At 36.6% G+C, this 72,089-nt stretch overlaps 4 protein-coding genes across 4 annotated transcripts; 2 read left to right on the plus strand and 2 right to left on the minus strand.

Annotated features, from left to right (window-relative positions):
- Positions 1-14,396: 14,396 nt before the first annotated feature.
- LOC108199266 (clathrin heavy chain 1) lies at positions 14,397-28,458 on the plus strand. Its single transcript, XM_064083034.1, has 30 exons — positions 14,397-14,616; positions 16,115-16,319; positions 16,592-16,680; positions 16,767-16,845; positions 16,959-17,086; positions 17,829-17,927; positions 18,034-18,142; positions 18,515-18,594; positions 18,667-18,894; positions 18,969-19,034; positions 19,794-19,910; positions 20,854-21,051; positions 21,180-21,296; positions 21,431-21,490; positions 21,746-21,832; positions 22,040-22,123; positions 22,208-22,342; positions 22,433-22,495; positions 22,572-22,676; positions 22,847-22,959; positions 23,087-23,339; positions 23,432-23,568; positions 23,799-24,077; positions 24,172-25,174; positions 25,615-26,100; positions 26,211-26,381; positions 26,471-26,656; positions 26,972-27,094; positions 27,572-27,682; positions 27,955-28,458. Exons 1-30 carry the CDS (start codon positions 14,572-14,574, stop codon positions 28,123-28,125), a joined length of 5,127 nt encoding a protein of 1,708 aa, XP_063939104.1. The 5' UTR covers positions 14,397-14,571; the 3' UTR covers positions 28,126-28,458.
- On the minus strand, positions 14,899-15,788 carry LOC135148313 (uncharacterized). The gene is made up of 3 exons (XM_064082955.1): positions 15,765-15,788; positions 15,377-15,560; positions 14,899-15,218 (listed from the first exon to the last, which is right to left on the minus strand). Exons 1-3 carry the CDS (start codon positions 15,786-15,788, stop codon positions 14,956-14,958), a joined length of 471 nt encoding a protein of 156 aa, XP_063939025.1. The 3' UTR covers positions 14,899-14,955.
- A 448-nt stretch (positions 28,459-28,906) lies between the features above and the next one.
- LOC108198812 (probable pectinesterase/pectinesterase inhibitor 25) lies at positions 28,907-33,318 on the minus strand. The gene is made up of 3 exons (XM_017366590.2): positions 32,587-33,318; positions 30,127-30,478; positions 28,907-29,769 (listed from the first exon to the last, which is right to left on the minus strand). The coding sequence occupies exons 1-3, from the start codon at positions 33,229-33,231 to the stop codon at positions 29,063-29,065; spliced, it is 1,704 nt and encodes a 567-aa protein (XP_017222079.1). The 5' UTR covers positions 33,232-33,318; the 3' UTR covers positions 28,907-29,062.
- Positions 33,319-57,912: 24,594 nt separating this feature from the next.
- Positions 57,913-58,524, plus strand: LOC135148433 (photosystem II protein D1-like). Its single transcript, XM_064083651.1, has one exon. It carries the CDS (start codon positions 57,913-57,915, stop codon positions 58,522-58,524), a length of 612 nt encoding a protein of 203 aa, XP_063939721.1.
- The last annotated feature ends 13,565 nt before the right edge of the window (positions 58,525-72,089 follow it).

The following is a 72,089-nucleotide window of genomic DNA, read 5'->3' on the forward strand; positions in this document are numbered from 1 at the left end:
TAGGGAATTTACCATGTATACTACTTTTCTGATCTTATTTACAAATATACTACTGTTACATATTTGATGATGTCACAGGTATCTAACTTGTTTAGTGTGCAGAAGCAAATATCAGAGTTTAGCTGGAAATCAGAGTTTAACGACTGACAGCTGGATCAGAGTTTAAGCGATGATCAGAGTTTGCAGGCGGCTGATTTTCAGGAGCATATCTGACTAAGTAAGGAAGATAAAGATCAAGAGAGATTGTGCAGATCAGGACAGCAGAAGGATAGCTACTGATTAGATTATTTTAGGAAGCAGATAATTATAAATCAATCAGTAGATATCATGTAACTGTGTATATAAACACAGCTTAGGGTTTACTCTAGATGAGTTATCAATTGAATATCATTCGTGTAACCTAGCAGCTCTTAGTGATAAGTTATAAATCACTAAGAGATTATTTGTAAGCTACTGTGATTTGTGAATAAGAGTTTAGTTGAATTATTCTCTTATACTGGTGTTTTGTTCTTGATTGTGTTCACTATATTATCTTATATAGTGAGTTTATTCGGCCTAACAAGTGGTATCAGAGCCAGCTCTGTTGATATACCTACAGTGAGATCTTAATCACACAATCATGTCTGAGAAATCACAAAACAGTAGATATGAGTCTCTTAGGGTTCCGGTCCTCAGGGCATCTGAATATTCTGTCTGGAAAGTAAGAATGATCATGTTTCTGGAATCTACAGATCCAGAATATCTGGATAGAATTTATGATGGTCCACACATGCCAACGAAGCTCTCTGTTGCAGTGGGAGATGAACCCCAGAAGATGATTCCTAAAGAGAAGAAGGACTATACTCCAGAGGACATCTCATCTATTAGTAAAGATGCAAAGGTGAAGCATCTGTTGCATAGTGCTCTGGACAATGCTATGTCCAATAGAGTAATTGGATGCAAAACTGCAAAGGAGATATGGGATGCTTTGGAAGTCAGATGTCAAGGAACCAAAGCCATTAAAAAGAACAGAAGGACCATACTTACTCAAGAGTATGAACACTTTGATTCAAAATCAGGTGAATCACTGACTGATCTTTATGATAGGTTTGTCAAGCTGCTGAATGACTTGTCTCTTGTGGACAAAGAATATGATTTGGAAGACTCAAATCTCAAATTTCTGCTTGCTCTTCCTGAAAAGTGGGATTTGAAAGTAACCACTATAAGAGACAATCATGATCTTGAAGAGATGTCTCTGGATGAAATCTTTGGAAGGTTGAAAACTCATGAACTTGAGATGGAGCAAAGGAGCAAACGACATGGTGGGAAACCCAAACCAGTTGCTCTAAAAGTTCAAGAAGATTCAACTGTGAAAAGCAAAGGAAAAGCTCTTGTCAAAAAGTCTGATACTGAGTCATCAAACTCTGATGTTGACTCAGACTCTGATATCACTTCAGACTCTGATGACAGTGATACTGAGATGATGCAGCTAGCAGCACTAATGGTAAAAAGCTTCAAGAAGATGGCTTACAAGAACTTCAACAAAGGGAAGAAGTTCTCAAGGAAAGACAGAAACTCTGATAAGAAGGTCTTCAAAAGAAATGAAGGCAAAGAAGAAAAATCTGGAAAATCTGATAAGTCTAAATACACCTGCTTCAATTGTGGAGAGAAAGGACATTTTGCAACTGAGTGCAAGAAAGCTAAGAAAGAAAAGGAACAGGCCTTTATCACAAAGAAGGGGAGTTGGGCAGACTCATCAGAATCAGAGGAAGAAGTCAACTATGCCTTGATGGCAAACATGGACAACAGCACTGAGACTGTTGAAACTAAGGTACCTCATTCCACTCTTGCTTTTGATACTGAGGATATAACTGAGTTAAGATTGTTTCTTAAAACTCTGCATGTTAGTTATAGAGATCAGACATTAGAAAATGACAGATTAAAATCTGAGATCTTGGATGTTAAGAAAAGGAATGATTATCTTGAAAAGGAACTAGTTCAGATGCTAGAAGTTCAGAAGGAAAGAGATGATTCTATCTTTGTTAAAAATGAACTCTTAAAGAAAAATGCTTCTCTTGAATCAGAACTTGCTAAGGAAAGAGAGATAATCAGAACTTGGACTAACTCAGGGAAGACTACTCAGAATATCTTAGAAAGTGGGAACTGGAAGAAAGGGTTAGGTTACTCTGATAAAAATGAAGCTGAGTCATATAAACAAGAAACCATTAAAATTGAAAAACCCAAAGTAGTTCCAGTAAGATTTGTTGCAGAATCTAAAACTGATACTCCTAAACAGGTTAATATTGGTTTAATGACTCAGAAACAGCTTAAGCATAAACTCAAGGAGGTTAAGAAAGAAAACAGGATTAAGGAACCTAGGAAAAATAGGAATGGAAAGGTTGGAATAAACAAAAGCAACAATTACATGCCTGTTCCAAATGCTCCTAGGAAAACTTGTCATAATTGTGGTAATCCTAATCATCTTGCTTCTTTTTGCAGGAAAAATAAGGACATAAATGCTATGTCTCCAAAATCAGAAGTTAAGACTAGGAATACTAGATTTAGACCAGAGAATCCTTGTTTTCATTGTGGTAGTTTATGGCATTCTATTTACACTTGTAAGGAATACCATAGTTTGTATTACAATTATTATGAATTAAAACCTTCTTTGAAGAAAAAGATTGATTCTCATAGTTCAGCATCTGTTAAAAAGTCTGTTAGCACAAACTCTGATATAAACTCTGATAAATCTTCCGCTGCTAGTGTTAACAAACTTAACAAGAACAAAGGATCCAAGCAAGTCTGGGTCCTTAAAACTAATCATTAGTTGTGTATGTGATTGCAGGGCAACAGGAAAAACATCCTAGTTCTGGACAGTGGATGCTCAGGACATATGACAGGAAATAAAGCCCTGCTATCAGACTTTGTGGAGAAGGCTGGCCCAAATGTTTCTTATGGAGATGGCAACATAGGGAAAACTTTGGGATATGGCAATATCAATCTTGGAAATGTCATCATTCAATCTGTAGCTCTGGTCTCAGGACTTAAGCACAATCTGCTGAGCATAAGTCAAATCTGTGACAGAGGATATCATGTCAATTTCTTGGAAGAACACTGTGAGATCATTAGTAAAAGAACTGGAAAAGTTGTTCTGAAAGGATACAGACATGGCAACATCTATGAAGCCAAGCTTTCCTTAAACTCTGAAAGCTCTGCAATCTGTCTACTTGGCAGAGCCAGTATTGAAGAAAGCTGGAACTGGCACAAGAAATTATCTCACCTGAACTTCAATAATATAAATGAGCTTGTGAAGAAAGATCTTGTGAAAGGACTTCCAAAATCAGTTTTTACTCCAGATGGACTCTGTGATTCCTGTCAGAAAGCAAAACAGAGGAAGTCTTCCTTCAAAAGTAAAACTGAGTCCTCAATTCATGAGCCATATCATCTGCTGCATGTTGATCTTTTTGGACCAGTAAATATAATGTCCATTGCAAAGAAGAGATATACTCTGGTCATTGTTGATGAATTTACCAGATATACATGGGTATATTTTCTTCACAGCAAGGATGAAACACCATCTTTATTGATTGAGCATGTCAGGCAGTTGAACAAAATCTCTAAAGATGCAGTAAAGATCATAAGAAGTGATAATGGCACTGAGTTCAAGAATTTTAAAATGGAGGAGTTCTGTAAAGCAAATGGCATTAAACAGGAATTTTCAGCACCTGGAACACCTCAACAAAATGGTGTTGTAGAAAGGAAGAACAGAACTCTAATTGAAGCTGCTAGAACCATGTTGGAGGAAGGAAAGTTACCAACCTACTTCTGGGCTGAAGCTGTGCAGTCTGCCTGTTTCACACAGAATGCAACTCTGATCAACAAACATGGGAAAACTCCATTTGAAATGGTTAAAGGCAGAAAACCAAATCTCAAATACTTCCATATTTTTGGATGTAAATGTTTTGTTCTGAAAAATCATCCTGAACAGCTAACCAAATTTGATTTAAAAGCTGATGAAGGAATTTTTGTTGGTTATCCTTTATCAACAAAAGCCTTCAGAGTTTACAATCTGAGAACAAGGGTAATCATGGAATCCATTCATGTATCCTTTGATGATAAGAAAATTACTGGAATGGAAGATTTTGAAGATCATGAGCAACTGAGATTTGAAGATGAAGATGCATTCTCTGATTCCATAAACTCTGACTCTGAGACAATATCAGAGCATGTCACTTCTAATCACCAACCTCAAGCACATGTTGAGGGGGAGCACTTTCAAAATGAAAATCTGAATGAAAATGTTGCAGACTCGGCAGAAAACACAAACTCTGATTCTGACTCCTCAAACTCTGATCACTCTGCATCAGAAAATCAGGAGAACACATCTTCAGGGGGAGCATCAGAATCTCAGAATGCTCATGGAGATAGCATGAATAATGGGGGAGAGGCATCAGAGAATCAAAATGATACTGGCATGGATCATGGGGGAGGATCTAGTTCCAGAAATCAACTGCCACATGAAAGAAAATGGACAAAGTCTCATACACCAGATCTGATTATTGGGGATCCAGATGCTGGAGTTCAAACCAGAACTGCAACAGCAAATGAGTGTTTATTTCATTCATTTTTATCTCAGACAGAACCAAAGAAAGTGGAAGAAGCCTTAAAGGATGCAGACTGGGTAACAGCAATGCAGGAGGAGTTAAATGAATTTGAGAGAAATAAAGTCTGGACACTTGTACCAAGACCAAAGAACAGGTCAATTGTTGGTACTAAGTGGGTTTTTAGGAACAAAACAGACAGTGATGGTATAATCACAAGAAATAAAGCCAGACTGGTAGCTAAGGGATATTCTCAACAAGAAGGAATTGACTATGATGAGACCTTTGCCCCAGTTGCCAGATTGGAAGCAATCAGAATTTTCTTGGCTTATGCAGCACATAAGAAATTCAAAGTCTTTCAGATGGATGTAAAGAGTGCTTTTCTCAATGGGGAGCTGGAGGAAGAAGTATATGTTGAACAACCTCCAGGGTTTGTGGACACAAAATTTCCAGATCATGTCTACAGATTGGATAAAGCACTGTATGGACTAAAGCAAGCACCAAGAGCATGGTATGAAACTCTGGCTCAATTTCTTTTGGACAGTGGTTTCAACAGAGGTACAATTGATAAAACTCTATTTTATCTCAACCATGGTAATGATCTGCTGTTAGTTCAAGTCTATGTAGATGATATTATTTTTGGGTCTACTAATCCTAAACTCTGTGAGAGATTCTCAAAGCTTATGCAGTCCAGATATCAGATGAGCATGATGGGAGAAATGAGCTACTTTTTGGGACTTCAAGTCAAACAGACTGATGAGGGTATTTTCATTAATCAGTCTAAATATACCAGGAACTTGCTAAAGAAATTTGGCATGCAGGATAGCTCAGCTGCCACTACTCCAATGGCAACTGCCACTAAGTTAGATAAAGATACTGGATCACCAGTAGAAATTACTAACTATAGAGGTATGATAGGCTCACTTCTATATCTGACTGCTAGTAGACCTGATATCATGTTTGCAACCTGTCTTTGTGCAAGATTTCAAGCAGATCCAAGAGAACCACACCTTGTAGCAGTCAAAAGGATTTTCAAATATCTCAAAGGAACAGTTGAGATGGGACTCTGGTATCCCAGAGAATCAGACTTTACACTGATTGGTTACTCTGATGCAGATTTTGCAGGATGCAAAATAGACAGAAAAAGTACAAGTGGGAGCTGTCAATTCCTAGGAGGAAGATTAGTTTCTTGGTTCAGTAAGAAACAAAAATCTATTTCCACATCCACTGCAGAAGCAGAGTATATTGCTGCAGGAAGCTGCTGTGCCCAGATTTTATGGATGAAGAATCAACTACTGGATTATGGGTTAACCAAAGTGCTATTGCTATGACAGGAAATCCAGTACAGCACTCCATGACCAAGCATATCAGCATAAGGTATCATTTTATCAGAGAACATGTGATGGAAGGAACAGTAGAGCTTCACTTTGTTCCAACAGATCAGCAGTTGGCAGATATCTTCACCAAACCTCTGGCTGAAGCAACATTTACAAGGCTTGTAAACGAATTAGGGATGATTTCTGGTCCTCTCTAAACTCTGATACATTGCATGATACTATATCTGTTAGTATTTGTTGTTATAAATCTGATCTACAACTGCATCTGTTATTCTCTGATCTAAACTCTGATGATTATACTCTGATTTGATAAACTCTGATATTTAAACTCTGACCCGACAAACTCTGATGACTTGAATTTTTCATGATGAAAGATACTCCTGTGAAGAATTGTTGCACTTAACTGAATTTAGTCATAAGCCTCTCTAAAGTCTGAAATTTGTGATATTACAGCTGTGGAAATCCCTAACACACAACACATGAGTTAATTTTGTTACTTAGACTGTCTTACTTCTTAGATATTAGATATGTACTCAGAAAAGAATCTGCTTTCCTCCTCTTATGAGCTAAGAGTTAATATATCTCAGTTATGGATCTTCAAGATATTTCTTCTCAGAAAAGAAAATCAAAAGAAAAGAAAAACAAAAAAAAAAAAAAAATTATCTCAGGTACTCCTTTGAGATCTTAGAAAATCTGTGAAAGGAAAGATCCAAGTGCACTGCTGGTATTAAGCAAATGCATCAAAAATTAAGTTAATTTTTGGGGACTTTTCACATTCTCTGATTACTGGAGAAATACTCTGAGCAAACAAAAGTCTGATAAAGGTTATGACTCACTTACCATGAGAAGTTCCCTTTCAAAAGACAAATGTTGTTCAAAAGAGAAGAAATGAAATACTCTGATCCATTTGTGAGAAACTCGGCTTATGAGATGATCAAAACATTTTCTTATCATCTGATTCTTTCTAATATTATTTAAGAAATTTGACAATCTCTGTGACATTAGAATATTCATGTTAACACACACCTCACTCCACTTCTGTGACTAACAATTTTCTCTTCTTCGAGTAATTTTTGACTAGAGTTCAATAAATATGTGCAAACTCTGAGGAGCAAGTGTCGTTTAGACCTTGAATATTTATCTCTCATCATTACAAGATTCTATGATCACTCTTTGATTTGTCATTTTATAAATCATTTATTTAAACTCTGGTCAATGGTCAGCCTCTGATCGAAGTCCGAGTTAAAATAAATATTTTGGTCAGATAATATTAGTTTTTATTATCAAACGGTAGAAAAACCATTTGAATTCCTGAGTGGAGAAAAACACGGTAATTATTTGTGTTTTATTGGTAAATGGTGCATAGTTGTTCAGATTCACACGCCACTCATTATTACCTCTCCACTACCATATTTTTTTACCGTTCAGAACTCGCCACGTGCCCCACTACAGCGTTTATATCTCACCCGCATGCGTACATACATATATATTCTCAGACATCGAGTATTTTCTTCTCACTTTACACGAAATCTCTCTCTCTCTCTCTGATAATATTTTCAAAATCTCTTGTGCGCATTTCATCAAACATCTCATCTACACTTCACAATTTTCTTGATTTTTTTCCAGAAATCATGTCGACAACTGCTTTCGAGTTCAATGGAGCAAAGTTCGTCACCAACAACTACTCAGCAATACTTGATAACGATGAAGCTCCCAAAGAGTTCCATCTTATTCAGGACTTCCTGGCTCACAGTGAGCTAATGTATGCTCTGACTCAGCCGGAGTCCATCTCTCCTTCTCAGGTTCTCACCTTCTGGAGGACAGCAAATTACGATGACGGAGGGGAAAAAGGTTCTCCATCTCTGACCTGCGATTATGAGGGTCAAGAGTATGTTGTTTCACCAGCAACTATCAGGAAGGCTCTTCATCTTCCTGAAGAGAAGAAGTTTGATTCCTCAGTCCCTACTCAAACTCTGAGGGACATGATGATCTTTCTTGGGTACACAGCAAGTACTGACAAGATGGGAGAACTTAAGCGACCACATCTCTGCAAGGAGTGGAGCTTCTTTTATGATTGCATCACCAGGGCTTTCGGCAACAAATGTAGCAACTTTGATGCCATCCCCATCTTCAGTCAACAGATTGGGTACTCTCTGATTCATAATCTCAAATTTGATATTGCTACATCTATCCTGAGATTCATTGGTGATAGGAGACAAGAGAATATGAATATAGTCTATTATGCTAGATTCTGTCAGCTTATATTCTCTTATTGTTTTCCTGATGTGCCCATTCCTGAAACTGGTAATGAATTACCCTTTAAGATCACCAAACGTGCTTTTACTGATCTTATTAAGAAGGATAGCAGGAAACCACATGTGCCTGTATTTGCCATTCCTGTGACTGTACAGGATAAATTAAGAATAGCTTTACCTGATAAGTATTCAGCTCTATTCTCTGATGAGCATATACCACAGCCTTTACCTTCTACTGTTGATCCAGAACCAGTCCCAACCTCTGGTCCTTCCCAAAAGGGGCCAGTTGTAAAATCTACTCACACACTACCCTCTGGTTCTTCACAACAAGGACCAGTTGAAAAATCTTCACCCAAGAGGATTCTCAGGTCCACTAAATCCCCAACCAAACCCTCCCCTCCTCCCAGAAAAAGAAGATTTCTCCAGAAAATATCAGACTCTGACTCTGATGAAGCACCTCCACCTCCTCCACCAGCAAAGAAGCAGAGAAAGAAAATCAAGCCAACCACAATCACTGATCTGACTGTTGAGAAACTTCAGTCAGAGAATCCAACACAGGCTTTGATTCCATTCTCTGACCAACCCTCTGGTGCAGAGCCTGTTATGATTGAACCTATCACTGCACTTCCACTTGACACTATGGCAGCTGACACTCAAATGTCAGAATCATTCTCTGAACACAATGATCAACCAACAATGACAATTGCAGCTGATACTTTTGTGTCAGAAATAGCTCCTGCTGTCCCCAATCAATCAGAAGATGCACAGATAGAGATGGTATTGCAAATGATTCAGGATTCTCTGCTTCAACCTGAAGTTATTGTTGCAGCTCCTGCTCAGGAGATTCATGAAGCTGCAAACTCTGATGCAGCTACTGAAGCTCTGGAATCTCATACTCTGAGCCTCTTTGCTGATGATATTGATGATGACGGTGCAACAGAAGTCACATCCACTTCCATCCAGACACCTGGTCTTCACCTTGCATTCTCTGAGCCAGTCAGAGACATTACAACTGAAAGGGCTGATTCTCCAATTAAAGTACTATCACCTGTCAGAGAATCTTCTCCTATCAGAGCTCCCACAGCTCCAAGCTCTCCGCTTCCATTTTCTGTACCTGGCAGAAGAAAAGTCTGCAATTTAACTTATTATCAAAGGATGTGCAGAGCTACACCTCCTTCTCTTGAGGACAGACTCACTTCCATTGAGGCCACTCAAATGTCTATGCAGCATACTCTGACTGATTTGAGCTCCTCTGTAGCTCAGCTGGTTCAAGCTCTTACCTCTGATAATGTCAAAAAGGGGGAGAAAGTGCTCAAAGACAAATGCAAAAATGACCAGTTATTAATAAACAAAAAATCAGATGATGATGATGAAGAGGAAAAGAAGGAAGCTGCTGCTAAGGAAGATGTAAATGAAGACAAATCCATTAAACAGTTGGTACAGATCAGGAGCAATAAGGATGCAAACTCTGAGAGACCCAGAGAATCAAAACAGAAGAACAAGTCTATGGAACTGACTGTTATGTCTCAAGTTCAGAGCATAAGTAAAGCAGTCAGAGATTCAGATGTCATATCCAAAGAAATAGCTCTTGTAAATTCTGAGGTTGAAAAACAGAAAGAAGTTCAAATTTCTGGAACTGATAAGCTGATTAAAGCTGGAGACCCTGAGTCTCAGAAGTTTTGTCAAACTCTGAAGTTTAGAGGCAGAGAAACTACTCTTTTCTACAAATCTCCTTCCTTGCAAGCAATTGATGAAGCCATGGCAAGGAAAATATTTGAAAAGGAGAATCCAGGAGTTGATATTGAAGCCATCAGACTTGAAGAAGAAAGATTGGCTGCTGAGAAGAAGAAGATCAGCAAGACAAAGTCTGATGAGCAAAGACAGATTACTGATTCCTCTCAGAAACAGAAAATTCCAAAACAAAAGGGAATAGTAATCAGTGAAGTAAACTACACTGATATCAACAGACCAAGAACTAGATCTCAGACTCAATCTGAATCTGATGTAGCAGATAAAGGAAAGAAACCTGTTGATGGAGTTCCTTCAGCTCCTCTTGTGATAAAGAAGTCAATGATCAAGATAGCATCAGAGAATCCTTCTAAGAGGATGCTAGAGCTGAGCAGAAATGCAAATATAATCACTGATGTATCTGATCAAGCTATAGAAAGAGAAGCTGGGTTGATCAGAAGAAGAAAAGGTGAAAGCAAGCCAATATCTGATATAGATTTAACCTCTGACAATGCTCAAGTTAAAGTTTCAGTTGAAGAAGAGAAAGTTGAAGACACTAAAGCCTCTTGGTTAAAGTTAAATTCTGAGAAGACTCAAGGTCAGAAGAAGAAAAAGAGTTTATATGGGAGTCTTGGTACAAATTTATACAAGGAAAGCTCAATGCTCACCAGAGTAAGAACTCATGGTACCAGAGGGAAAGAAGCTTATGACACAACTGGTCTTGGTCACAGAAAAGAAAAGATTCAAACAGGCTCAGCAACTACTTTCAGAGATCCTTATCCTCTGACTGAAAAAGTAGGAGAAGCTGTTACACAGAAGGATCTTGACAAAGTTGAGTCAGTACAGATTCTGATGGACACTCATGATGGGCCAGAAGATAAAGAAAAGATTGCTATATTTCTGGAATCTGGCAGAGTTTATAGAATCTCAGAAGCTGATTTGTTACTGAAATCTCTGAGGGAGCTGGAGCATTTTCACTACATGCTGGAGATAAAGAATGAAGCTACTCAGAGGTGGTCAGACTTGATGAAAAGAACAATCAGGGAAAAGAGAAGATTCTATGGAGTACAGCCTGATGAAGAATACATTCCAAAATTAGCTCAAGATGATGGTTCTGAAATTGACATGGAAAAGAATAGCTCTGTGATGGAGACTATTGCAAATATCAGAGTCTTGGGTTATAATAATGAAGCAGACAGGCCCAGAGTGATTCAATTGGGAGAAGCAATGAAGAGAAGCAAAGCTAATGCTTTGAGATCAGCCATATATCAGACAGGAGATGAAGATGAAGAGTTGAAGACTGTCAAAGCTCAGATGATACAAACTCTGAAACAAATTGAAGAAGATCTGATTACCAAGTTTGTTAAGGAGAGCTATGGGTATAGACTGATTGGATAGTTAGTTCTGCTATGATCTGTAAGTTGTAATTAGTTCTGCCTATTCTGTAAGTGTTGATTTATTTATGCAGATTAATTACTTCATGCATTTGTCCTTGATTGTTTTTGACATCATCAGTAAATATATAGAACTTGTTCATTCTGTCTAATGCACAAGTTGGGGGAGATTGTTACATATTTGATGATGTCACAGGTATCTAACTTGTTTAGTGTGCAGAAGCAAATATCAGAGTTTAGCTGGAAATCAGAGTTTAACGACTGACAGCTGGATCAGAGTTTAAGCGATGATCAGAGTTTGCAGGCGGCTGATTTTCAGGAGCATATCTGACTAAGTAAGGAAGATAAAGATCAAGAGAGATTGTGCAGATCAGGACAGCAGAAGGATAGCTACTGATTAGATTATTTTAGGAAGCAGATAATTATAAATCAATCAGTAGATATCATGTAACTGTGTATATAAACACAGCTTAGGGTTTACTCTAGATGAGTTATCAATTGAATATCATTCGTGTAACCTAGCAGCTCTTAGTGATAAGTTATAAATCACTAAGAGATTATTTGTAAGCTACTGTGATTTGTGAATAAGAGTTTAGTTGAATTATTCTCTTATACTGGTGTTTTGTTCTTGATTGTGTTCACTATATTATCTTATATAGTGAGTTTATTCGGCCTAACAACTACCCTCTCAAAAATCTTTTAAATATACTATCTTTTGAATCTTATTTTCAAAAATACTACATTTTCTAATTCATCTTTTCATTTCTTTATTACTTATCTCTCATCCTCTCTCACCTCAACCCCCTCCCTCCCTCCTTTTCTCTCTCACCCAAACTCACGCACTCAGCCTCCTGCTTCCTCGCCCACCTTCATCAGTTTGTAGCGTCGTCGGGACTGGCCGCCGCAACAATGCACAACTACAACCACAACTCGGTGCCCGAGTCACTCCGAAGGCTGGGAATCGCCGAGAAGCTTCTCACCAACAATGATCTAATCGGCAGCAAAACATTCGCGACCCGTGCGCGTGAATCCGACCCGACTCTCCACCAACCCAACTAGATCCTTGATATTATCGACACCCTCATCGCCGCCGAAACGCAAGTGAGTGTAAATAATCTCGACTGGTACATGATTCTCCAACTCTCTAGGCGCAATCATGACTCAGAACTGATCGTGACTTAGTATCACTGGCTGGCTGGCTATTTTATTAAACCCTAAAAATATCGTCTAATATGTGGATTTTAATGTAATTGATTTTGAATTTTGAGTTGCTTTTGAATTGATTAAATGTAGTTGTTTTTTAGGTTGTAATGTTTGGCCCCGCAAGGGTTATTTTTTAGTCATGCAACGGTTGCAACTTAGTGGGTGCTTGGGAGAGTGCCTTATGGGCTTAAAAGCCTCAAAAGCCCACTTCCACTTTTAGCCTGTTCGTTTGGCAAATTTGAAGAAGCGCTTAATCCAGCAAAAGAAGCTAGGAAACCTAGCTTATTTTCAGGACTCGACTTCTGCTTCTTTCGTTCTAACCTGCAACACATGTTAGCCCTGTCTCATCACCTCACTTGGTTTTGGTTATCAATTATAAGTTTTGAGTCCTAACATATTCAGTTTACATATAGTATACTTTGTTGGTTTGTTTTGGGTTTTTTTTTTGCCATCAAATGGATTTCATGTATTAACAATAAAAGATCTTTTATAATTATAATTAATTTTTTAAAAGAAACAAATTATTATATTACAAAATTACCAAACTAATACCAACTTATAAGTTAAGTTATCCAAACACTTAAAAAACTTCTGGTAGCTTATAAGTCACAAGTCACGATATCTAAACACTTCTGTTAGCTTATAAGTCCAAGCCAACTTATCACTTCTAATCCATTTTTTTACTTTAAGCAATAAGTCACTTCTTTTAAACCCAGCCAAACGGCCCCTTAGTATGCAAATAAATATATTTTTCAGTTTTTTTTTCAAAGTTGCATTTCTAGTTGCATATAGTTGCTGGCAATTGCAGATATGGTTGCATATGCAACCACAGTATTTTTGGAAATATTTTCACAAATATAGTATTTTTGTAATTTGTTTTGAAAGGTGGTAGTATTTTCGCAAAAATTATTTTAAACTTGGTTATGTATAAAAAAGCCCTAATATTTATGAAACATGTTTTGCAAGATAACACATTTTACAAGATATTTAATTTATAAAATATAAATGGACTTTGAGGACTCCAATAAAATAAAGACTCCATACAACTTGACTCTATATATATAAATTGAAAAAATTAAAATAAATAATAGCAAAATTATCATTAATTTGTACCAGGTTATTTATTTATACGCATTTTTCCTTGGAATTTGTACCTCATAAAATTAGATTATGTTCTTAAAACTAAAAATTAATCCATCAAATATCATTTTGAAGAACTAAGAGCATCTCCAACCATGAGAAGCCGTGGCTTACCAAATTTAAGAATTTAGCCAATGTTCACAAAAAACACCACTTCAACCATAGCAAGCCCCTCTCTATAATTATAGCCATCCCTTATGGATAACTATATTTGTCGAACCACTACAGATCTGTATTGAATTCCACGTCATCTCCCGCAATTTATTTTCTTTCTTCCTGTTGATTACATATCATTTATTACCATATTAAATTGATATATTCAATTTATAACATACTATTTTTAAATTATAGACAACCAATATAGCCAATACCATTGAAGCACAATGTTTTACAGGTTCAACAAATTTTACATAATGTCTTATAGGTCCAATTTAGCTAATGATTATAAGCAACGTCATTGGAGATGCTTTAACAAGACATCTCACAATCTCACAATCCTATTTTTCTCAATTTATAAACTCCGAATCAAATCCAAACTCTATTTAAAATTTCAAATGTGAATTTATTCACAAACAAAACCCAGCAAGGCATCGGTGAAAACGGAAAGTCATTCGCTAGTCGCTCCGAAGAAAAAGGTAAAATAACCTACCCCGTTTTATTTATGACGAGAAAAGAAACAACGTACTCTCGTAGACTCGTACTATTCCCACCACCCCCCCCCCCAGTCTCGCCTCTTTATTTTCACACATCTAGTCACACATACATACAAAACTCACACATATTTATCACCTCCCCCTACCTAGCGCTCTCAAACAGATCTCTCTCTCTCTCTCTCTCTCTCTCTCTCTCTCTCGCATTTATCTACTGAGAGAGCGAGAGTCTTCGCCAGATCTCACAGCATTTTACTCGCCGATCCTATTCTGATCTTGCTGCCATGGCGGCCGCAAACGCTCCGATCACTATGAAGGAAACCCTAACTGTGAGTCTGACTATAATTCTACTCTCTCTCGACATATCTACTCCATTCGTAGCTCAATTGCATAGATTACATTGTGTATTTAACTGATTGTGAGCGTTTTATACTGTATTGCATCGTATATGCCTAGTTTGTGTGTTTTTGTTTGCGGGTTGTCGTAGTTGAAGTGTTCTTTTTCGCTTACCAGTACCTGACCTAAAAGTATGATATATGTATTGTTTATGGAACTGAATTTATACATTTTGGTTGTATACACGATAGTACCAATTTTTAAATAAAAACTAAAAACTAATACAATTTAGTGAAATTCACTATAGAAATTAGTGATTTGTGTTGCAGAATTTAGTGAAAATCTCCAGATTTGTACTTGTTGTAGATTTTGGTGGTGATGATGACGATGGTGGAGATGGTGGGGGTGGTGGATATGGAAGGGCGGTGACATGGAGGGGGCGGGGGAGTTGAGATGGCGGAGGTGGAGGTATGGTAGAGGCGGGGTTGAGATGGTGGAGGTATGACAAAGGTGGAGATGGAGATGTAGAATTTAGTGATATTCGTCGTAGAATTTAGTGATATTAGAATAAGAGAGTTTGTAGTAGAATAAGATTCTATATATATAGAGAAAGTTTTATTCTACTACAAATTCCCTTATTCTACAAACTACAAACCTAGCCGGTATATCACTAATTTCTATAGCAAATACCTCCACCTCAACCTCTACCACCTCCACCTCAGCATGCCATCTTAACCCCCACCTTTGCCATACCTCCACCACCCTCATCTCTGCCATACCTCCACCTCGATCTCTGCCTCCGCCATCTCAACCCCACCTCTGCCTCATCCATGACCCCTCCCCCTCCATGTCCACCTCCTCCACCTCCACTATCTCCACCACCGCCAGCACCACCATATTCAATAACAAGAACAGATCTGGAGGTTTTCACCAATTCCTGAAGATTTTCACCAATTTTTGCAACACAAATCACTATTTTCTGAAGTGAATATCACTAAATTATTCTGGCTTTTAGTTTTTATTTAAAAGTTGGTTTGTATTTGATCACTAGCTATATATATATTTATATATGTTTTTGTGCAGTTTGTTGCAGTCGAAGTGTTTACATTACTTAGTGGCTCCTAGGGATAGTGTAATTGACTTCAGATCTGTAATATAGGTGCATAGTTTGTATTCAGAGATAAATTAATGATGTGTTTACAGAATCATGTATTTCGGGGGTCTGACTTGTGATTTAGTTGTGATGAGTGTATATTCCTCTGTAGCTCAGGCTGCGTGTATATACATGTATGCTTTTGTTATTTTTGCAGTTTATTGTAGTTGAGGTGTTATTGTCAGCAGTACATGACCTAGAAGTATGATTAATTGTGTTCGTGCGAAACGGATTTGGTTTTAGATTTGTAATGCAGGCATAATGCCATTATGTATATGGGGTTTCAACTTGATTTTAAATTGTGATTAATGTATCTCTTTGGGATGATTGTGCTACAGTTGCCAAGCATAGGGATTAATCAACAATTTATCACGTTTACTAATGTTACTATGGAGTCAGAGAAGTATATATGTGTTCGTGAGACATCTCCTCAAAACAGTGTTGTGATAGTTGATATGAGCATGCCAATGCAGCCTTTGAGGAGGCCTATTACTGCAGATTCTGCTCTAATGAATCCGGATTCCAGGATTTTAGCTCTCAAAGGTATAATGACTTCAATAGATGTTTTATGATTGATTTCACAATTCACGTATATGATTGTTAATTTTGTGTGCCACTCTGGTTATAAATTCATGTTGTTGGCCTTACTAGTGGCTGTAATTGTTCTTTGTTATTTATTTAACTAAAGTCTAAGTAGTAATGGGAAGGGATCCAAACTTTGGATATTGTAAGTTAATGTGTGATTGACCAGAGGAGCATGTTAATTTATTGACTCCATCATATTGTTCTAATTAAGTTTTGATATTCTTCTGTAGCTTCCGTTACTGGAACGACTCAGGACCACTTGCAAATATTTAATATTGAGCTGAAAGCAAAAATAAAGTCATATCAAATGCCTGAGCAGGTGTGCTTCTCTATTGTACTATTATATGTTCTTCACAGTTTGTAGTTACAGAAAGTAGCTGATTCTTACTTGGTTACTATTTCCAGGTTTCATTTTGGAAGTGGATTACCCCAAAGTTGTTGGGTTTAGTAACTCAAGCATCTGTATACCATTGGTCAATTGAAGGTAAGATGCCTCTTCTTTCGTCCTAAGCCTCAAGTTCATGTATTTCAGTTTAAGTTATTTCTATTAGTTCACATAGATTTTATCTGAGTGTTTTTGTATTAATATTGTTATAGGTGAATCTGAACCTGTTAGGATGTTTGATAGGACCGCTAATTTAGCAAACACTCAGATAATCAATTATAGATGCGATCCTTCAGAGAAGTGGTTGGTTCTGATTGGAATTGCTCCTGGCTCACCAGAGGTAGACTGGTTCCTCGTTTATTCTTCAATACTGTACTTGTTTGCATATTTATGATTACTACACCTGCATACATCTTTCTGTTTGGAATAGTTTGGAAAAAAGGTGCAGTTGAATTTATGTTGCATTTGCACGTATTTGTTCATTATGTTGAGTCATGCTATGTACTAACAACTTTGCAATCTGGATTTTTTTTTCTAATTTTATCGAACTGAGGGTGATTATTACTTGTGTTTATTATTTCATGAAAAGTATAGTCACGTAACTTCAGCCTTACCTGTTTGATTATAAATCTTTCTCTTTAAAAACATGCTTGCAAATTTCCAGTTGCATGAATTTGATGTTCTTTCTATATTTTTTGTGTTATACTGGGAGGTATATAGTAATTTCTTAATGGTCACAATACAACACATCTATGATAATTTCGGTTTGGCATTGTATTTCCCTGAATACTGAAGTTGAGAGAAGCGAGATGACCCTTTTCATTGATCTTGTTATTGGTTTGGTGTAAACTGAGATGGAAGTGCTGTTGTGATATAAATGAACTGCATCTTAAGTCGACAGTTATGCTGATATCTATAGTTTGCTGGAATAATTTATATGTTCAGCCTCTATACTTGTTGCTTTTAACTTGTCTTGTTTTTTTAATTAAGTATTGAACGCCTTTTATAGTGTGTAATGTAGATCATATTGGCATTGTTCTTAAACTTTCCTTACTTATGCTTGCTTCTTGTTATGTTCACAGAAACCCCAACTGGTCAAGGGAAACATGCAGCTCTTTTCCGTGGATCAGCAACGTAGTCAAGCTCTTGAAGCGCATGCCGCTTCATTTGCCTCGTTCAAAGTTTGTTTGATTCATGAACTGCATATTATTATTTTGCTTTTCAAAGGTTTTATATTACTCTTGCTCCTGAACAAAAAATATTAAAGTATCTTCTGTATCATATTAGGTTCCCGGTAATGATAATCCATCAATTCTTATATCTTTTGCAACAAAAAGTATCAATGCGGGACAGGTGATATCAAAGTTACATGTCATTGAACTTGGTGCACAGCCAGGTACTCGTTTGCACATTGCATGTTAATTTGATACTGTTCATATATGCATGTCAAAGCCTCATGGGAGGAACTAACACACAACTCGATTTAACGTGAGACCTGTTCTTTTATCGACACAGTTTACTGTAACCTGTCCAGACCACTGTTCAATAAATGTTTGAAAGGGGTACTGTGCCATTGTTTAAACACACAGACAAAAACAAAAGTCCCTAGTTATTTACATGTCCATTGAGTATTTCTGTATTTTTATCTTTCTTAAAGTGTGCATGTCCATTCTTAGTTCTATATGTTTGTTACCCATTGTCCTTATTTATTTGGTCTCTGGCTAATTTATGTGCCTTTTTGTCTTTCTTTTGGTATGTGTGTGTGTAGGGAAAGCAGCTTTTGCAAAGAAACAATCAGATCTTTTCTTTCCTCCTGAATTTTCTGATGACTTTCCAGTGGCCATGCAGGTCTGTAGTCTGCAGTTACGTCAAAGTATTTTTCGCTTATAGTTTACTACATGTTATTTTGCGACGTTGCAGATATCCCATAAATACGGCTTGATCTATGTGATCACAAAGCTTGGACTTCTGTTCGTTTATGATCTTGAAACAGCTACAGCTGTCTATAGAAACAGGATTAGTCCAGATCCAATATTTTTAACGTCAGAAGCATCATCAGTTGGGGGTTTCTATGCCATCAACCGAAGAGGTCAAGTGTTGCTAGCCACTGTAAATGAATCAACTATTGTGCCTTTTGTTAGTGGTCAGGTAAGTTTCTGAGCCGCCTTATTATTAGTTTGTGGTTGCTACTTTTTCCTGACCTTTCTTGATTAATCTTGCAGTTGAACAATCTTGAGCTAGCTGTCAGTCTTGCCAAAAGAGGGAACTTACCTGGTGCAGAGAACTTGGTAATTTAGTTTATCCAGTATTGTTCTTTAGTTCTATATTTTGGTAGACAAGATGCCAAATTTGAACGAGGATTATTTTTAGTGGTGGGAAGCAGTGTTGGGTGCTTCTTGAATGTTATTTAATGGGTTCAAGACAGTCCGAACTAATGCAAGTATATCTTTGGAGTTTGGTCCTCCATTGCTCTGCTTGTGGTTGACTGGTCACTGGTTGGTTGGCAGTATTTGTGTCATTTTATTTGATGCATACCTCAGTTGTCGTTGCTAAGTTGAGTAAATAGTATAATATTCTAATGTGGGCCTGTGTATATATTGTTATTGTTGTCAGAAATGGGTAACCGATCGTGGCTTGTTTATTGTTTATTTTTATTTTTTTTTGGTAGTTGTCATGATTAAGCAATTTTAAGCAGATAATGTTAACATAGAGAATAGTAAGGTATATAAGTTTGCTACTTTGCTTTTACGAAATGTTTGCAGAAATGAAAGGAGGACAGTCATTGGTTGATGACAGTCCTCTAAAACACCCGTTATATTGTAATAACTCATAGCTGACATCTTAGTGTTTTCGTCTTCCCTCAAATTTGGTCAGTTTGTTCAAAGGCTCATAGATTGATGATGAGATGCTGATCTTTTATCTTCATTTTTGTCATTATAGCCTCTGGATAGAGTTGATTACTTGTTGTATTGATATTGATGATTTGGTCATGCTTGATAATTACTTACTGTATATGCATTTTAAAATTAGTTCCCATGTTGTCTCAGGTTGTTCAGCGTTTCCAAGAGCTGTTTGCTCAAACTAAATATAAAGAGGCTGCCGAGCTTGCTGCGGAATCTCCTCAGGGCATACTTCGTACTCCTGACACAGTTGCCAAATTTCAGGTATATAGAGTGGGGTGTATTCGATTGGGATTTTAATGGATTTGTTTTAATCCATGGATTTTAATAGATTGTACTTGATTTTGATTTTGTGCGGATTTGTGATAGAGTGTCACATAGTTGATATAGATTCTTTAGGATTTAAGCACAATGCTTTAAAATCTCATGGATTTTGGTTGGATTTCAAAAAACTTAGAATACACTGAGAAATCCTACAAAATCCATCTTTTTATGAAATTCAAAATAATCCATCGCCATTTGAATACCATCAGATTTTAATGGATTTTAAACAATCCCAATTGAATACCATAAGATTTTAAAGCATAATTTACTTACTGTATATGCTTGAAAATTTGTTATTGCTATTGCATCAGGAATGTCAAGCATGGGTAGTATTTACATAGCAGTTAGCTTCAGAAATATTAAGTTTGCAAAGTTCCATGAACTCGAAATATATAGTTCAACTATGCACATTTACAACCCTCAATGTCAATATCTTAAAATTTAATGTAATTTATAAACTCTCTGTTAAAGACAACCGTTCTAGAGGTCATGAAATTCCTTTTTGAGATGGATCATAATAGCTAACTTGTACAATTTCTTTTTAAAGGGTTCCTCTCTTCCAGAAACTGTTTCTGTGTGTAGATTTTTTGTCAATATGGTGGTCTCATCTAAGCTTGAAGTCTTAGAAAGCTATTTATACCTCTCAAAATAAACAAGTAGAAATCTTATCTAAATTGGAAACCAAATCTGAGGCAAAATGTATAAAATTTTATTTGAATTATTTGTATGTCATCAGGCAGCACAAATCTGTGCTGAATGCTGGTATCACTGCCTTAATATATGTGGTTATTTTCCTTTCTTCGGATGTTAATTAGTAAAACATGCAACCTCTTGAATGAAATAGACGGGGTTAACAGCCAACTGATTGTTGCCTGTTTTGCAGAGTGTTCCTGTTCAAACTGGACAAACACCACCGCTTTTGCAATATTTTGGAACTCTTTTAACCAAGGGAAAACTGAATTCCTTTGAGTCATTAGAATTATCCCGGTTAGTCGTGAACCAGAACAAGAAGAACCTATTGGAGAATTGGTTGGCTGAAGACAAACTGGAATGTACCGAGGAACTTGGAGACCTTGTGAAGGTAAGGCTTGATGCTTAAAGCATTACACACACACACAAACACACACATATATATATATTTATATAAATTGTAACCATGTTTTTAGTTTAGTCTCATTGTGCGTGACACTGTTATTTGTTTTCTTATAGACTGTTGACAATGATCTCGCTCTAAAGATATACATCAAAGCTAGAGCAACTCCAAAAGTTGTAGCAGCTTTTGCGGAGCGAAGAGAATTTGACAAAATCTTGATATATTCGAAGCAGGTGGCTGATATGTAATGCAGTGTTTAGTGATATTAGATAATATAGTGCATGTGTACATATTGTATACTTATTCCTTTCAGAAAAAGCTCTTTTTCTTGAACTCCTAATGATTGAAAGCCAATTTCTCTTGCCAGGTCGGGTATACCCCTGATTATCTGTTTCTTCTCCAAACAATCCTTCGATCAGATCCTCAGGTAGGCTCTTGGTAACTATAGTTTATGAAACTGAAGCAGTAGGTCACAGCTTTTTGATCAGATAATTGTACACAGTTGTTTTGTGATTATCTCCGGTTATTATTGCTCTTATAAACCTCAATATTTGCTAGACATTTGCTCCGACCTTATTGCGAAAATTTCTGTTATAAATTGAAGTTGCTTAGACAAGTGATTTTAATATTGTATGTTGCGCAAGAGACTTTGAACATGATCTTTGCTCTACCTTCATCGTAGGGGGCTGTTAATTTTGCGCTCATGATGGCTCAAATGGAAGGAGGCTGTCCAGTTGATTACAACACTATAACTGACCTATTTCTCCAGGTTCTTACAATTATTGTCCCTCCTTTTTTATGCTGGACCTATAACATTCCATGAATTTTGTAACTTTGGCCTCTATGCCGCCTCTTTATTTTCATACATTTGATGTTCATGTATATATTATAATGCAGATGTCTCTTTTGAAACAAAGAACATGTTATACCAGTTTTTACAAATGATTAATTTTTTTGCCCCTCTATGATCTCTTAGAGGAACTTAATACGAGAGGCCACAGCATTTCTGTTGGACGTTCTTAAGCCCAATTTACCGGAACATGCTTTCCTGCAAACTAAGGTTGTGTTTTTTTTAATGATACTAATAAATTCCTTTAGGAACTGGGAACCTAATTCAGCATTATAACGTTTATAATTTATATAGGTTTTGGAAATAAATCTTGTAACTTTCCCCAATGTTGCGGATGCTATTCTAGCAAATGGAATGTTTAGTCATTATGACCGTCCTCGTATTGCTCAACTATGTGAAAAAGCCGGTCTTTATGTCCGAGCTCTTCAGGTAATCTCTCACTTCCGGCTATATGTGACTTTTGGCTTGGTTTTATTTTTGGAAATTGATGATCAATCTAACATGTTGACCACCTTTTAGCACTATGCAGAGCTGCCTGACATCAAGCGCGTCATTGTAAACACTCATGCAATCGAGCCACAGGTCTTTCTTCTTGTCCATGTACCCTTACTAAAGAATCGTTTATTCCATATCTAAATATAAAGTTTTTCTGTTTCAGTCTCTTGTGGAATTCTTTGGAACTCTATCCAGGGAATGGGCTTTGGAGTGCATGAAGGACCTGTTACTTGTTAACCTAAGAGGCAACCTTCAAATTATAGTCCAGGTATCAGTTTCTAAGCGACAGCCATGAGATATGTTCAAACTAGGCATCTGTTGTTTTTTAGTGGCCTAGTCCTGGGTTTTATGCCATACTAAATATTCAGTAGGAAACCATGCCTTTGAATATTCACCTACCCTTAGAATATAATTACCAAAATTTGTCATATGAATCAGGTTGCCAAAGAATATTCCGAGCAGTTGGGAGTTGATTCATGCATAAAAATCTTTGAGCAATTTAAGTCATACGAAGGATTGTATTTCTTCCTTGGATCATATTTGAGTTCCAGGTAATATTCTCCCCCCATAAAAAATAGATTAAATTATTAAAACACAACTTTTATTCGTCTTTTCTCCTGTTGAAGATTCTGCCTCTTGAACTTTGGCAATTATCTTAATTTCTTGTTATGATTGCAGCGAGGACCCTGACATTCACTTTAAGTATATAGAGGCAGCTGCGAAAACTGGACAGATCAAGGAGGTGGAGCGTGTGACTAGGGAATCAAATTTCTATGATGCTGAAAAGACCAAGAACTTTCTAATGGAAGCCAAGCTTCCAGATGCACGACCACTAATAAATGTTTGCGACCGATTTGGTTTTGTTCCAGATCTTACTCACTACCTGTATACCAGCAATATGCTTAGATATATTGAGGGGTATGTGCAAAAGGTATGACTTAGCTGTGAGCCTCATAATTTTCCACGGCTGTAGTAGCAATTACTGAAATAATTAGACTTACTCGTCATGGATTCTATTGTCAGGTCAACCCTGGTAATGCTCCTTTAGTTGTTGGGCAGCTGCTAGATGATGAGTGCCCTGAGGATTTTATTAAGGGTCTTATCTTATCTGTCCGTTCTCTACTTCCTGTTGAGCCCCTGGTGGATGAGTGCGAGAAAAGGTATTAATTTTTTCTTACTTTTCTCGATCTTAATTCGCGTAGAAATTCCGGAATTCCCGTCTAACTATAAGTTTAGGAGCTCAGTTGGGGTCTCAATAGTGTTTCCACTCCCTCATCTCTCCACATCCCAATTTACCTCCTATGATGTGATACTTACTCGTAGTGGAGTGGACATTCTTTTTTTTCATTTTGTCCATTTACTTGTATCCTCATGTTTTTTGTGCTTCCAGGAATCGGCTGCGGTTGCTTACTCAGTTCTTGGAGCATCTTGTGAGTGAAGGGAGTCAAGATGTACATGTGCACAATGCTTTGGGAAAGATCATAATTGATAGCAACAACAATCCTGAACACTTCCTTACTACCAATCCGTATTATGATTCACGCGTTGTTGGTAAATATTGTGAGAAGCGTGATCCCACTCTTGCCGTGGTTGCGTACCGCAGAGGGCAATGTGATGATGAGCTGATTAATTGTACCAACAAGAACTCTTTATTTAAGCTTCAGGCCAGGTTTGCCATCTATGTTTTTCAACTGTTTTGATATATCACTTAAATAATTGAATTTTTGGAGGCTCAAATTTAAGCACTTGTGGTCTTGTTTCAGGTATGTAGTTGAAAGGATGGATGGTGATCTCTGGGATAAAGTTCTTGTTCCTGAAAATGAATACAGGCGACAACTTATTGATCAAGTTGTTTCCACTGCCTTGCCTGAAAGCAAGGACCCTGATCAAGTTTCTGCAGCTGTTAAAGCTTTCATGACTGCTGATCTTCCTCATGAATTAATTGAGCTTCTGGAAAAGATTGTGCTCCAGAACTCTGCATTCAGTGGGAACTTTAATCTGCAAAACCTGCTTATACTAACGGCAATCAAGGCTGATGCATCTAGAGTAATGGATTACGTTAATAGACTAGATAACTTTGATGGACCTGCAGTTGGTGAGGTGGCAGTGGACGCTGAACTATATGAAGAGGCTTTTGCAATATTTAAAAAGTTCAACCTCAATGTCCAGGCTGTTAATGTTTTACTGGATAATGTCCAAGACATTGCTCGGGCTGTGGAGTTTGCATTCCGTGTTGAGGAAGAAGCTGTTTGGAGCCAGGTGGCTAGAGCTCAACTTAGAGAGGGATTAGTAAGTGATGCCATTGAATCATTTATTCGTGCTGATGATGCGACTCAGTTTTTGGATGTTATTCATGCTGCTGAGGGCGGTGATGTATATCATGACTTGGTTAAATACCTTCTAATGGTTAGGCAGAAGACAAAGGAGCCTAGGGTAGACAGTGAACTCATTTACGCGTATGCCAAAATTGATAGGCTCAGTGATATTGAAGAATTCATTCTCATGCCCAATGTTGCTAATCTGCATAATGTTGGTGATCGCTTGTATGATGAAGCGTTATACGAGGCAGCAAAGATAATTTATGCTTTTATTTCTAATTGGGCAAAATTAGCTGTGACCCTTGTTAAGCTGAAACAGTTTCAAGGCGCTGTTGATGCTGCTAGAAAAGCAAATAGTGCGAAGACATGGAAAGAGGTCTGTTTTGCCTGCGTTGATGCTGAAGAGTTCCGCCTGGCGCAGATTTGTGGACTCAACATTATTGTACAGGTAACATTATTAGTCGATGTTATTTGCTCCTAGAAACTATCATTTTACAAAGTTAAATCTAAATTTCTCTCTTGAATCTGTGGTTTGGAAAACGATCTCTCAGATGGCTCATGTTCAATTACCATGTTTTAATGTGGATCAAACCTGACACCATTGAACCTGGGAGATGTATTCATAAATGACAGTTTTAGGACAACTTCCTTGGACTGGCAATGTGCTGTTTGTTATGATTTTTGGTATTCATAGCTAAGTCCAGAATTACTGAATTAATTTATGTTGACCTTTACCATTCTTTTTTTTTATTTTAAATATCAATTGTTAATTGTTAATAATTCAGGATATATCTAAGCTCAATTCCATATAATTGGTTGCAGTCAAAGTTTTACATGCACAAATATTCAGCTATGTATATTGTCTGATGTGTTTTATGCCATTGGTAGGTGGATGACCTGGAGGAAGTTAGTGAATATTATCAGAACAGAGGATGCTTCAATGAGCTAATTTCTCTTATGGAGAGTGGTTTAGGTTTGGAAAGGGCACATATGGGGATCTTTACAGAGTTGGGGGTTCTTTACGCTCGATATCGTTATGAGAAGCTTATGGAGCATATTAAACTCTTTTCGACCCGTCTGAATATCCCCAAGCTAATTCGTGCATGTGATGAACAGCAGCACTGGAAGGAACTAGTCTATCTGTACATTCAGTATGATGAGTTTGACAATGCTGCTACAACCGTCATGAATCATTCTCCAGATGCTTGGGATCACATGCAATTCAAAGACATTGTTGTCAAAGTAGCAAATGTGGAACTCTATTACAAGGCTGTGCACTTCTACTTGCAAGAGCATCCTGATCTAATTAATGATGTTCTCCATGTTCTTGCACTTAGAGTGGACCATAGTCGTGTCGTTGATATAATGAGGAAGGTATGCACTATATTTTATCTTTCACTGTGAACCATGATCCGTACCACCCCTCATCCCCAGCTCTAAATTGCCTTTGCTCTTTGTAAACTATGTTTCATTATTGGGTTCAGGCCGGTTACCTGCATCTGGTGAAGCCGTACATGGTTTCAGTTCAGAGCAATGATGTATATGCTGTTAACGAGGCTCTGAATGAGATCTATGTTGAGGAAGAAGATTATGATAAGTTGCGTGAATCAATCGATTTACACGATAACTTTGACCAGATAGGCCTTGCACAGAAGGTGGGGATTTATAAATTACAGCCTTGTTTAGTTTTCTTGTATCTAGAGTAGTCTAATGCTCAAAACTTTATTATTATTTGTACGAGCAGATTGAGAAACACGAGCTTCTTGAAATGAGACGTGTTGCTGCGTATATTTACAAAAAGGCTGGTAGATGGAAGCAATCAATTGCACTGTCTAAAGTTGATAATCTTTACAAGGATGCCATGGAGACTGCTTCACAATCTGGGGATCGTGAGCTTGCCGAGGATTTGCTTGTTTATTTCTTGGAGCAGGTAATAATCGAAATATAAACTTACACGTTTTAAGTTGAAATCTATATATGCTCAGAATGCAGATCCTACCGCACGATCTCTGTATAATCCACGTTTATTCTTTAGTTTACATGATTTCATAAAATCATGCTTAACATGTTTGAAGATGTGAATGTGGTGCATGCTTTTGGTATAAAAAAGATCAATAATGTAATAATCAAGGAAGTATGACAATTAAGAGAAGTAGCAGTATACGGATATTGATAGTGGAAATGTAGCTATGTCATTATATAACAGATGATCCTCGTCTATGATTAATAATATTTTATTTTGCAGGGAAAGAAGGAATGCTTTGCATCGTGCCTCTTCGTTTGTTATGATTTGATACGGGCAGATGTTGCTCTTGAGCTCGCATGGATGAACAATATGATCGACTTTGCCTTTCCGTATCTGTTGCAGGTGATTTGCTTTCTTAAAGTCCCTGTGATTGATGTGTGAGTTGGTGATTATTTACACAGGATAGAAGAAACTGGTTGGAGCCAGTATTCAGTAATGTACTGGTAAAACTTTGAGAAGTACTTATCTAAATATTTCATAATAGGCTAAGTTTTTGTAGTGTTTTGAATTGTTAGCTACAAAAGCGTGATCTCTTTAATCTTGGTTCTCTTTGCTCTCTTTTTATATTTTTAATAACTGAATGTGGGTTGTTGACACCTTGACCCAAACAAGTTAAGCGGAGCCTTCACATCATTGTGTTGACCCAGTTGTAAGTAATATAGCTTGGCAGTAGTCATAGCCCTGTGTTTAATAATATAATAAATATAAATTGTTGGCTTTTAGGCTGAAGCTTAGCTGCTTAGTTTGGCCTGGATGATCTGCATTCAGCTGCATTATTATTTTTTTGATAGGTAATCTAACTTGGTTCCTCAAATGTAGTTCATTCGTGAGTATACAAACAAAGTTGATGAGTTGATTAAGGACAAGATAGAAGCAGCAAAGGAGATGAAAGCTAAAGAAAGTGAAGAGAATGATGTAATTAAACAGCAGGTAATTATTTGTTTTGCTGATAAAACTTATGATTCAACTTAGCAATTCTTTTTAAAATATATCTTTGGCGAAAAAATTTTATTCATCAAGGCGCTAGACTACTTAAATTCTGCCTGTAGTACATCTATATTCTACCTGTAGTACATCGTATTTAAACATGGAACTTTTGGTTTACATGAATTGTTTTCAGTTTGATTTATGTGAGTTATCAGTTATGTTCATAATTCAAAATGTCAACCCTGTTATATAATTCTATTCTACTTATGTGGCAGAACATGTATGCTCAGCTGTTGCCTCTTGCTTTACCTGCCCCGCCAAGTATGGGAGGAGCTGGGATGAGTGTGCCGGGTATGGGAGGCTATGGTCCCTCGCAGCCACCATCTATGGGTGGAATGGGAATGCCAGCAATGCCCCCCTTTGGCATGCCGCCAATGAGCTACTAATTTCTGGTCAACTACAATGGTGAAAATTCTGATTAGATGTTTATTGACAAAGTGGGAAACTGATTGCTCTTTTCCTTGTGGTACTTAGTGGAGGTCTTCCCCGGGAGACTCAGACTTTATACTTTTCTGATGCAGATATTGTTTGATAGGCGTCTCCTGGGAAATAATGTCATTCAAGTTTAGGATGTCATGATGTCTATATATATGTAGAAGTATATCTTTAGTAGCAGAGGTAATTTTTGGTAGCCCATAGGTGCAAAAGGATAATCTCGTGTTGTGTCAAAAGGACAAGGCCTATACAATATACGAAAATGTACTTAATTTCCGAGGGTAGTTGCTATGTTCTGTTTAAATTAGTTGCGAAGGAGCTGTTCTCTCTCTCTCACACACACGCAACTCAGCTCTACTAAAAAATACCCATAAAATGTTACGATTACGCACACACAAAAACTCAATTCATCAACGCATAAGCTTAAAAAAACACTTAAAAACTGGGGTAATTAAGAACCAATATCTTAATCGGAGTTGTGGAGAACTATCCTTAAATACCAAATTAATTGAGAATATATATATCTAATACTTTGCTCCTTACAAAAAGAAAAAGAAAAATCTGATACAAAAGCTAACCAGTTAAGGATAAAGAAGTTACCTTTCAAAATAGAGATGCCCTAATTGAGAACTTGAAGAACCCTAAGCTAGAACTTGAAGAATTAAGAAATCTCCAAATACCAACTTAAAGAACCCTAATTGATGACTTGAAGAACAATAATTGAGAGCCTCCTCCTTAAACACAGCTTAACGTATTTCTACTACGCAATTGTTTGTTCAAGCAAAACAGAAGCAAAATTCATGATCCAAAAAATTTGATTAAACACAAAAACAAAAAGAGCAACAAAATACTAACTAGCTTAACGCTACATTGAACATGAAACATATCCTAATTGTCATCGCTCAACAATCCTTCCACAAATGGAATAGTAGTATAAGGCAACCAAGTATCCCCCAGGGTGAGATTAAATACAGTGAAATTCCAGGCTTGACTAGCATTCAATTGTCCATAACCAGGCCACTGAACTCTGCTACTAGTGTTAGCTCCCGGTCCATAATTCCGATACTCGCCGTAATACAATGTGTCCAATCCCACCGTGCCATTCCACTCCAACCATCCGTTGGGAGTGATCAGGTCCCCGATAAACGATTGCATGAACACGGTTCTGGAATATTGTTTCCAGGGCCGACCAAGATAATTCTTGGTCGTGCCATTTACGTCTAATGCCAAGTCCGGAGCAGCTTGGATGGTGCAATTGTGGATTGAAATGCCTGTCTTCTGATTCGGGTCAGTTCGGCCTTGAGCCGTGATGGCGGTCTTTTGGTTAGCCATTGGTTTGCGGACGTATATGTTGCAGTTTTGGAATACGGAAGCTGAGTTGCCGAATATGAAATCTACGGTCCCGTAAATGTCGCATTCACGGTAGAATTGTCTGAGGGAATGCACGTATAGTGTGTCTTGATAACCTTCGAAACTACACCGATAAAATGTGGAAAGGTCGGCGTTGTTCCTCACCGCTACTGCTTGGTGCTTCTCAGGTCCTGCTGTGTTCTTGAATGTTACGTCTATCGCGACAAATCGTTCCCCGGAGACAACTATATAAATTTCAAAATTGTTAGTAATACACAAACGGAATTAGGATAATCAGCTCACTGATTTTCTCAGAATCTCGAGATAACATGAAAAGAATTTTCACAAGATTATTATATTTAGGAAAAAATAAAGATAACGGAATATGCAGTACTCCTCTAAAGTGTAGTTGTGCAATTTATTTTCAGAGTTTTGTTTTTCATAATTAAAGTTTGGATGTTAAATTTTTTATTTAGAAAAAAAATCTCAAAAATAAATTACAGAACTATATTTTTTTAAGAGCATTGAAATACATGTCGAGCAGTTGATAATAAACGAATAAAATTAAATAGGACAAGAGGAGTAATAGTTGTAAGTCTTACTGAAGGTGGCGGAATTGAAGGTAGACCAACCATCAACATAGCTATGGTTTCCGGTGATGACGGTGCGGTTAATTCCGACCCCGAGTAACATTATATTTTTCTTATGCTTAGGAATGGTGATATATTCTTCGTAAATTCCTTCCATTGCATAGATAATGAAGTAGCCATCTTCGACTTTAGAGTTAAGAGGTGCGAACTCGATCGCTTGGCCGATGCTCGTGAAGTTGCTGCCTCCATGCTGGCTTACTATCACCACGTTGTTAACCGCAATGCCGCCGCTGTTATCTCTGTCGTCATCGTCGGCGAGGTTTCTTTCGGCCTTTTGAGCTCCTCTTGCATAGTCATGTAAAGCCTGTAATGCAAAGTGAAAACTCACATCTGTAAATTTTAACGGTCAATTAAATGGAGAGTGGTCAAAGGGGTGCAATTTAACGGATAGTGGTCAAAGAGGTGCAAAGCGAAGCGCTTTTCAAACTTTAAGGTGCATATTGCCAAAAGAGTTTGTTTGAGACCAAATCGAAAAAACATCTAAATATAAAGGGTGCAAAGTGTCAATCACTCTATTTTAAACAGCTCGAATATTAGCGTATGATCGGTGTATACAAAAATGGATAGATTAATGGGATGATTATGATTAATAAGGATAATTGATGAAGTATATATACACACGCGTTAGCATGTGATAAATAAATGTATCTACACTTAGTACACATGGTTAAGAAAGAAAGAGTTAAAGATTTAACTTGCATGTTCCAAGAAATAAATCGAAGTCAATATAAAATAGCAAGACATTGACTTGCACAGAATGACTCGTTATTTCGATAATCTAAGGCACCGACAAATTGATATATTGCGAACCCAATTTCGAGTGCACGTGTACTCATATTTACGTACCGCGAAGGCCGATGGAGTGTGATTCGGGTTTCTTTTCTTCGAATTGTTTCTGTTTGAACTAAATCCGAGTAACAGGGTTTTAATCAAAGCAAGATGGATCTTAATATATACCCATCTATTCATAATATACACACGAGACACGATTGAACCACCAAAACATAAGAGCAAGTCCAACAATATTCTCGTATATGTCTTAAAAATATTAATAAAATATAGTGTCATAGTAATTAAAGGCATGAGTTTTGTATATCATATATCTTTTAACGGTGCCTTATGATTTAATATTATATTATAATTATAATTGGAGGGAATGGAAAAGATGACAGGAAAGAGATGTGTAAAAGTGAGAAAAGGAATTTTTTTATTAGTAGAAGTGAAATAAGCCGGCAGGCTTAGTGATGTCTTAAAAATGAGGCATTTAATGAACGTCCTAGTATTTTAAAATACCACTACGACATTATTGGAATACTTATTATTTATATGAAATGTCTTAAATAATTCTAGTTTATGACACTAGTTTAGGACACTCTTCGACTTGTTCTAACTAATTATAATCAGCTAAGTGGATGGTTACTAGAAAAGAAATGAGTTGTAAATTTTAACTACTAATTAATTGTGTTTGCTTCGGGGAAAAAAAAAAAAACTATACTTGCATGTTTCCTTTTGTCCTTATTTCCTATTGTATACGTTTTTTTTCAACTGCTCGACACGTATTTCAATGCTCTTATAAAACATAGTTCTGTAACTTATTTTTTTGAGATTTTCTTTTTCTGAATAAAAATATAACATTCAAACTTTAATTCAGAAAAAGAAATTTTTAAAAATAAATTACACAACTATATTTTACAGGAGCATTAAAGTCCGTGCCGCGTCCCCGTCCCCTGATGTATACTACTCAGGGGGACGGAGGGAGTAAAAAGTAACAATGGCATCATAGTTGGTGTCCCAGTTCAAGTTAGTCTCAAGAATGCGCGGTTCATGCACAGACAGCAGACAACTTGTGAGAAACGGCGCTGACATGGTCACCATGCATCGAAATAATAGAATCTTTAAGACTTTAAATTTTTAGCACAATCTCTCTCTCTCTCAAAACGTACAGAGAGGCTTTAAATTAAGTTTGTTATATCGGTTATTATATTTACACAATCATCGTGAACAATAAGTTTGTTATACTTTCTTCCCTTTGCTTTCGTTATATATCACAAAAACACTACTCACAAAGACCATGCAACTGCCGACTTATTGTAAGCAACACTACGCAGACGTTGATATATATAGACAATGCAAAGCAAAGAGTTTGAGCAGCACGGAGAAATAAAATAAATGATAATATTTTTCAAATAATTGACTCTTGACACCCAATTCTAAGAGTTTTGACCGCATAGTTAAATTTTAAATTTTTTTTTGAATAAAAATAATAAATTTATATTTTATTTCACAAAAAGATAATTTCAAAAATATTAACTCTAATTATGCATTCAATGCCATTAGAAATATGTGCACAAAAATCAAACGTCAAATATTTGAAAACAGAGGAGATAACATTAATGCGAAGAGTTTGAGTACCTTGTTCAACTTGGACGAACTAAAGATCGCCGGGAGAGCATCTCTTCCGAAAACCTTACCCTTTCTAGGGCCACGCTTCCGATCACGCGCAATAGCATGCGTCACCAAACCTAATGAAACACTATACAAAACAGTTGCATTAGAGAGCGGAACTTTTAACAGGGCAGCCAAGCTACTACCACTCTCCACAAGACCATCGTAGCAAGTGTCCTGATTCGTCACCACGCCGCTCAACAACGTCTCGATCTTTCCGATGAGTCCGTCGGTCATGGCCGGGGCCGTCTTCAGCTCTAGGGTGATCATTTCCAAGTATCCCTCGGTTAGGTCAAAGAGCTGTTCGCAATCTCGTAGGGCGTTTGTTTCTTCTAGGGTAATTTTTGTTTTGGATTTTTTCAAGTAGCGGTGGATGGTTTTGGTGAGTCTTTGAGCTTGTTTGAGGCTTTGTTTGACGGAGAATTTGCCGTAGCTGGAAGGGTTGGTGGGGGAGAAGCGAAACGCGGAGAGGAGTGAGCGGCAGAGTCTAGGGTAGAGACTTGATTTACAAGCAATGGAGGGTGGTTGGGGTGTTGATTCGGCTTTCTCATGCATGATTATGAATATAGAAAGAACTAAGATGAAAGCTATTATGTTTTTTACTTGAGCCATTTAAGGAGTTGGTTTCTTGCGAGAGATGTTGAGGGAGGGAGAGAGATTGAGAGAGAGAGAGGGAGAGAGGTGTGTTGGTTATCAGGGAGAGTGTGGGAGTAAATATAGGGTTGCGACCTGCGAGACTTGGGAAAAACGGAAGTGCGTTCATTAAGTTAATTGTTTATTACTCCCTCCATCCTGAATTAGATGAGCTCGTTGACTTCGGGCACACACTTTAAAATTCATTGACCGCATAGCTACATTACTTATTTTTAAAATTTTATTTTTGAAAATAAAAATTTAAATATGAAATTTTCACTTACAAAAGGAAATTTTAAATTTTAAATTTCGAAATTAGACGGTCAATGCACTTTAAGTTACGTGCTCAAAATCAATTAGCTCATCTAATTTGGGATGGAGGGAGTACCAAATTTACAAGTAGCTAAAAGCTGGGGTTGTACTTTGGGGCAACGGTAAGTTATTGTCCTATTAATTACAAATAATATTATTTATCTTTGTAATTAATGTGCATGTCTGCACGTATCAGCAGATTTCAGAAATTTCGTAACGTTGGAAGCAGAGGTGACAACATCGTATACTTTCGTTTTATGTATTTTCGTGTTTAGTGTACTCGAAGTTGAAACTAGTATTCGTTCGTTATTAATTATTTTGTTTAACTAATTAGAAACCCGTATCAGATCCCAAATGTTTCATGTATTTTTCGTGTACATTATGTATAAAAATATTAATATAATTTTAATCAAAATAGCTTTAATATATATTTTTCTGTATAATTTTAATAAACATGAATGATATATTTATGCTCACATACAATAATCTACAAATTAGTTAATATATCTATAATATATAGCTACATATACATATAAATATATAATTATTTAACACAATCATATATTTAATATATTATAACATATATATAATAAAATTTATGTACAAATATTTCGTGTACTTTCGTGTATTTCATGTACCCAAAATGAAAAGCATATCCGACACGAAATTAATCGTGTAATTTCGTGTTCGTGTATTTTTGTGTATAAAAATAAAAAATTATATTCATTTTTTTCATATCATTTCGTTTCGTGTTAGCGTGTTACGTGTCAAATTGCCAGATCTAGTTGGAACCCCATTTATTTCTGCTGTTCGACAACCAAAATATGTGCATCTTCATGCCTTCAAAATCAGTCAATACAAAGAGCACAAATTTAACTTTATGACTCTGGTAAATAGATATCAATTTCCCGGTTAGCTGAATGAATGAATTTTTTAACAAAGATAGTTTGTATGTCCTTTTTTAAAAAATTACGTATGTTATAAAATATAAATTATTTTTTTGTTTTCATATTCATTTATTGAAATTTGTAGCCCAGAAATTATTTTTGACAAAATATTGTTTTGAAACTATAAAGAGACGAGTTTTTCCTCTAAAAAGGATAAAATGAGAGGAAGAGAGTATCATTTTTCAATTTGAATGAGTAAATTTATGCGGACTTATTCCTTTTTTAATTAATTTTCACTCTTATATTAATTTTCTTAGTGTTGAATTCTATATATTTTACGAATTAATAAATGTTCAGTTGTGTAACGATATGAACTCATAGATATAACTTATAAGCGTCCCAGGTTATTGTTGGACTCACTCGGTTGAAAGCTTGGGCCTTACCATTGAACTGGGCAGGCATATTTATTAATATCAACGTTTTCATAACGATCGATATATTTTTGCTAATAAAATTACTCTCAAATTATATAGATTTTGTATACAACATTTTTTTAAGCTACATTTGAATAGAGTAAAAATCTAAATTGTTGAAATTGCCCTCGAATTGTATAAAATTTATATGATTATTAAATTGTCGAATTAAAATCAAGTATTTTGTTGAATTCTAGAATCATCGTAAGATTACAGATTACAAAATAATTCTTTAAATTAGTTTAAGAGGAGATATTTTTGCAAAAAGAATTAAGATTCTAAACTACAAGTTTATTGAATCTTAAGATGGTATATTCAATTGCTTACGTATCAAATCAAATTGACCACCGTTTAATTAGCAAAGTTTCAAATTTACCATTCACAAATGCAGGGTCTCAAATTGGTCACTTTGCTAATTATATAATACTCCCTCTATTTTTTTATTATTTGACGCTTTGACTTTTGACACATACTTTTAAGTGCTTTGACCGTATAGTTAAATATATCATTTTTGAATGATTTTTTTTGTGAATTAAAATTTTAATTATATTTTTTTATTCAGAAAAAGAGAATTATATGACGGAGGAGGTACTACACTTTCACAATAAATAATATATAATGAAGTCCACTACACCAAATACAGGCTTTTCTGACGGCCACTTTCTGACAGAGCGTTGTTTGGTCTTTAATTTCTGACGGGGGTTAGCATCTGACGGACAAGGGGGCTAACATCTGACGGTCAACTTCTGACGGACCTCGTTTGGGCCTCTAACTTCTGACGGACCATAATTTCTTACAGACATGTATGTTAACATCTGACAGACTTTAAAAATATTGTCAGAAAATGATTATTTTATTAATAAATTTTTGCGGGAATAATATATTTTTTCCTCTAAATACACTTTCTGACGGGTTCCGTAAGAAGTTATGCACAAATTTTCATATTTTTATTTTTGAGAGAAATGGGAAAGGCAAAAAAAAAGGTTTAAAAATGGCTCAATATTTTTACTATTCAAAGTTATAAACGCATCGATGTTTAGATCTTTTAAAAATATTTCTTAATGATCCAACCGTTTACATGTCAAAATCTATATATTCTAGTGATATTTCAAAAATTTCTAGAAAAAATTGAATTTAGATTTAACAGTCAACTAGTGATTTGACTAATACTTCTAACTAGTATTTTATCATGTGTCGGTGTTTCAATTTTTTTAAAAATATTTCTCCATGATCCAACAATATGGATGTCAAGATCTATATATATTAGTGACATGACAAAAAAATATGAAAAAATTATTTTTTTTATTTGAGATTTTAATAGTCAATTAATGGTTTAACTAATATTTCTAACTAGTTTCTTCATGGATTAGTATTTTATTTTTTTAAAATATATATCTCGATGATCCAACCGTATTTGATGTCAAGATTTATCTATTTTAGTGATATTAGTAGTTTGACTAATACTTCTAACTAGTGTTCTATCATGTATTGGTATATTATTTTTTTAAAAATTATTTTTCGATGATCCAACTGTATGGATGTCAAGATCTGTACATTTTAGTGATTTGACAAAAATTTCGGGAAAAAGTCAATTCATTTGATTTGAGAATTTAACAGTCAACTTATTGTTTGACTAATGCTTCTAATTTGTATTTTATATCATTTTTCACAAGACTAAATTCTTGCCTTTCCTCTGATCTCATCTTAATTTTAGAGCCCGTTTGTTTGAACTTCAAGTCGGGGGCTTCAAGTCGGGGGCTTAAAGTGATTTTTGACTTTAAGTTATACCTTCTGAATAATCATTTTGCTTTTCCTGTTACACAACATGTATATAAGTTAGCAGAAGAGTTTAAGCATCAGAAAAGTTGTAATATTATGACCTACAGATGGGGACATTTCAAAAACCTCTGTTTGTTCTAGCTCATATTCTTTCGCTGTCTTTACTTTTCTTGAATGTGACAGCATCACCAAGAACAGAAGCACAAGCTCTTGTGCGATGGAAGGAGAGCTTCTAGTCCTTTTCACTCGATTCTTGGTCCCTCTCCAACTTCAGAAACTTCTGTAAATGGACTGGCTTTAGCTGCAACTCTACAGGAAGTGTGTCCAGGATAAATCTCCATGATGCCAACATCACCGGGACTGTTGCACTATTCAGTTTCAGTTCATTTCCAGATCTCACGCGTCTTGATATCAGCAGCAACCATTTTGATGATCCACTGCCATCTGTTGGTAAGAGGTTCTCTATGATCACATACTTGGACTTGAGTGCCAATACTTTTGAAGGTGGCATACCGCCAGAGATTGGAAATCTGAAAGAGTTCAGATACCTTAGCTTTTACGACAACAATCTCAACGGTACCATTCCATACCAAGTCGGTAAATTTCAAAAGTTATGGTACTTGGACCTGGGGTCAAACTACTTGGCAACTCCAGATTGGTCCAAGTTTGCTGCGATGCCTCAACTGACACACCTCAGCTTTTTCTACAATGTGATCGACTCAGAATTCCCATATTTCTTACTTAGTTGCTTTAGTTTCATTTTCAATTGTGTGCCTAGCATACGGTATTGTAGAGGATATTAGTGTCGGTTGGAAGTATGTAATTTATGACTAAGTTTATCTGTGAGAAAGTTTGTATTATTATTTTAGTATGAAAATAAATTTATTTATTTTGTTTTCATTTTTTAATTGTAAATTTCTGACAGACGTATTTGTCAGATATTCGGTTTATTAATAAAATAGGTTGGTTTATTATTATAATACGTAAGTAGTGGGTCCCACATGACCTTCCAACAAAACTGTAACTTCCGACGTAATTCTGAACATTTGACTACAAGTTTTCCGACAGAGGTAGTCTGTCAGAAGAAAGCATTCTTCTGACAGAATGCAGGCTAAAATAGCTGTCGGAAATACCTGTATTTGGTGTAGTGGTCATTCAATCTTGATTTTAAAGAATATTTTTTTTTCATTTAAAAAAATGTATCATATGTGAGTTAGCTTGAGTTGGGTCTACTCTAGTTTCATCCTCTAGAGAAAAGATGACTAGGTCATCTGTGAATGAAGAACCAAAGTTGGACATTTGATTTTTCATGTGCTCAGTGTAGTGTAGTTTCATGCCATTATGTGGGTCTGTATTCTTTTTCAAAACAAAACACTCCTTTATGTTCGGAGCATTTTCAATGATACCACAAATATTATTCAGAAACACAGTAACAAAGTGAGGATAGATATGTACTTTTTTGGTAATGGAAGAATGTAGTTGAGCTATGACCATCTTACCCACGTTCAACTTGAACCCATGGACCATTGAGTGAGTAAGCTTCCGTATATAATAGGAAATGCTATTTCATCCAGATGTCACTACTGGAAAAACGGCCTACAACAACGGCCAAAAACCGATGTCTGAAAATTTTTAGACCGATATCTACGCGGGGATGTTAAAAGTATGCAGTTTAGACATCAGTTTTTAACTGATGTCTATGTAGCACTTACACATCATTTTTTTAATAAAATCTGATGTCTTTGACTCTTATTTATAAATAAATTATATAATAATTGTATGAATATTATAATATTTTGAGGTCTAAATTCCATATAATATATAACTTACAAGATAAAAATTGGCGTTTAAATTGGTTATTAGTAAAAATTTGATGTTTATAAATATTATTAACATCACTTCAAAAACAATATCAATGTTAAATATCTTATAAGACAACAGTCCACACAAGTGTATGATGTCAAAGGGAAGGTATAACAATGATTGTACTAATCAATCGATGTTATTAAGATTGTTAGGGTTCTTTAAAACATCGATTTAAATTAAGGAATCGATTTAGTAGCTACTTTTGCACATCATCTTGTGAGATATCTACTCATGTGTTTGGGATTTTAGACAACAAGTTTGTTTTATAAAATGATTTCGAATATTATTTTACACATAGATTTAAAACTATTATGTGATGTTTTTTATATATCCAGATCATGGTTTCCTCCATATCATAGAATATGATTCAAAAAATCATACACAACCAAAATTTAAACAACCACCATCATATCAATGGAGACTATGAAGACTGATTTTTGTGGAGGCTTTAGAGACTTAATCACAGCCATCCATTTCTTACCTATCCAAGGGCTGCAGATATTTGTCCCGCACATTCGTTTTCTCTCTCTATCATGTCCTGCACTTCTAAATCGGTAAACAACAAGCAGAACTTCTAAATCCTGCATAACATAAAATAATAATTCCATAATATTGATGTTCAATCACCGAAATACTAACAAATAAAAATAATAATTACATACAAAACAAAGATGTAGTTGGACATTGCTATGATTGGCACTGAACTCATTGTCATTGTCCCGCAATGAATTAAATTTGTTGCAAAATAAAATAACACTCAGATATATCACAAATATGCGGGACAAATCATTAATATTACAGTACTAGAAATGCAGGACAAGAATAGTGTAAATTATAAAGATAGTTTTGAATTAAAACTAAAACAAGAAATGCAGGACAAAAATATTAATAATACATTACCAGATATGCAAGACAAGAATAATGTATATTAAATTATTAATATTACATTATTAGAAATGGAGGACAAAAAATATTTAATCATGTCCATTAATTGCCAGATTATTTTAACGGTAGATCTTGTAGTCTCTAAGGACTCCAATGTTTTTGGTCTCCATTGAGCCCAACTCTCTCTCTCTCTCTCTCTCTCTCTCTCTCTCTCTCTCTCTCTCTCTCTTTATATATATATATATATATATATATATATATATATAATTAATTAATATCACAAATCAAAGTATAGCTCGCAATCCACAAAAGTCACGGCTAGGAAGAAGTACTTCAATCCACAATTAACAGATTTCTATTACATGAAGTCTTCGATGAAATCAATGGCCTTAGGCACAGTGAGGGATGTCATAGACAAACCGACATAGACATGAATTATAGAAGATAGTTGTGACATTCCATAGATAGGTGGTCCTGCTCTTACATTTGATTGAGTTTTTGGAGTTGCAGCTGGACTTAGAGAGGCCTGCAAAAAGTCATTTGCCAACTAAATGCTACACATACTCCTTTATTTATATTGTTGACCAGATTGAGAAAGTTACAGAGCATACCTGGTAAGGATTCCAACCATCGGGAACCATCTCTGTGGGAGAATCACTAAACTAGTCAAATGTAAAACTAAGTAGCTAACAAGATACAAAAGTGGAAAAAACACAAAATTAAAATGTATTATGAGAGCAGATCAAAAAAATGTGAACAGAAATCAGTGCAACCTTACATGTGTAAAACTCCGGCTGTGATATAAGAATGATTACTGGTATTTGGTAAGTATTAATATAATTATAGAAAAGGGCCAGATCTATAAATTTTTATTAACTTATACTATATCTTACAAGGTGAAAGCAACAAGGTAGGGATCCCAATCATCACAAAGAAGTATAGTAAAAGAATAACAAAGAAAATACCAAGAAATTGTTTATAAATGAGAAAGGAAAATACATGTGTTCCGGTGAATATTAATCTCTTGGAACTTGGCATTACGTCAAAAAGATAACAATAGGCTTCATAGAACTACGCAGAATCTAGTCGGAAATTACCTTGCTTATTAAATCATCACTCATCACAGAACTGCTTATACTCTTGAATAGCTCAAACAGTGCTTCAACTTCGCTAACACTGATTGCAAACCAAACAAAAGGCTTGTTATTACAATTGACACAAGTCAAACTGTTACGTCCGGAAGTGATTGTAGAAGGGAGGGTTGAATACACTCACCAAAAAATTCGCGCGGAAGTAGTCTGATTTGGATATAACTGGATAATTAGATTTTAATTAATTAAATATATAAGGTTCAAGTAAAAATTAATTTAAACTTGAAAGTCGTTATTAAATTAATTAGGATTCAGTTTTAATGTCCACTAAATATTCTAGAATAAATTTGATAGGAAGTATTCTAATTTAGGGATTAAAACAATCGAGTGATCAAAACACAAAAAACTGTGGATATAACAATAGCAAGTTACAGACAACTTGAAAGCTTTTACAATGCTTGAACAATTACAAATGAATGCCTATTTATAGGCAACACCTTGAACTAGCATGACATAGCTTGCTATGACAATCAAAACAAGTGCTATGATAATTAAAAGACTAGATATGACAATCACAAGACTAGGTATGACAATTACAAGAAGGGTATGACATTTAAAATCATTGTCACACAAAAATCAAGGGAAGGAACGACATAATCATCGATTGTCATACTGGTAGACAAAGTATGACATACGTAGGAGCTTAGTCACCAAGAAAGACATGGTATGACAATCTCTTAGATGGTCATACAGCATCAATCAATATGACATACAAGTAAGTCATAGAGAAATGGTCGATATGACATGACAGACATGTCATGGAGCAGTGGTCGGTATGACAATATGTCATGCCGCCTGTTGCCACCATCACAGACTCTGTAATATGAATGTTTATAAAATTTTATCCTTTAGCCAGCTCCTTAGAAAGGCTTTTTATCCCGCACAGCTTATAGTCTTTAATTAATAAATATTTAATTTAATCCAGAAATTTGATAAATAAATATCTAATATTATTAGATATTTATAAATATAATTTTCTAATTAATTAAAATATTTATTAATATAAAAAAATCCTTATGGTCCAAGCTGCGGTCTCTAGAGGGTCTGGAACCGGACTCCTTTTGCCTTGCAAATAATATTTTAATTCCATCCGGGGTTCCAGCTTTAAGATTATATCACTTTCCATAGCGTTAGTGATAATTCTTTTCCCTCATACTCAGACAGGTCTAAGATTCGGTCTCGTGTGGGTCTAGAATCGGATCCCTTTTGCTTTGAAAATTATAAATCAATTCCAACCGGGTTTCCAGCTTTAAGAATATATCACACTCCATTGCGTTGGTGATAATTCTTTTTCCCATAGCTAGACAGGTCTGAGCGGCGGTCTCCTTGTCCTTCCTTTTCCCCTTCTTTCTTTTGCTTTCTTTTTATAAATTAATTCTAAATCAATTAACTTATTAATAAACTTAATTATTAGATTAATTATAATTGAATTAATTTAACAACTAAATAAATTAATAGAGATTAATTATTTAACAAAGAATTAATGAAAAACTCTATATTCCAGAAAGCAAATGTCTTGAACCTTCATCTTGATCATCTTTCGCTTGAACAACCACCTTCCTTTGATGTTAAATATTCAATATAAATAGCTGACACACAAATGTACTGTCTAGTTCATCTGTGCCTAACTAAATTGAATATTCTCCATCAATTATACATTTGAGCTGTGGCCGGGTCTTCGATTCTTTATCTTCTAGTTCAGCTTCATTTCAGTACACATATGGAATCTCTGATGAAATAAATACTTGAATCTTCGTACCTTCTGAATTCCTTGAACCGCTACACAATTTATTTGACACTGAGGCTTGATCATATGAAATGAACTTCTTCCAGTGGCTCGTAGCTGATATCTTGGAATTCTTCTAACATTCTGATTCTTGTATCCACTATACTTTCTTGATCTGATTCCAGCTAAACTATCTACTATCTACTATCATAACTTATCAGGGACTAATCCAGGTTGAGTTACAAGTTGACAGGTCATCAGACACAAGTTGAGTTATCACCGGTTGTACAGATAGACTTAGACATGTATCTTGAAATAAGGCCTTTCAATCTTCCCCTATTTGTTCGTTAAGCACTGACACACAAATTTAGATGAGGATAACTCAACTAACAACAACTAACAACTTTCTATGACTCAATAAACATTAATACCAACTTAACCTATTAGGAAACAATCCCAATTGATAAGAGAAACATAAAACATTAAAATGTACATAGTAGATGGTTTCTAGTAATACATATAACATTGTACTAGTCTCCATTTTTCTTCAGACAACTACTTCTTCTAGAATGCCTTTCAATCACTTAAGACCTTTCAATCTCCCCAGAGGCCTTGCAATCTCCTTCCAAGATATAACATGTAATTCTCCCTTAATCTTCTCCCCCATAGGTTCATAATATTCTCCCTCTTAGATGACAGATCAGAACATGAATATTCTCCCCTAAGTGATTCTGCGCTCCCCCTAAGTGAGACATAGAACATTCTTCCCTTTAGAGCATGGATCATAGAACATTCTCCCCCTTAGTGTTCTGTCAATATTTCTCACCCTTAGTTGAGGAATCCTCAATTATTATCAATAATGATAACAACTGATTAGATAAAACATTGAACGACAGAATCCAATATGAAGAAGACAGGGCTTCGAAGAAGGTGCATCCAGTAAAAAATGTAACCATAGTAAGCATCCACTTAGATAAAACATTTTAGATACCAATTTTGAGCAATAAGGATTAAATTTGGTAAACGGTGGGTGTCTCACTAAAACATTTTGCAGGTGTATCACTCGATACTCAAAATATATCTCAATTTATGGGTAAAGGTGTCACTCACAAGTTCTATAAGTGTTTCACTCCACACAAATCCTAAGCTTCTGTAGTGTGATGTACCTGCAATTTAAGATCACCTTTGCCTCCTCATGGAAGGTCATTGGTGGTGCAATGGGAGTTTGTAATTCCCAGTCCCCGTAGACTCGTCAGATAAATCCAAGTCATAGTCCACAAGTTTCCTACTACTTTCAGAGAGTAGTAAATCCTTAAAGGATCCAGAGTTTGATTCTGGGAGGGTAGACAATAGGCCTTTTAATGGCTTGAAACCAATGTTTCTCTCAGATACCTGTTAAGGCACTTGATCCTTAGAGGAATCCTCTACTAGAGTAGATTGCCTTTCACATTCAAGGGTGAAAGATCCCGTTGGGGATCCGGAAATGTTCCTTTCGGAAACGTGTCCAAGTTTCCCTCGGATGCCTGTGAAGGCACTTGGTTCAATAAAGAACCAGCAATTCCAATGTCTATCCCTGATATGGACGACAGAGTTATTGCAACCGTCAATTACTTGAATATTTACAAAACCACAGAAATATTCACAACAGAATTAGTATTCACAACATGGATACCAATAAGAAATATTTTACAAGCATGCGACAAAATTAAAATTGAAATAAACATAAAAAATTTTACAAGAGCTCATGTCATGTCACTACAAGAAACTGGCCTATCAGCGACCAAATGTATAAGCGACCGCAAGTCTGTCGCTAAGGTTGTTAAATAGCGACCGCCTGTAGCGACCGCACAAAGCCTCGTCGCTAATACCTCATCCGCGACCGACGACCTTCGCTAACTGGTCGCAAAATATTTTTTCGCCCCAAAAAATGGAGGGAATTGTGGCGCTAACAATATTAACGATCACTGCTTGTTTGTGACCGACTTCAGTCGCTGAAAGTGCCACATCATCACCGGGTCAGCGACCGAAGTTGGTTGCAAATAGTCGTCGCTGCATAATTATCCCCCCAAAAATGTTTTTGGCGCACCAAATCTGCGACCGCTGTTATTAGCTACCAACTGCGGTAGCAGAAGGTTCCACGTCAGCTTTTAGCTATGGAAACCAGTCGCAAAAAACAGTTGCAGATGTAATTTTATTTTTTTTTTTAATATTTTTATATAGAGATTTTTAGTTATATCCTAATTAAATTATGCAAAATAATAAAAAAAATATTTTTTTATTTGATATTATTGGTTAATAACATTTTGGATTACACGTTTTTGAATTAAAAATTAGTTAATTTACTTATATTATTTCAGATTAATTAATTTTACAACAAAAATATCATTAATTTTATTAGAAACCTCTATAGATGTGAAGAAGAAAATGCCACCAAGGAGAAAGACAAAAATTGTCAAAGTAAAAGGCATTAGATGCCAAGGTGAGTCATCTTCAGTAAATGAATTTAAGCGTTGTCTTGTTGATCCCCCATCTCCGTAGAAGCCACATCGCAAGAACAAGTATGTTGAAGACTTTCCCATGCAAAAATCTGACAAGTCTAAACTGCTTGGTCTTGCCATCCATATGGGAAAATTTGGCAAGAAATGGGATGAAGATGAAGAAGAGAAGAAGGAAAGGGAGAAAGCATAGAAAGAAAGGGCTGAACAAGAAGAAAAAGACCTTGCTGAAGGGAAGCCAAAGTCGGTGATTGGCAAATTAGATCAAGACTTAGTATGCAGGTCTGAATTTGCTTACACTACAAGGAATAATGAGACAATTTGTGTTCCACCTGGACACCCCTTGTACTCCAAAGCAAAAGAAGAAGAAGAAAGGCTTAAGAAGTCCTCCAAAACTGATGATGCTGAGCTGGAAAGATTTGTCTCTCAATTTCAATATGAGTTGGATGAAGAACTTATGGAAGAGTCTAACATTGCTATTCAGCAATAAATCCTAGATGAAGCCAACAAGAATCTTGAAAAGAAGAAGGAGAAGAAGCCAAGGAAAGCTAGAGCTGGTGTGACAAATATAAAATCAAACTTAACTGTGGAATTTCAAGATGAAGCTGTCAATGTTCAAAATCAAGATCCATCTCCTCCTGTCTCTGCAGCTCAACCTGAAAATCTTATCAACCCTGAAGAACTCAAAGAAGAACCAGTAGAATTTGATTTATCAACAATGAACTTTTCAAAAGTTTATTGGACCAAGGAAGATGAACTGGCTGATACTTTGAGGCCAAGGAGAAGCCAAACTGCAAGGAGAACAAAACACATGCCTGAGAATATTAAGAAGAGAAGTGAAAATTCAAAGAGGTATGATCTAGTTGGTCCAGTTCAAGTCAAATCTCCATCTAGAGAAGTGGTGATTCCTCCTGTGCCAGATATTGTCAAGGTTCCAAAAACTACATATGCTTATGCCTTTCATATTAGTGAACAGCCTCCAATTAAGTTGTATCTAAATGAACTGGAACATGTAAAAGCCTTGACAAAGACTAAAAGATTTCCAGAAAGGTTGGAGTTCCACTATTCTTCTGGAGCAATAATCTCATGGCCGCTACAAAGAATTCTGAATCAAGACTATCATATCCTCAGGTCTGTGTATGTGAAGCTAGACAACAGGAATTCATTCTCTCAAGGGGTTAGAAGTGAAATTCTGAAGAAAATTGAAGACATCAGAAAGAAATGGAATGAAACTTCTGATCTACCTTTAAGGTTGTCACTTCCTAACACTGGCAGCTCAATCTTCAATCATTCCTCAAGATTAATGACATTCAGAGATGATCAAGGCATTAAAAGATTCTTCAGGCTGAGAGATCATGCTAAGAATGTTGATATTAATACCTTGAGGGCAATGGAGAAAAAGCTTGACAATAAAATCACATAAGAAGCTAAATTCATTGAAGATCTACAGTGGGAAATCAACAAGAAAGAAATGAGACAAAAGAAGAGGTAATCATATGAGAGTAAACTGTCAAATCTACTCAGTCTAGAGAAGCAAATCAATTCTCATTGTAATATCTTCTATCCCTTTGTACTTAATCTTTCATTTTAATTCAAAGTCATTTTTTTTCTTTATGTACTTAGTGTTTTGTAATCATATGCACCTCAGATTTATATCTGAAATTCTTACAGATATAAATAGGGGGAGATTGTTAGGAATATGTGATGCTTGATGATACAAAGTTGTTTTATTCCTACTTAGAATAAAACTAAATGTAGCCGATCAATGGCTAGCATGCTAATGCAGTAGCAATTGATCAAATTCACCGATCAACGGATGATGTGGTACTGTAACAAAGCTGGAACATCTTAGCAATTGATGTTTTAATAATGTATACTTTTAGATTAGCAGTTGATTTATCAATGGATGAGTAGATAAGGTGACATAATTGTAAATATTTGAGGTCATGTAATCTATCCAAGTGAAGTGAAGATCGATCGCTAGTCATGAAGTATCAATGGCTAAATAATCAGATTATCAATCGCTATATCAACTCATCAATGGCTAATCATGGAAGGCTATCAATCGCTAGTTCAAAGATGATATCAATTGATAAACTTAGTAGTTGATGGCTAGCAGTTAAAAGCTACAAGTCAAGTAAAAGACAAGAAGTGTTAGGTCCAAATACGATTGTAGAAGGGGGGGGGGGGGGTTGAATACAATCGATACCAAATTATCGCGGAAATGAATCTGATTGAAATATAATTTGTTAATCAGATTATAATTAATTAATATAACAGTGTTTTAAGTCGTTATATAATTAATATGGTTCAGTTTTAATGTCCACTAAAGTTCGTAGAATAAATTCGACAGGGTATATTCTAGATTTATTGATTAAAACAACCGGGTTATCAAAGCACATAAAACTGTGGATATAACGATCAAGCAAGTTACGAACAACTTGAAAACTTTACAAATGCTTTGAATTACAAAGTGATGAACACTTAGAAATGAAGAAACTAAGCCATATTTATAGGCAAAGCTTTGTACATGAAAGACAATCACTAGACAAGACAATTACAAGCTAGGAAAGACAAATGCAAAGAAGGTATGACAAACTAGGCTTGGGCAAGACAATACAAGGCAAGGTAAGACAATTTTACATTGTCTACCAAGCTTTAACCTTGCCAGCAAGACAATTGCTTAAAGGGAAAGACAATTCAAAGGGAAGGAAAGACAATCCGTATGGCAGAAAGACAATCAGAATTGTCTTGATCACCTTAGTAAATTCGGCAAGACAAACAGATTGTCTTGCAGCCCTTCAAACTTTCGGCAAGACAAACAGATTGTCTTGGCAGTGGTGAGACCTTCGGCAAGACAATTCATTTGAATTGTCTTGCTGCTTCATTAATCCATTCGGCAAGACAATTCATTTGAATTGTCTTGCACACCACTTTCATCCCTAGTAGCAAGTTCAGCAAGACAATCATGGATTGTCTTGCTGAGCTTGTTTTGGTGATTATTAAAGAAATATAATAGTATATATAAAATAGAAAATTATTCACTTAATTAAGTTAATCATATAAATTCATAAATTAAATTAATTCGAGAGTGAATTAATTTAATAAATAAATTACATAATTAATATAATTATTTGAGAAGTGAAATAATAGTCTATTAAATATTTAATCACCCAATCTTCAGTAGAACTGCTTCCTATCATCTTTAAACTTTAATAACTTCTTCTTGATTTGTCGAACGAACGAACTACCACTTCTGCTTGACTTCAAATATTTAATTTGAATAACTGATACACAGATGTACTGTCTGGTTCATCTGTATCTAGTTAAATCAAATATTCTTCGTCAAATAAACAATAAGAATTTGGTTTGTTCGTCGAGTCTTCGTCTTGTAAGTACTTCTTCATTAAATGGAATCTTCTGATAAAATAAAGTATAGAAACTTTATATCTTCTGAACTCCTGGACGTGCCACAAAAGATTATTTGTGCACTGAGGCTTGAACTGTTACATATTTGATGATGTCACAGGTATCTAACTTGTTTAGTGTGCAGAAGCAAATATCAGAGTTTAAGCAATGATCAGAGTTTGCAGGCGGCTGATTTTCAGGAGCATATCTGACTAAGTAAGGAAGATAAAGATCAAGAGAGATTGTGCAGATCAGGACAGCAGAAGGATAGCTACTGATTAGATTATTTTAGGAAGCAGATTATTATAAATCAATCAGTAGATATCATGTAACTGTGTATATAAACACAGCTTAGGGTTTACTCTAGATGAGTTAACAATTGAATATCATTCGTGTAACCTAGCAGCTCTTAGTGATAAAATATAAATCACTAAGAGATTATTTGTAAGCTACTGTGAATTGTGAATAAGAGATTAGTTGATTTATTCTCTTATACTTGTGTTTTGTCTTTGACTGTGTTCACTATATTATTCTATATAGTGAGTTTATTCGGCCTAACAAGTGGTATCAGAGCCAGCTCTGTTGATATACCTACAGTGAGATCTTAATCACACAGTCATGTCTGAGAAATCACAAAACAGTAGATATGAGTCACTTAGGGTTCCGGTCCTCAGGGCATCTGAATATTCTGTCTGGAGAGTAAGAATGATCATGTTTCTGGAATCAACAGATCCAGAATATCTAGATAGGATTTATGATGGTCCACACATGCCAACAAAGCTTTCTGTTGCAGTGGGAGATGAACCCCAGAAGATGGTCCCTAAAGAAAAGAAGGACTATACTCCAGAGGACATCTCATCAATTAGTAAGGATGCAAAGGTGAAGCATCTGTTGCCTAGTGCTCTAGACAATGCCATGTCTAACAGGGTAATTGGATGCAAAACTGCAAAGGAGATATGGGATGCTTTGGAAGTCAGATGTCAAGGAACCAAAGCCATCAAAAAGAACAGAAGAACCATACTTACTCAAGAGTATGAACACTTTGATTCAAAATCTGGTGAATCACTGACTGATCTTTGTGACAGGTTTGTCAAGCTGCTGAATGACTTGTCTCTTGTGGATAAAGAATATGATTTGGAAGATTCAAATCTCAAATTTCTACTTGCTCTTCCTGAAAAGTGGGATTTGAAGGTAACCACTATAAGAGACAACCATGACCTTGAAGAGATGTCTCTGGATGACATCTTTGGAAGGTTGAAAACTCATGAACTTGAATGGAGCAAAGAAGCAAACGACATGGTGGCAAACCCAAACCAGTTGCTCTAAAAGTTCAAGAAGAAACAGTTGTGAAAAGCAAGGGAAAAGCTCATGTCAAAAAGTCTGATACTGAGTCATCAAACTCTGATGATGACTCAGACTCTGATATATCTTCAGACTCTGATGACAGTGATACTGAGATGATGCAGCTGGCAGCACTGATGGTAAAAAGCTTCAAGAAGATGGCTTACAAGAACTTCAACAAAGGGAAGAAGTTCTCAAGGAAAGACAGAAACTCTGATAGGAAGGTCTTCAAAAGGAATGAAGGCAAAGAAGAAAAATCTGGAAAATCTGATAAGTCTAAATACACCTGCTTCAATTGTGGAGAGAAAGGCCATTTTGCAACTGAGTGCAAGAAAGCTAAGAAAGAAAAGGAACAGGCCTTTATCACAAAGAAAGGAAGCTGGGCAGACTCATCAGAATCAGAGGAAGAAGTCAACTATGCCTTGATGGCACACATGGACAACAGCACTGAGACTGTTGAAACTAAGGGCAACAGGAAGAACATCCTAGTTCTGGACAGTGGAAGCTCAGGACATATGACAGGAAATAAAGCCCTGCTATCAGACTTTGTGGAGAAGGCTGGCCCAAATGTTTCTTATGGAGATGGCAACATAGGGAAAACTTTGGGATATGGCAATATCAATCTTGGAAATGTCATCATTCAATCTGTAGCTCTGGTCTCAGGACTTAAGCACAATCTGCTGAGCATAAGTAAAATCTGTGACAGAGGATATCATGTTGATTTCCTGGAGGAACACTGTGAGGTTATCAGTAAAACCACTGGAAAAGTTGTTCTAAAAGGATATAGACATGGGAACATCTATGAAGCCAAGCTATCTTTAAACTCTAAAAGCTCTGCAATCTGTCTACTTGGCAGAGCCAGTATTGAAGAAAGCTGGAACTGGCACAAGAAATTATCTCACATGAACTTCAGTAATATAAATGAGCTTGTGAAGAAAGATCTTGTGAAAGGACTTCCAAAATCAGTTTTTACTCCAGATGGACTCTGTGATTCCTGTCAGAAAGCAAAACAGAGGAAGTCTTCATTTAAAAGTAAAACTGAGTCCTCAATTCTTGAGCCATATAATCTGCTTCATGTTGATCTTTTTGGACCAGTAAATATAATGTCCATTGCAAAGAAGAGATATACTCTGGTCATTGTTGATGAATTTACCAGATATACATGGGTATATTTTCTACACAGCAAGGATGAGACACCATCTTTATTGATTGATCATGTCAGACAGCTGAACAAAATCTCTAAAGATGCAGTAAAGATCATCAGAAGTGATAATGGCACTGAGTTCAAGAATTTTAAAATGGAGGAGTTCTGTAAAGAAAATGGCATTAAACAGGAATCTTCAGCACCTGGAACACCTCAACAAAATGGTGTTGTAGAAAGGAAGAACAGAACTCTGATTGAAGCTTCTAGAACCATGTTGGAGGAAGCAAAGTTACCAACCTACTTCTGGGCTGAAGCTGTGCAATCTGCTTGTTTCACACAGAATGCAACTCTGATTAACAAGCATGGAAAAACTCCATTCGAAATGGTCAAAGGCAGAAAACCAAATCTCAAATACTTCCATATTTTTGGATGTAAATGTTTTGTGCTGAAAAATCATCCTGAACAGCTAACCAAATTTGATTTAAAAGGTGATGAAGGAATTTTTGTTGGTTATCCTTTATCAACAAAAGCCTTCAGAGTTTACAATCTGAGAATAAGGGTAATCATGGAATCCATTCATGTGTCCTTTGATGATAAGAAAATTACTGGAATGGAAGATTTTGAAGATCATGAGCAACTGAGATTTGAAGATGAAGATGCATTCTCTGATTCCATAAACTCTGACTCTGAGACAACATCAGAACATGTCACTTCAACTCATCAACCTCAAGCACATGTTGAGGGGGAGCACTTTCAAAATGAAAATCTGGATGAAAATGTTGCAGACTCGGCAGAAAACTCAAACTCTGATTCTGACTCCTCAAACTCTGATCATTCTGCATCAGAGAATCATGAGAACACATCTTCAGGGGGAGCATCAGAAACTCAGAATGCTCATGGAGATAGCATGAATAATGGGGGAGAGGCATCAGAGAATCAAAATGATACTGGCATGGATCATGGGGGAGGATCTAGTTCCAGAAATCAACTGCCACATGAAAGGAAATTGACAAAGTCTCATACACCAGATCTGATTATTGGAGATCCAGATGCTGGGATACAGACCAGAACTGCAACAGCAAATGAGTGTTTATTCCATTCCTTCCTATCTCAGACGGAACCAAAGAAAGTGGAAGAAGCTTTAAAGGATGCAGACTGGGTAACAGCAATGCAGGAGGAGTTAAATGAATTTGAGAGAAATAAAGTCTGGACACTTGTACCAAGACCAAAGAACAGATCAATAGTTGGTACTAAGTGGGTTTTCATAAACAAAACAGACAGTGATGGTGTAATCACAAGAAATAAAGCCAGACTAGTAGCTAAGGGATATTCTCAACAAGAAGGAATTGACTATGATGAGACCTTTGCCCCAGTTGCCAGATTGGAAGCAATCAGAATCTTCTTGGCTTATGTAGCACACAAGAAATTCAAAGTTTTTCAGATGGATATAAAGAGTGCTTTTCTCAATGGGGAGCTGGAGGAAGAAGTATATGTTGAACAACCTCCAGGATTTGTGGACACAAAATTTCCAGATCATGTCTACAGATTGGATAAAGCACTGTATGGACTAAAGCAAGCACCAAGAGCATGGTATGAAACTCTGGCTCAATTTCTTTTGGACAGTGGTTTCAACAGAGGTACAATTGATAAAACTTTATTTTATCTCAACCATGGTAATGATCTGCTATTAGTTCAAGTCTATGTAGATGATATCATTTTTGGGTCTACTAATCCTAAACTCTGTGAGAGATTCTCAAAGCTTATGCAGTCCAGATATCAGATGAGCATGATGGGAGAAATGAGCTATTTTTTGGGACTTCAAGTCAAACAGACTGATGAGGGTATTTTCATTAATCAGTCTAAATATACAAGGAACCTGCTAAAGAAATTTGGCATGCAGGATAGCTCAGCTGCTACCACTCCAATGGCAACAGCCACTAAGTTAGATAAAGATACTGGATCATCAGTAGAAATTACTAACTACAGAGGTATGATAGGCTCACTGTTATATCTGACTGCCAGTAGACCTGATATCATGTTTGCAACCTGTCTCTGTGCAAGATTTCAAGCAGATCCAAGAGAACCACACCTTGTAGCAGTCAAAAGGATTTTCAAATATCTCAAAGGAACAGTTGAGATGGGACTCTGGTATCCCAGAGAATCAGACTTTACACTGATTGGTTACTCTGATGCAGATTTTGCAGGATGCAAAATAGACAGAAAAAGTACAAGTGGGAGCTGTCAATTTCTAGGAGGAAGATTAGTTTCTTGGTTCAGTAAGAAACAAAAATCTATCTCCACATCCACTGCAGAAGCAGAGTATATTGCTGCAGGAAGCTGTTGTGCTCAGATTTTATGGATGAAGAATCAACTACTGGACTATGGGTTAACTCTGACTCAAATTCCTATTTATTGTGACAACCAAAGTGCTATTGCTATGACAGGAAATCCAGTACAGCATTCCATGACCAAGCATATCAGCATAAGATATCATTTTATCAGAGAGCATGTGATGGAAGGGACAGTAGAACTTCATTTTGTCCCAACAGATCAGCAGTTGGCAGATATCTTCACCAAACCTCTGGCTGAAGCAACATTTACAAGACTTGTAAACGAATTAGGGATGATTACTGGTCCTCTCTAAACTCTGATACATTGCATGATATTATATCTGTTAGTAATTGTTGTTAATATCTTGAAATGCAACTGCCTCTGTTATTCTCTGATCTAAATTCTGATGATTATGCACTGATATGACAAACTCTGATATTTAAATTCTGACCCGACAAACTCTGATGTCTCAAATTTTCACTGATGAAGGATATTCCTGTGTATAATATGTTGCAAATACCTGAATTAGATCATGAAAAACTCTGGAGTCTAATTTTTGAGACATTACATATGTGGAAATCCTTGCTACACAAAACATGATTAAATTTGTTACTTAGACTGCCTCACTTCTTGAAAATTAGATAAGTACTCAGTGAAGAATTTGCTTTACTCCTCTCATGAGCTAAGAGTAATTAGGTCTTAGACATGGATCACAAATTTGGTTCCTCTCAGAAAAGAAAAAGAAAAGACAAGAAAAGAAAAGACAAGAAGAGAAAAGAAAAGAAAAGAAAAGAAAGATATTTCAGGTACTCCTTTGAGATCTTAGAAATTCTGTGAAAGGGAAGATCCATGTGCACTGCTGGTATTAAGCAAAATGCATCAGAAAATTGTATTTTTCTTGGTGACCTTTCACATTCTCTGATTACTGGAGAAATACACTGAAACAAAAATCTGATGAAGGTTATGACTCACTTACCCTGAGAAGTTTCCTTTCAGAAGATACTTGTCTTACAAACGAGAGAAACTTTAAACTCTGATCTAATATGTGAGACACTCGGCTTATGAGATGGTTAAAGCATCTTCTGTACAACTGATTCTTTCTAATTTTACTCAAGAAATTTGTCAATCTCTGTTACAATTAGAATAATCATGACAACACACACCTCACATTCCATATCTGTGATTAACAAAAATTTATGACATTGAGTGATTTTTGATTAAGTTCAAATAATTGTTTGCAAACTCTGAGGAAAATTTGGTTGCCAGATTTTCCTTATCTCTAATCAGTGCAAAATTTTCTGACTAATCGTTGTTTTGTCTCATAATCTGCCATTTATTTAAACTCTGGTCAATAGTCAAACTTTTGATTCAAGTCGGAGTTTAAAATAAATGAATTTTGGTCAGGTGAATATTAGATTTAATTGTCAAACGGTACAAAATCCGTTTGAATTCCTGAGTGGAGAAAAACACGGTGAATAATTGTGTTTTCTCGGTAATTGGTGCACAGTAATACATGCTTACACTCCACTATCACGCTTGTCATGATTACATTCTACTACCGCTTACTCTGACCACTGTGCATCTGCCACGTGTCCTACTAACGCCGAGATCAGAATTTCGTGTATACACTCATATATATCGATTTTGAATTTTTAACTCTTCACTTTTCACACACGATTTTTACTCTCTCTCTCTCAAACCCTCTTCTCATTTTCTCTCCAACATTTTGTCAAACAACGTACCTGCATTACCTCAAACTCTCATTTTCTTTTCAGAAATCATGTCGACAACTGCTTTCGAGTTCGATGGAGCAAAGTTTGTCACCAACAACTACTCAGCCATTCTGGATAACGATGAAGCCCCCAAAGAGTTTCATCTTATTCAAGATTTCTTGGCTCACAGTGAGCTGATGTATGCTCTGACCCAGCCAGAGCTAATCTCTCCTTCTCAGGTTCTCACCTTCTGGAGGACAGCAAATTACGATGATGGAGGTGAAAATGGTTCTCCATCTCTCACCTGCGATTATGAGGGCCAAGAGTATGTTGTTTCACCAGCGACTGTTAGGAAGGCTCTTCATCTTCCTGAAGAGAAGAAGTATGATGCTTCAGTACCCACTCAGACTTTGCGAGACATGATGATTTTTCTTGGGTATTCTGCTAGCACAGACAAGATGGGGGAACTTAAGCGTCCACACCTCTGCAAGGAGTGGAGCTTTTTCTATGACTGCATAACCAGGGCTTTTGGTAACAAGTGCAGCAATTTTGATGCCATTCCCATCTTCAGTCAGCAGATCGGGTATTCTCTGATCCACAATCTCAAATTTGATATTGCCACATCTATCTTGAGATTTATTGGTGATAGGAGAAATGAAAATATGAATATTGTCTATTATGCAAGATTTTGTCAGCTCATATTTTCTTACTGCTTCCCTGATGTGCCTATTCCTGAAAATGGAAATGAACTCCCATTTAAGATCACCAAAAGAGCTTTTACTGATCTGATTAAGAAAGATAGTAAGAAGACCAATGTACCTGTATTTGCTATTCCTGTGACTGTACAGGATAAACTGAAAGTAGCTTTACCTGACAAGTATGAAGCTTTATTCTCTGATAAGAATATCCCACAGCCTCCATCTCCTGCTCATGAACCAGTTGCAAAATCTGACCCCAAACCAACCTCTGGTTCTTCCCAACAAGGACCAGTTGAAAAATCTTCACCAAAAAAGATACTCAGATCCACCAAATCCCCAACCAAACCCTCACCTCCTCCCAGAAAAAGAAGATTTCTACAGAAAATTTCAGACTCTGAATCAGATGAAGAAATTCCTCCTCCTCCACCAGCAAAGAAACTGAGAAAGAAAATCAAGCCAACCACCGTTACAGATCTGACTGTGGAGCCACCTCGGTCAGAGGATCCTGAACAAGCCTTGATTCCATTCTCTGATCAATCTGCAGAGCCAATATTGATTGAACCTCTTTCTGCAATGCCACTTGACACAACTGCAGCTGACAAACAAATGTCAGAGTCAACCTATGATCACAATGATCAGACAGAGGGAACCAAGTCTGTTGAAGAAAGAATTGCAGCTGATACTGATATATCAGAAAGACCCTCTGATGCTCCAAGCAAATCAGAGGATGCACAGATAGAAATGGTCCTCCAGCTAATTCAGGATTCTCTGGTTCAACCTGAAGATATTGTTGCAGCTCCTGCTCAGGAGATTCACATGGCTGAAAACTCTGATGCAGCTACTGAAACTCTGGAGTCACATACTCTGAGTGTTTTTCTTGGTGACATTGATGATGATGAAGTAACAGAAGTTACATCAACTCCCATTCAAGCTCCTGGTCTACATTCTTTAATCTCTGAGCCAGTCAGAGAAACTACACCAGAAAGGGTTGATTCCCCAATTAAGGCACTGTCACCAGTCAGGGAATCCTCTCCTTTTATAGCTCCTGCAGTTCCAGGTTCTTCTGAACTCCTGGACGTGCCACAAAAGATTATTTGTGCACTGAGGCTTGAACTGTTACATATTTGATGATGTCACAGGTATCTAACTAGTTTAGTGTGCAGAAGCAAATATCAGAGTTTAAGCAATGATCAGAGTTTGCAGGCGGCTGATTTTCAGGAGCATATCTGACTAAGTAAGGAAGATAAAGATCAAGAGAGATTGTGCAGATCAGGACAGCAGAAGGATAGCTACTGATTAGATTATTTTAGGAAGCAGATAATTATAAATCAATCAGTAGATATCATGTAACTGTGTATATAAACACAGCTTAGGGTTTACTCTAGATGAGTTAACAATTGAATATCATTCGTGTAACCTAGCAGCTCTTAGTGATAAAATATAAATCACTAAGAGATTATTTGTAAGCTACTGTGAATTGTGAATAAGAGATTAGTTGATTTATTCTCTTATACTTGTGTTTTGTCTTTGACTGTGTTCACTATATTATTCTATATAGTGAGTTTATTCGGCCTAACATGAACATATTAACGAACTTCTTTCAGTGGTGTGCAGCAGCATCCTGGAATTTATCTGACATATAATTCCCATAAATCATTTGACGTTCTTCGTACGGATTCCGATGACTTGCTATTTGCTGAGCTTTCTTATCAGAGTTGAGTTGTATCTCTTTAAATACAAATAGGCTGAACATATGCCTTTCAAGAAGCACATGGGTTGATGTGACAGATGCTGCACCAGTTTTGGAAGCTAAAACAAAAGCAATTTAGTCAAATATTGAGAACCTCGAAGCCTACCATTTTTGGCAAAGCAACAAGAATTTCAAGCTGCCAAATGTTCAATCAAGTCCAAGAAATTCTATATTTGTAATAGCTAGAAAAGGAGTAGGAAAATACTTTTACAGACTAGTTTTGTTTGTAGTAGTATATATTCACTTTGTAATTTTCATTTCAACGTGTCAAACACTAAGAACTGAAGAGCAAAGCAGTAGAGATAGCAAGCAAGAAATTGTAAGCTTTTGCTCTTCATTCTTTTGTAAGCAGCCAAGTAATTTTTACTTGGAAGGTTCTTAATATAAAAATCTCTCAGGTGGAGCAAACAATCCACTTGAAATTTTTAAGATCCTTGTTCTTTAAATTTCTGTTTTAGTTCTAGTATTCTCTTGTAGCTTTGAATATAACCTGTAAGCAAAAATTGGTTGAAATTTTTGTAGATTGTATTCAACCCCCCCCCCCCTTCTACAATCTAACTTATTGTTTGCATTGTCTGAATAATAGATTAGCAGAATTTAGGGAGAATTCGAAAAAAGTTCAACATGATATGACCACTGGCGTAGTGATAGTGAGAGAAGCTGGTATGGAAGGTGCCCCTATTGGTACACAAGTGGCTAGTGATGAGTTTGAATTTGGTTTTTGGGAGCTCAGGTCTGACTACTCTTGATCAAGTGAAGATGAAAACTCTAAATTTGGGTACATGGGACCTCCAAATCCTAAAAAGAGGAGTAGCTTGTTACATGGGTCGTGAGTGGGAGCTTAGTTTCCGTCTAGGTATGCGACCTTGGATTGCTGTTGCATATTCAGCTCCTGTTGCAGCTGCTACTGCTGTTTTCTTGATCTACCCAATCGGTCAAGGAAGCTATTCTGATGGTATGCCTCTAGGAATCTCTGGTACTTTCAACTTCATGATTGTATTCCAGGCTGAGCACAACATCCTTATGCACCCATTTCACATGTTAGGCGTAGCTGGTGTATTCGGCGGTTCCCTATTTAGTGCTATGCATGGTTCTTTGGTAACCTATAGTTTGATCAGGGAAACCACAGAAAATGAATCTGCTAATGAAGGTTACAGGTTCGGGCAAGAAGAAGAAACTTATAATATCGTAGCCGCTCATGGTTATTTTGGCCGATTAATCTTCCAATATGCTAGTTTCAACAACTCTCGTTCTTTACACTTCTTCCTAGCTGCTTGGCCTGTAGAATATTCTTGTAATAGAATAGAAAAATAATAGAAAAGAAAAAAAGAAATCACTAAGGAGAGGTAGGCCTGGATTTGGAGTAGGTGGTAAACAGGGTGACATTAACTGGCACGTGGGCATGAAATTTGCAAGCATGAGAGAATTTAGAGAAACTGTTAGAGAATACGGGATTAAGGAGAGACGGGGAGTTCAGTTTGTTACTAGTGATGCAAGTAGATGTCAAGTGTGCTGCGAAACAGATTGCAGGGTTTATATATGGTGTAGCAAGGATTAAAGATAGTGACAATTGTACAATCAAAACATTGTTCCCTGAACACAATTGCACAAAACCGTAATCAAACAAGCTTTCAAGTGTGAAGTACCTAACATAAGTGTTTGAATGATTGGAGTAGAAGGTTGATTCTGAGAAGGATTTTCAGCTAGAGTGGATTCTCCACGCTTCTTTCTTTCACGAGCCAGAGCCAGCTGGTGAAGTACTTCCAATTCCACAGGGTCTTCACGGAAGTCTGATGGCTGAGATTTTGTTACACCCTTCATCCTCCGAAAGTATTGAGAAATATTTCTTCGGGTGCAGTAGGATGAGATTACATCATCAGCATAAGACTTGGCTTTAGAAGCGAAGCCCTTGGTCCTTAGTAAAGTGGATGCTAGAGCCAGACGTTTGGCAGGGTACTTTGGCAAAACCTCTTCGTTTAGATAGACAGTGCAGAAGATTTCCTTATGAATGAACTTGACACAATATGAGTTCTTGACAACCTGAGGACTGTTGAAAACAGCACAATCCAACAGTTTATCGCGAAGAAGTTCATTCAAATTTGAGCAACGCTTGACTTTGTTGCGAAGTACCCAGAGCTCAGATACAGAGAATGATTTGAGAAATTCAACAGATAGTCTGAATGAACCATTCCTATGTGTATAGACAATCAGCTCCCATTCTTCTAGCAAACCCTTAACAGCAACAGTTAAATATTCCAGCTCTAAAGCAAAGGCATGCATAAAAACATCCTCATCAGGGTTTACTTCTCGGAGATCATAGATCAGAAAAAGAACTTTCTGTCATCGAAAGTTTCCCTTTGAGGTCCATTGAATATTCTTCTTGCTATGTCCCAGCTTTTTCCTTCCTTTCTTTTAATCTCAAGATTCTTCTGCTTGATCGCAGCATCATAGATTTTCTGTTTTTCAATCTTGATTTGTTCCTCTGTGATCAACTTGTCCTCCAGAAGTTTCTGATAATCACGAAGCTTACGCTTCCTAGCTTCATTTTCTGCTTTGAACTTCCGGACATTCTCCTCGTGTTCAAGATCAACAGGTTCTTCCTGAAACAAATAACTTTCATCAAATTTACCTTCTTCTTGAGCCTGACGATAGGTAGCATCGAAGACGTCATCATCATCCATGTCTTTCGGATAATCATCATAATTGTCAGTGTTGAAGCCATTATCAGATTGATGTAACGGCTCTTTGCCTTTAGACCTTTCATAACTTCTATCAGTTTCAGAAGAGTCTTTATCACTTGCTCTTTCTCCACCCTTATCAATCCTATCAGCATCTCCACCCTTATCACTCCTATCAGCAGCATCAGCATTGCTGTTATCATCTTTGTCTTCCTTATCCTTCTCCCCCTTAGTTGAGGGATCCTCTGGAGTAGACTGAGATGTAGACGGATTAATCTTCAAGTGTTGAACAACTTGAGCCAAAGTTTGCTCCAAGTTGTCAAGCTTTGTCATACAGAGCTCCTGGTTTTTGTCAAACTTGTCCATCCTAGAGTGAATACCCTTGACATGATCGTCCAATTCCTTTTTCAGAGAAGTAAAGGAAGTATCAACAACTTTCTCCTGTAGAGTCACCAGCTGTCCACTTCTGAATCTAGCATTCTTAGCATTCAACCTTTCAATTTCAGCTTTCAGAGTAGCCATTTGTTCTTGTAACAGATCTGTGTTGGTGTGTGTACTCACCTCACGAACACTCAAAGATTTGTCACTATCCTCTTGTGCATGTGTTTCGCTCGGTGTTTGCCTGATTTCACTCGTGTTTGTCACATCGTCACCAGTACATGTATAGACAACCATAGTTCCCTGAGATGGAACTGTAGGATGTGAAGGAACAAATTGTCCTTCTGATGCCTGTGAAGGCAGATGTACTTGCAAGTTGCCAAGTAGATCCTGATCCAAAAAGAAAGAGTGATCAGAGAATTTTTCATAGGACATGTTTTGAAAATCTGTGCTCTCTCTAAGTGAAGAATCAAAAGACAAAGGTTCAGTGTTTACTAGCGTGAGTGCTAGTTGTGTGCTTGACTCTTTACAGGATACCGCGGTCGGACGGCCAATTTCAATAAACGCATTCTGTGGAGAGAATGAATCTAGAGACTGTATATTTACCATTTCAGTTTCCAAATCCTTTTGGCAGGAAATGGATGCGGCTGCAGTTGTCTCTGGTTCTGCCACCCTTTGCTTCTTATGAGACAGAGCCGCGGGATCTCTCAGAATTGCACTCCCACTCCGTTTCCGGGCTACCTTTCGAACAACTGGTGTAGTAGTAGTGTTGGTTGATGTGTTTGATGAAGAATCAGTTGTTGAAATGGAAACGTCAGCTTGGTTATGAACCTGGGTGTTTTCAGGTTCATTGCTGGGAGTCTGAAAATCAAATCCAATGTCACAATCAAAATCTGCAATATCAATATTAAAAGTATCAGTGAGATTAGAAAGTACCTGAGCTACCTGTAAATTTGTCCTGAAGTCCTGTAACTCTAGATTGATAGCAGAATCAGCAGGCATGGGCTGAGAGGTAGATTGTGGTTGGGGAATGTTATGTGTATGTGTAGGTGAAGGTGTTGGTTCAAACTGAGAAGGAAAGATGGAGGCTTGTTGGTCAGGGAAGAAGTTGTAATGTGGAGGGGATTGGTTTTGAGCTTGGTGAGGAAAGTTGTATGATGATTGGTGAGGTGATTGATATGGTGAGTTGTAAGGAGGGTTGTAGGGAGAGTAATGTGAGGATTGGCTGGAGGATTGATAGTCTTGGAGGAGTTGAAGTGGTTGGAGGTTTTGTGGAGGTGATTGTTGTTGTTGTTCTTGGATTTCTGGTTGAGCCGGTTGTTGTTGTTCAGGATGATATTGTTGCTGTTGTAGAGGTTCAGGAACTTGAACAGGCTGAAGGGGAATATTAAACTGTTCCAGCATGAAGGGTGTCACAACAAGAGGCACATTCTCATGCTTCTTCTGATTAGCAAGCCTGGATTGAATCTTGGTGCAAGTCCTTAGAATAGGCACCACAGCAGAGTCAACGTACATGCCCCTATCAGCATCATTCATCTTGTCATTTAAGAACAACATTAAGAACCTTGGATAGAGGCACTCAACTTTTTCATTTTCATGAATGGATCTCTGAGTGACAGAACCCATTTTTATGATAATCTCCTTGAGTAATATCTTACCGAAGTTGATTCGACGGTTATAAGCTACAGAGAATCCAAAGATTTGTAGCATAGAAGATATGTTGTGAAAATTCTGTCTTGTTGTCGGAGCAAACACCTTAGCCAAGGTATCGAAGAAGACATCCCATTCAGCCTTCAATTTACTCTTTGACATTTTGGGAAGAAAAATATGTCCCTGATAGTGGATGTCTTGGAAGAACTGAGTAATCTCTTCACTGGTAGGTTCCACCTGAAAGTTGTCCCTCGGAAACCCTAGAATCCGGTTAACATCATCAACAGTGATGACAATCCTTCGTCCATTTGGCAGATCACCAATCAACTTATAGTTCTCGAGAGTGGTAGAGTTAACGGCATTGGAATAGAAGTCGTACAAGGGTTGCACTTGGATTGGAATATCAGCAGTTAGTGCAGTACAGACGAGACTTTGTTGAGTAAGGAATCTGATCCTCTTCTTTAATCTATCAGAGCAATCCTCAGGATTCAGATTAGCACAATAATTTGTCTGAGCAATCTCAAATTCTCCGGCCATTTTTAATAATTAACAATTGAATTAAGCGAGAATTTTCAAATAAAATGTTAATTCTCAAATGTCACGCAAAGTTCAATTAATAATTAAAATTTGATTAATTAATTAATAATTCGAAATATTAGAATAATATCGAATTAAAATTTAATTAATTTAAATGGCACTTCCAAATCAAATAATCCAAACATGCCTTTAACTTTAACTCCACAAATTATCAAGTATAAGCTAGCCAAACGTGTCCTTAGGTTCAAAATAACCCAACTTCAAATGTCACAAACCAAACGAGCCCTTAAATTAGTCCAAAACCCTAACCCCAAGTCTGATCAATTCAAGTCGAAGAAAATTGCAGGCAAAGCAGAGTAATCGAACCCTAAACAAACCACAGCAAGCAATGGCGAGTAACTCCAAGCAAACCCAGTCGAAAAGCTCGAAAACCCGACAAAATTCCGACAGAGTTTCGACTTAGTTTCGACGATTTGAACAAAACCAGCAAGCGTATAGCTTGAATACACAGAAACCAGCAAGTTCTTATCGATCAAACTTGAAAAACGAAGAACACGCGTGTGTGTATATATGAACAGTGTGTATATATGTGGGTGAAGAAGACAACGGGCAAGGTAATGAGATTGTCTTGCTGGAATGTCTAAGGGGTATATATAAATGAGTGTGTCTCGGTAAGACAATTTGAAATTGTCTTGCCGAGATGAGGCAACGCGTGCGTGTGAAGTCAGTAAGACAATTCCATTGTCTTATTGAGAGTGCAAAAGTTAACTGAGAAAGACAATTTTTAATAAGACAAACTGAGTTTGTCTTACCGAAACCACACAGACAAAATAATTGTCATACCGTGCGTATAAAAACCAAGAAAAAAGGCAAGACAATTTTGAAAAATTGTCTTGCCGAGCTCTAAAGCAGCCCAGTAAGACAAAACGGTTGTCTTACCGAAAATTAGACAAAAGAAGGAAATATATATATGATTTTTGATAGAATTTAAAAAGATGAAACATTTTGCAAATAAAATCAAAAATCTATAATAAAATAATATTATATATTACACAAATATTTTGTAAATTTCAACTTTAATTAAATATAAATACTTATGAATTTAACTTTAATTCAATAAAATGAATTAACTTAAACTCAAATATTTATGCTTAATTAATTTTGAAAAATACAAAATAAATACAAATAATTATCTAAATGCCTTAAAAATATTACAGGGGAGTATAAGAGCACTTAGAAAATAACAGACTAATATACAAGCATGCATAACTACTCAGAATATTATCAGATAAAATACAAACTATCATATAAAATCTAATAAAATAGATATAATTACACAAAAAATTCACACAAATATATAAAAACATATAATGCATATGAAAAATATATATAAGAGAACTATGTCATATTTAACATCCATAACTCACAAACCAGCTTAGAGAAAGTCAGCAATTTGCTCAGTCGTGGGTACAAAATGTAACACCACTGTACCATTCATGACATGTTCTCGAATGAAATGATACCTGATATCAATGTGCTTGGTTCTTTAATGTTGAACCGGATTGTTGGAAATGGCTATGGCACTTGTATTATCACAAAATATAGGAATTTTGTTTACTACAACACCATAATCATTTAGTTGATTCTTGATCCACAAGATCTGAGCACAGCAGCTTCCAGCAGCTATATACTCAGCTTCAGCAGTAGAAGTAGACACGGAGTGCTGCTTCTTGCTATACCATGAAACCAACCGACGTCCTAGAAATTGACAGCTTCCAGACGTACTCTTCCTATCAATCCTGCATCCTGCATAATCAGAATCTGTATAGCAGGTTAAGTCAAAACCAGTATTCTTAGGGTACCAAATACCTAATCCAGGTGTACCCTTCAGATATCTAAAGATTCTTTTGACGGCTATAAGATGTTATTCTTTAGGATCAGCTTGGAACCTAGCACACAAACATGTTCCAAACATGATATCTGGTCTACTTGCAGTAAGATAAAGTAACGAGCCAATCATACCTCGATAGCTTGTGATATCAACTTTCTTACCAGATTCATCCTGGTCAAGCTTTGTGGCAGTGGCCATGGGTGTCTTTGCCGGTGAAGAGTCTTCTAGATTGTACTTTCGAAGAAGATCTCTGACATACTTGGATTGGCAAATGAATATTCCATCTTCCTTTTGGCTTACTTGAAGACCAAGGAAGTAGGATAGCTCACCCATCATACTCATCTCATAGTTGCTCTGCATCAACTTAGCAAATCTCTTGCACAAATTATCGTTAGTAGAACCAAATATAATATCATCAACATATATTTGTACAAATATCATATCCTTATCATGCAATTTGTAAAAGAGAGTTTTGTCTATGACATCTCTAGTAAAATTGTTTTCAATTAAAAACTCAGAGAGAGTGTCATACCATGTTCTTGGTGACTGCTTGAGTCCATAGACAGCTTTGAATAGGTTGTAAACAAAATCAGCAAACTCTGGATTTTCAAAACCAGGGGGCTGTTCCAGATATACTTCTTCTTCCAGCTTTCCATTCAGAAATGCACTTTTCACATCCATTTGATAAACCTTGAAGTTGAAGTGTGCAGCAAATGCAAGAAATATTCTGATGGCTTCAAGACGAGCAACTGGAGCATAGGTTTCATCGTAGTCAATTCCTTCTTCTTGTGAATAACCTTTTGCAACCAGTCTGGCTTTGTTTCTCACAACAATGCCATCACCATCTAACTTGTTACGGAAGACCCATCTAGCTCCAATTATAGATTTTCCTTTTGGCCTTGGAACCAGGGCCCAGACTTCTTGTCTCTCAAATTGATTGAGTTCTTCTTGCATGGCAAGAACCCAATCAGGATCAACAAGTGCTTCTTCTATTTTCTTTGGCTCTAGTTGAGATAGAAAACCAGAGAATAGGCATTCATTTGTCGTAGCACTTCTAGTCTTGACACCAGCATCAGGATCACCAATAATTAAATCAAAGGGATGATCTCTACTCCAAATCCTTTCCCTTGGAAGATATGTCCTTGATGATTCAGCAGTATTATCGTTAAGCAGAATTGTGTGACTAGATGATCCACCAGCTCCCCCTGAGTTGTTGCCAGGTTGACTTGATGATCCACCACTAGCATTAGTGGAATCTCCAGTGTTTCCACCATTTCCTCCACCATTTCCTGGATCATCACCATCATTGTTGTCATCTCCTGTTGCAACCTCAGGTGGCATATTATCATCTGAATCAGAATATGGATAGTTGTCAAACTTCAGAGACTCAGATGGATTAGCAGATTGTAAACTTGGAAGTTTAGTGTCATCAAATGTAACATTGACACTAACTTTCACTAACAGAGTGTCAATCACAAAAACTCTATAAGCAATTTTGGTATAACCAACAAAGATTGATTCATATGCCTTTGGCTCAAACTTACTTAAATTCTCTTCACCATCTTTAAGAACAAAGCATTTGGCTCCAAAGACATGAAGATGTTTGACATATGGTTTCTTGTTGTTATACAGTTGAAAGGGAGTTTTCATGTGATCCTTATTGATCAAAGTTCTATTCTGGGTGTAACAGGCAGTGCTCACAGCTTCAGCCCAAAAGTACAGAGGAAGCTTTGCTTCAGCAATCATTGTTCTAGCAGCTTCAATCAGTGTACGATTCTTTCTTTCGATGACTCCATTCTGTTGTGGAGTCCTTGGTGCTGAGTACTGTCTGTTGATTCCCTTTTCAGAGTAAAAGTTGATTAAGGTTTGATTCTTGAACTCAGTTCCATTATCTGACCTTATTGCTTTTACAGGAACACCCTTTTCCAATTCAACTTTCTTGATATGATCAATTACTGTCAGGGGAGTTTCATCCTTGGAAGCTAGGAAGTAAACCCAAGTAAATTTTGAGAAGTCATCCACAATGACCAAAGCATATCTTCCTCCATCAATTGACATAATATTCACTGGGCCAAATAAATCCATGTGCAACAGGTGCAATGGTTCAGTGATACTATTGATGGTCTTGCTTTTGTGAGATGCTCTCTTTGCTTTTTCTTTCTGACAAGCTTCACAGAGATCATCAGATGTAAATTCCAGGGAAGGCAAACCTCTCACCAAATCTCTCTTGACCAGAGAGTTTATAGTTTTGAAGTTGAGGTGTGAGAGTTTCTTATGCCATAACTGACTATCTTCGGCAGATGCTTTTGCATAGAAACAGTGATATTCATTTCCTGGTCCAGTAGATAGATCAGCTACGAATATGTTCCCTTTCCTGATGCCACATAGTGAAGGACGTTTATCCTTGGTATGTTTGATTATACATATTTCGTTTTCAAAGTGAACATAATAACCCTTGTCACAAAACTGGCTGACACTAAGGAGATTATGTTGTAGTCCTTCAACTAGTGCAATTTCTTTTATGATGATCCTTCCAACTTTGTACTTGCCATATCCAACAGTACGACCCTTGCTATTATCAGCAAAAGTAACTGCAGGTCCAGTTGCTTCTCTAACTTCTGTCAGCAGGGATCTATTGCCAGTCATGTGCCTTGACGCTCCACTGTCAAGCACCCAAACAACTCGAACAACTCCACTGGCACCCTGCAACAGACAAATTGATTAAATATTCTTTGGGACCCACACTTGATTGGGTCCAACAAACTTAAAAAACTGATTTCTATCAGGTGTAACAACAGAGCCTCTTGGACTGATAGTTGGTTCAGACTTGACTAAACTTACTTCCTTAACAACAGCCTTATAAACCTTAGTCTTAGGCTTTGGAACATAAGTCTCCTTCCTAACACGAGGATGACTAGCAGTCATTGCCCTAGCATACTTTTTGTTTGTGTGTTGTCTTGGTGACGTGTTTTCATTTTTAGCATGCAAATTCTTAAAATAAGCAGACATAGTATTGAAAGAACAAAGCATACAATTATCAACACCACAAAATTTATGGCATGCATCAAATATAGGAGCAACAGGAGTATCAGTCACAATAGTAGGAACATCAACAGATTCTACTCTAACATTATTAACAGTTTTAAAATTCTCAGTAGAATGGCATCTATTGTCTCTGTTCTTACTATTCACAAAGTTATTAGGCTTGTTGAACTTGGTTCTTTCTGAGTTGACACCTAAACCAGCTTTAGGCAACCTAACATTGCCTTTCACTTTGATTGGTTTCAGGTTTGTTAGAATCTCATCTCTCTTCTCATTACTCTCTTTCATTTTAAGGTCTTCCTGTTTAAGTTCATATTTAATGACAACAGGAGTTTCTAAAAGAGGTTCAGCTACTGATGATTTAAACAAAGGATGAGGGGATTCTTTAAAGACAAAAGGAATTCCTCTCTCCTCAGCACTCTTCTTAAAGGGAATAATGTTACTAGCCTTACCTACAGATTTGTTATAGTCAAAGCCTATTCCAACAGTTCTCTTGATCTCTTGTTTATCATTAGGCTCTTTGACTATAGTGGAGGCATCCTTAAAGGCTTTACATTTCACTTTTTCTTCGTCTAGCTGAAGTCTTAAAGAAATCTCACCTTTCTCTAGAACTCTGACTTTAGCACATTGCAATCCTAAATCCATAGTCAGTTGTTCAATTTTAGGTTTTAATACTTTTATCTCATTCATTTTATAAGCATGAATATCTAAGACTAAAGTATCAATTTTAAGATTGGCAGCTTTCAACTTCTTAATAGCATCATCTCTTTCAAGTCCCAATTGCATAAAAAGTTTAGGGCATGTAGGATCTACCTGAAAGCTTCCAGCAGGAGGAGGTGAATATGATCCAGTATTAACCATGAAAGCAACATTCCCTAGCTGCTCCTCTTCATCACTATCTGTGTCATCCCAGCTTTTGCCTTCTGCCAGATAAGATTTGCTTTTGAACCTTTGACCTCCAGAAGTACCCTGATGCTTTCTCACTAAGGCATCATACTTCTGTTTCAGCTCATCGTACAAATCCTTTCTCTTTCCTTGAACCTTGGGCTGCTTGCACTCAGTTGCAAAGTGTCCCGGTTCACCACAGTTGAAACATTTAAACTTGCTTCGATCCACCATCCCAGTCTTGTATCCTCCTTTGCTTGTAGAAGATGAATAACCTCCCTTCTGAAACTTACTAGCAGTAGGTTTGTATTTGTAGGAAGGGTTCTTCCGGAATCTCATGCTTCCAAACTTCTTGGCAAACAGTGTTAGCGATTGATCTTCTAACAGTTCCAGCTCTTCCATTGTATAGAACTCATCATCTCCACTGGAAGAAGTAGTCTGACCCATCTCAGGTACAACAAAATCCTGAGTGGTTTTAGAAGGAACAACAACATCCTTCTTTTCTTCCGGTGTAGGTGATTCAACAACTAGAGCTCTTGAGTGGTTCTGTATTTTACCCCATCCATATCTCTGTTTAGACTGAACCTGTTCCAGTTCATAAGTTTTCAGAACTCCGTAGAGTCTTTCCAGAGATATCTCATTCAGATCTCTGCTTTCCCTGATTGCAGTGAATCTGTGTTCCAGATGTTCAGGAAGGGTTAAGAGAAGCTTCATGTTGACCTCTTTATTGTCATAGTATTTTCCATTCAGATTTAAGTTGTTAATCAGATTATTAAGTCTGATAAATACATCTGAAATCCCTTCCCCAGGATTTGAACCAAACTGTTCATATTGAGCCATCAGTATTTCTTTCTTGTTCTCTGTTACATATTTGATGATGTCACAGGTATTTAACTTGTTTAGTATGCAGAAATGAAGGTCAGAGTTTAATCTAGAATCAGAGTTTAACGACTGCCAGCTGGATCAGAGTTTGTATGATATTCAGAGTTTGCAGGCGGCTGATTTCTAGGAGAAGATCTGGATAAGCAAGGAAAGAGAATATCAAGGAAGATATGCAAATCAGAACAGGAAAAGGATAGCTACTGATTAGATTATTTTAGGAAGCAGATAATTGTAAATCAATCAGTAGATATCATGTAACTGTGTATATAAACACAGCTTAGGGTTTACTCTAGATGAGTTAACAATTGAATATCATTCGTGTAACCTAGCAGCTCTTAGTGATAAAATATAAATCACTAAGAGATTATTTGTAAGCTACTGTGATTTGTGAATAAGAGTTTAGTTGAATTATTCTCTTATACTGGTGTTCTGTTATTGATTGTGTTCACTATATTATCTTATATAGTGAGTTTATTCGGCCTAACAAGTGGTATCAGAGCCAGCTCTGTTGATATACCTACAGTGAGATCTTAATCACACAATCATGTCTGAGAAATCACAAACCAGTAGATATGAGTCACTTAGGGTTCCGATCCTCAAGGCATCTGAGTATCCTATCTGGAAGGTCAGAATGACTATGTTTTTGGAATCTACAGATCCAGAATACCTGGACAGGATTTATGATGGTCCACACATGCCAACAAAGCTCTCTGTTGCAGTTGGAGATAAACCTCAGAAGATGATCCCCAAAGAGAAGAAAGACTATACTCCTGAGGACATCTTATCAATCAGTAAAGATGCAAAAGTGAAGCACTTGTTGCACAGTGCTCTTGATAATGCTATGTCAAATAGGGTGATTGGCTGTAAAACTGCAAAAGAAATATGGGATGCTTTGGAAGTCAGATGTCAGGGAACCAAAGCCATCAAGAAAAACAGAAGAACCATACTTACTCAAGAGTATGAACACTTTGATGCAAAATCTGGTGAATCACTGACTGATCTTAATGACAGATTTGTCAAGCTGCTGAATGATCTGTCTCTAGTGGATAAAGAGTATAATTTAGAAGATTCAAATCTCAAATTTCTGCTTGCTCTTCCTGAAAAGTGGGATTTAAAAGTAACCACTATAAGAGACAATCATGATCTTGAAGATATGTCTCTGGATGATATTTTTGGAAGACTGAAAACTTATGAACTTGAAATGGAGCAAAGGAACAAACGACATGGTGGAAAACCCAAACCAGTTGCTCTAAAAGTTCAAGAAGAAACAGCTGTGAAAAGCAAGGGAAAAGCACATGTCAAAAAGTCTGAAACTGTGTCATCAAACTCTGATGATGACTCAGACTCTGATATACCGTCAGACTCTGATGACAGTGATACTGAGATGATGCAGCTGGCAGCACTGATGGTGAAAAGCTTCAAGAAGATGGCTTATAAGAACTTCAACAAAGGGAAGAAGTTCTCAAAGAAAGACAGAAACTCTGATAGGAAGGTCTTCAAAAGGAATGAAGGCAAAGAAGAAAAATCTGGAAAATCTGATAAGTCCAAATACACCTGCTTCAATTGTGGAGAGAAAGGCCATTTTGCAACTGAGTGCAAGAAAGCTAAGAAAGAAAAAGAACAAGCCTTTATCACAAAGAAAGGAAGCTGGGCAGACTCATCAGAATCAGAGGAAGAAGTCAACTATGCCTTGATGGCAAACATGGACAACAACATTGAGACTGTTGAAACTAAGGTACCTCATTCCACTCTTGCTTTTGATACTGAGGATATAACTGAGTTAAGATTGTTTCTTAAAACTCTGCATGTTAGTTATAGAGATCAGACTTTAGAAAATGAAAGACTAAAATCTGAGAACTTAGATGTCAAGAAAAGGAATGATTATCTTGAAAAGGAACTAGTTCAGATGCTAGAAGTTCAGAAGGAAAGAGATGACTCTATCTTTGTTAAAAATGAACTCTTAACGAAAAATGCTTCTCTTGAAATCAGAAATTGTTAAGGAAAGAGAGATAATCAGAACTTGGACTAACTCAGGGAAGACTACTCAGAATATCTTAGAAAGTGGAAACTGGAAGAAAGGGTTAGGTTACTCTGATAAAAATGAAGCTGAGTCATATAAACAAGAAACCATTAAAATTGAAAAACCTAGGGTAGTTCCAGTAAGATTTGTTGCAGAATCAAAGACTCAGGACAAATCAAATACTGAAATACCTAAACAGGTTAACATTGGTTTGATGACTCAGAAACAGCTTAAGTATAAGCTCAAGGAGGTTAAGAAAGAAAACAGGATTAAGGAACCTAAGAAAAATAGGAATGGGAAGGTTGGAATAAACAAAAGCAACAGTTATATGCCTATTCCAAATGCTCCTAGGAAAACTTGTCATAATTGTGGTAATCCTAATCATCTTGCTTCTTTTTGCAGGAAAAATAAGGACATAAATGCTATGTCTCCAAAATCAGAAGTTAAGAATAGGAATACTAGATTTAGACCAGAAAATCCTTGTTTTCATTGTGGTAGTTTATGGCATTCCATTTACACTTGTAAGGAATACCATAGTTTATATTATGACTATTATGAATTGAAACCTTCTTTGAAGAAAAAGATTGATTCTCCTAGTTCAACATCTGTTAAAAAGTCTGTTAGCACAAACTCTGATTTAAACTCTGATAAATCTTCCGCTGCTAGTGTTAACAAACTTAACAAGAACAAAGGATCCAAGCAAGTCTGGATCCTTAAAACTAACCATTAGTTGTGTATGTGATTGCAGGGCAACGGGGAGAACATCCTAGTTCTGGACAGTGGATGCTCAGGACATATGACAGGAAATAAAGCCCTGCTATCAGACTTTGTGGAGAAGGCTGGCCCAAATGTTTCTTATGGAGATGGCAACATAGGGAAAACTTTGGGATATGGCAATATCAATCTTGGAAATGTC

This window comes from Daucus carota, chromosome 8 (assembly GCF_001625215.2).
Source record: "Daucus carota subsp. sativus chromosome 8, DH1 v3.0, whole genome shotgun sequence".
In the NCBI taxonomy this organism is placed as follows: Eukaryota; Viridiplantae; Streptophyta; class Magnoliopsida; order Apiales; family Apiaceae; genus Daucus; species Daucus carota.

Bases quoted from the DNA above. Each gene is read 5' to 3' on its own strand.
- LOC108199266 (XM_064083034.1), top strand. From the start codon at position 14,572: ATGGCGGCCGCAAACGCTCCGATCACTATGAAGGAAACCCTAACT. The intron at 18,595-18,666 runs GTCTGTAGTCTG...GCGACGTTGCAG, and splicing joins ACTTTCCAGTGGCCATGCAG to ATATCCCATAAATACGGCTT. The intron at 18,895-18,968 runs GTAAGTTTCTGA...TTAATCTTGCAG, and splicing joins TGCCTTTTGTTAGTGGTCAG to TTGAACAATCTTGAGCTAGC.
- LOC135148313 (XM_064082955.1), bottom strand. From the start codon at position 15,788: ATGCACCTATATTACAGATCTGAA. The intron at 15,561-15,764 runs GTCAATTACACT...GAAAATCTTCAG, and splicing joins ACCTATATTACAGATCTGAA to GAATTGGTGAAAACCTCCAG. The intron at 15,219-15,376 runs GTATGGCAAAGG...CTATATATATAG, and splicing joins CAGAGATGAGGGTGGTGGAG to AATCTTATTCTACTACAAAC.
- LOC108198812 (XM_017366590.2), bottom strand. From the start codon at position 33,231: ATGGCTCAAGTAAAAAACATAATAGCTTTCATCTTAGTTCTTTCTATA. The intron at 30,479-32,586 runs GTACTCAAACTC...TTTGCATTACAG, and splicing joins GTTCGTCCAAGTTGAACAAG to GCTTTACATGACTATGCAAG. The intron at 29,770-30,126 runs GTAAGACTTACA...AAATTTATATAG, and splicing joins CTTCAATTCCGCCACCTTCA to TTGTCTCCGGGGAACGATTT.
- LOC135148433 (XM_064083651.1), top strand. From the start codon at position 57,913: ATGAGTTTGAATTTGGTTTTTGGGAGCTCAGGTCTGACTACTCTTGAT.